Source organism: Diceros bicornis, chromosome 26 (genome assembly GCF_020826845.1).
Source record: "Diceros bicornis minor isolate mBicDic1 chromosome 26, mDicBic1.mat.cur, whole genome shotgun sequence".
Taxonomy (NCBI): Eukaryota; Metazoa; Chordata; class Mammalia; order Perissodactyla; family Rhinocerotidae; genus Diceros; species Diceros bicornis.
The window spans coordinates 20316662-20388750 of NC_080765.1; the positions used below are offsets into that span (position 1 = coordinate 20316662).

Sequence of the window (72089 nt, forward strand, 5' to 3'; positions counted from 1 at the left end):
AGAGTTTTCTTGTAACTCATTGAGTTTCTTCATGACAGCTATTTTGAATTCTCTGTCAGATAGACCACAGCTTCCATGACTTCAAGTTTGGTTTCTGGAGTGTTGTCATTTTCTTTTTGTGATACTATGTTACTGTAATTTTTCACAGTGCTTGATGAGTTGTTCCTCTGCCAGTGCATATGTGGTAGTAAACACCTTTCTTATTTGGGTAAGGCTTTGCTTACCCTGATTCTGAGCTGCTTCTTGTTATATTTGAGAGCCCACACTTTCCAATCTCCACTGCCTCTGCCAGAAGAGTTGTCAGTGCCCTTGTGCTTTTGTGACTCTGAGGTGGCTGGTGCCTTGCTGCTTATGATGTCGCTGTTGTCATGGGTGTTGCCACTGGAGTACCAGGCTGTTGAGCACCTCTGCTGCTTCTGTGGATGCCTAGGTCACAGGTTGCCCCACTGTGGTGGGGGGATGGGGAGAGTAGGGTGGGAGCTGGGGTCATGGGCACCTCCACCATGTCCAGGTTTTCTGGGTCTGCAGATGCCACTGCTACATGTGAGGGGTGCCAATGTTGCAGGTGCTACTGCAGTTGGGGGGAACTGGGGTCATGGGCTCTGCTATTGCTGTTACCTGGCTCTGCACAGGCTCTCCATGGGCTTGGGAGCTGCTGCCATGTCTTGCTCCCAGGTTTTCTGGGATTGCTGGCACCACTGCTGCTAGGGTTGCTGGGTTTGTCGGTGTCACCATTGCTGCTGGGTGGGCCAGGGTTGTGGGCAACACTGCCACCACCACAAGGGGAGTTGTACCTGGGTTTTGAGCACTGCTGGCATTCCTGAAGCCTCTGGTCTCAGGTGCTGGCATGGCTCCTGGAACCTCAGGTCATGGGAACTGCTGTCACTGCTGGGGGTACTGGGGTCTTGGATGCAGCCCCCACTGCTGGCAGTGCTGGGGTTGAAGGCACTGCTTCCAGGAAAGGGGTAGGGGGCTGGTCACAGGTACTGTCACAGCTCCTGGAGCCTCCAGTTGCAGGCCCTGCAGTGGTTCCTGGAGCCTCTGGGAGCATGGGCTGCCTAGGCTCCTGGGGCCTCCATTCGCAGGTGTTAGTGAAGTTCCTGGGGCTTCTGGTCACAGGTGCAGCTACAGTTGTTATGGTGATGGGGGGGTTTAGTTGGTGGAACAGTGTCCCCTCAAAATTCGTGTCTACCCAGAAGCTCAGAATGTGACCTTATTTGGAAATAAAGTCTTTGCAAATATAATTAGTTAAGGATCCTGAGATGATACCCTACTGGATTTAGGGTGGGCCTTAAAGCCAATGTCTCTAGAAAAAGAAGAGAGGACACAGAGACACACAGAAGAGGGTCATGTGAAGACTGAGGCAGAGATTTTGAAGTGATGCAGCTATAAGCCAAGGATTGCTGGGAGCCACCAGAAACTAGGAAGAGGCAGGGAAAGATACTTCCTGAGAGTCTTCAGAGGGAATGTGGCCCTGCTGACACCTTGATTTTGGACTTCTAGCCTCTAGAACTGTGAGAGAATAAATTTCTGTTGTTTTAAGCCATTTAGTTTGTTGTAGTTTGTTATGTCACTCCTAGGAAACTAATACAGCGGTATATGTGAAATTTTGAAATATTGTGAATGGAGGAGATTTTGATATACAGAAGCACTTTCAAATATACACCTTTAAGCTTAGTTTACAGGTCAGCAAATTATGGCCCTTAGGCCAGATCTGGCCTACTGCCTGTTGTTGAGAATAAAATTTTACTGGAATACAGCCACGCCCACTTATTTACATATGTTCTATGGCTGCTTTAGTGCTACAGTGGAAGAGCTGAGTAACTGCAACAGAGAACTATATGTCACACAAAGCCCAAAATATTATCTGTCCCTTTAGAGAAAAAGTTTGCTGATATCTAACTTAGGTCATCAAATTGTCTACTCACTTTATGCCCACAGAAATCATGAGGCCAATAAAACATGTGAAGGTGCTGTTGTATTTGGTAGAATTAAGTTTGTCTATGAATGCAGAAGTCTTAAAATAGTAGTGACTTAAAGGAGACAGAAATTTATTTTCTCTCCTATAAATTTATGCAGTCCAAAGCTGGTACGGCAACTTTATGATCATCAGGAACTCTGCCTCTTACTATCTTGTTGATTTTCCATTCTCAACATACAGTTCCTATAGCATAATCCAAGATAGCTGCTCTAGCTACAGCTGCAGCTAGCACATCTACATTCTAGTCAGTAGGAAGGGGGAAAGGGAAAAAGAGCATATTTTCCTTTAAGAACTCTTCCAGGAAATTAGTCACCACTTCTATTTATATCCCATTAGACGGAACTTAGTCACATGGCCATACACAGCCACAACGGAGGCTAAGAAATATAGTTATTATTCTGAGAGGCAAAGTACATAGTTAAAAATCAAGGATTCTACTCCATTAGAAGGAAGGGAAACCAGATCTTAGGGGATGGACTAGTAATGTCTGCTACAGCTGTGAACCAGGCTGGCTTTTGTCCTTTTTGTTACTCAATGATCCACGGGAGGCCCCTATATCTCAGAGAAAGTTCTAATAATATTAACACACTTATATATGTTGAACAAGTGACTGTGTGCCACAGGGACGCATGTGTGGTTCTGTTTCAGCAGTCCCACTGGAAACAATGGTCAAGGATTTGCATCTACAGTGATTTCAGGGAGGCAGAATCTATAGGACTTCATGGCTGATGGCATGTGAGGCGGAGGGTGAGAGAAATCTAGGGTAACTCTCAGGTATCTGGCTTGAGTGACTAGGAGGACCTTTGGGCATACTGGTATTTGAGATGAGAGAATGAGGAGGAGGCTGTTCAGTTTGATTTACTTGTAAGGTTATTAAAGTTGTTCAGGTTTATTACCCCTAGGTAATGCTCAATTTCTCTGCTGTGAGTCTAAGTGAATAGTTAAACCTCATTTTACAAATGGCTATGTGGGCCTCAGAGACAAGTTGTTATTGCCCTGCACATCTGTCCTTCTGTGTCATTTGAGCTCCTTCCATGCCACCTAGCCGTCTCTCATCTCTTGGCAATTTCAACATGTGTGGCCCTGATAAGTTACCAAAACATTTCTATTTCTGGACTTTCTAGGTTTCATCTTATTGAGATGGCATCATGCTATAAGTTATAGCATTATAATAGTGTAAAATGTAAATATGTAGTTGTATATAATTATGTAAAATGCAGTATCACATTATTGTGATGTAGAAGAAGAGATAAGGGTGGTATTCAAGAGTGTCAGGGGGTCTGGTAGCCAATCGTGGCAATCATGTTATACTCAAAACGTCATTATCATGGAGTGTGTTCTTTTGAGGTTTTGCTGTAACTCACGAATTCTCAGTTCAGTAAAATGATTATGTTCTTTCTACATCAGATTACCACTTCCCCTTTCATCTCCTAACTCTTTTTTTGTAAAGTTAAAATTTTGGCCCTTTTTAAGGTTCAATGAATATTGTTTTTTTTTTTAAAGTATTTTTTTTCTTTTTTTTTTTTAATTTTATTTATTTATTTATTTTCCCCCCAAAGCCCCAGTAGATAGTTGTATGTCATAGTTGCACATCCTTTTAGTTGCTGTATGTGGGACGCGGCCTCAGCGTGGCCAGAGAAGTGGTGCATCGGTGCGTGCCCAGGATCCGAACCCGGGCTGCCAGCAGCGGAGCGCACGCACTTAACCGCTAAGCCATGGGGCCGGCCCAATATTGCTTTTTAAAATCAACTTTTTATTTAAAAAAATTTCAAACCCACAGAAAAATTGCAACAGCACAATAAGCAACCATAAACCCTTCAGTCAGATATCCATTGACTGTTAACATTTTGCCACACTCTCTCTCTGTTATATATTTTATATATAAATGCAGACACAGACACCAAATCACTTGATATATATGTGATATATGTGTGTGTGTGTGGTATATTTTTTGAAACCATCTGTGAGTTGCTTGCAGACATGACACTTCACCCATAAATACATCCATCATGTATCTATCTCCTAAGAACAAGGACATTCTCCTATATCACTACAGTAAAACTGTCACATTCAGGAAATTTCACATTGATATAATAATATTATTACTCCATAGCTACAATTTCTTAATCATCCTGATAATGTCCTTTATAGCTTTTACAAAAATTGATCCAGGATCTAACGAAGGATCACACATTGCATTTAGTTGTCATGTCTCTTTACTTTCCTTTACTCTAGAACAGTCCCTCAGTCTTTTTTTTTTCTTTCATGACACTGACATTTAAAAAGAGTGCAAGACCTTAGTTTTGCCAAGTGTCTTTCATAGGTTCCTCATGTTTGAATTCAGGTTAATATTATTGGCAGGAATATTACATGTGATGTGTCCTTTTCAGAGAGCATTATTTATTTCAGAGAGCATTATGTGACTCATGAAATCATGAGTCACATGATTTCAGTGTGTCCCTTTTTCTAATTTTTAAAATTATTTTATTGAGGTCATATTGGCTTATAACATTATGTATATTTCAGGTGTACATTATTATATTTCAGTTTCTGTGTAGCCTGCATCGTATTCACCACCAATAGTCTAGTTTTTATCCATCACTCTTTTGCCCTCCCCCAACCCCCTTCTCCTCCAATCTGTTCTCCTTATCTAAGTGTTTGTTTATCTTCCACATATGAATGAAATCATACAGTATTTGTCTTTCTCTGCCTGACTTATTTCGCTCAGCATAATAAGTCAGGTCCATCCATGTTGTCGCAAATTCAGTGTGCCCCCTTTCTGATATTAATCTTTGATTGAGGTAGCGTCTGCCAGATTTCTCCATTGTAATTCCCTTTGTAATTAATAGATAATTGCTGGGGAGATGCTTTTGATACTGTGGAATATCCTGTTCTCCAAACAAACTTTCAGTCAATGGTTTTAGCATCCATTGATGATTCTCAATTAATTATCACTGTGGTGGTTATAAAGTGGTGATTTTTCTATTTCTATCATTCTTAGTACATTTTTAGTTGGCATTCTTTTTTTTTTATTTTTGGTGAGGAAGATTAGCCCTGAGCTAACATCTGTGCCCATATTCCTCTATTTTTTGTATATGGGACACCTCCACAGCATGCCTCGATGAGCGGTGTATAGGTCCACGCCTGGGATCCGAAGCCGTGAACCCCTGGCCGCAGAAGTGGAGCACGTGAACTTAACCACTACACCACCAGGCCGGTCCCTTTAGTTAGCATTCTTTTGTAAAGAAGAGCTTTCCCCTTTCCCCACATTACATTTAAAAAATAATTTTTAATTGAGAGGTAATCCATATGCGCTGAAATGCATATAAAGCTTAAGTATTCAATCAGTTTTGATGAATGCACACAAACAATTCAGACCAATATGAAAATAGAACATTTCCATAAGTTCCCTTACGCCCCTTCCTAGTCAATCCATCTCCTCCTGAAGCAACCACTGATCTAATTTCTTTTTTTTTTTTTTACAGGTTTGTAATCAATTTATTTTTTTTAAATTTTTTATTTGTTGCAGTAACATTGGTTTATAACATTGTATAAATTTCAGGTGTACATCATTATACTTCTATTTCTGCATAGATTACATCATGTTCACCACCCAGATACTAATTACTATCACCACACATTAATACTGCTTATTCTAGGACTTCATATAAAAATGGAATCAGATGATATCTATTAAGTCTGGCTTCTTTCACTTAGTATAACGTTTCCAAGATAGATTCATTCTGTTGCACTCACACTTTTTTAAAAGTTTTGTTTTTTTTCTATTAGTATGGACTAGTGGATTTTTTAAATTTAATGTTTTATTCCTGTCATTCACTTCGAAGTTCTAATTGTTCCAAAATTGGCCAGTGGGAGCCTCTTTAAGCTGATGCCTGTCTTTTTGACTTGTCTCCATTAGTTTTTGTGAATCTCCTTACTTTCTGATACAAAAGTATGATCCAGGTTCACCTGTGCTTTCTCCCCCCTCAGCTGTTGGATCAGCAGTTTCTCCAAGGAGAAGTTTCAGTGGGGATTGGTATCTAGAAACCAAGATCTGGGTGCCATGTGAGCACCTTGCTACTGAGATTTTCTTGCTTCCAGGCTATTTCAGGGGACATAGCTATCTATATATTGAACTACACAAGCACACACAAAAATCTCTAAACACTAATGAGTTTCTTCTCCTTCCTCTCCTCTTTATTCGTATCTCCTTTCTCCATAGTGAGAACCCTGGTCCCCACCCCAGCAACATCAATGACTAACTTGCTAAATCCTACCATAGACACCAAATACCTTTGCAATTGTCATAACAATATTACCACTAAAAACAGAGTTGCTAAGTATAACTCGAGATTTCTTTTTCATTTTTTTTTTGTCCTTAGAGCATACAATGAAAGTATTGTTAAAAATTTTCTTGGATTCTTCTTTTTCTTCTGTGTGGTTATATCAATATTCTATACAATTAGGTTCATTTGTATTTGTTTGTAACAATTTTGTATTCAAGGATAGGGAGAAACCTATCCTCTTGGATTTAATCTTATTTTTTTAATGTGTGTAAATGATTAAAATGGTTCAAAAGTCAAAACTATAAAAGGTATATTCAGGGAAGTTTCATTCTCTTCCTATCCCTTTAACCCTGTTCTTGTTTCTTGTAGGTAACCAATTTATTGGTTTCTAGTTTGTCTTTCCTGTATTTCTCTTTGCAAAGATAATCATATATATAAATTCTTTCTTACAAAAAAGTAACATTTTATATATACTCTTCTGCATTTGCCTTTTTCATTTAACATATCTTGAAAGAATCACTCCATATCAGTTCTTAGAAATCTTCCTTGTTCTTTTTCAGATGCACGGAACTTTACTGTGTGGATGTATTGTAGTTTGTTGAGCAATCTTTCTTGTGTGAACATTTAGTTTTTTCTCAGTATTTTAATGAATAACTCTGTGCACATGTATTTTATTATTGTTAGAGGTGTATCTTCAGGGTAAATTTCTGGATTGGGTTTGCTGGGCCCAAGGGTAAGTGCATATGACATCTTGCTAGATATTGACAAATTCGCTTCCACAGGGGTTGTGCTCTTTTGCATTCCTACCAGTCTTATAGGAGTGCCTGTTTCCAGACAGTATCACTGACAGTTTGTTGTCAAGATTTTGGATTTCTGCCAATTTGACTGATGAGAAATGGTATTTCAGTTGTTTTAATTTGTATTTCTCTTATGAGTGAAGTTGAGCATCTTTTCATTTAAGGGTTATTTGTATCATTTTTTGTGAACTGTCTCTTCATGTCTTTTACTAAGTTTTTTGGTGAATCTTTGATCTCTTTAAAAATTGATTTTTGAGTAGTAATTAAACTTTTATTACCACATGTGGGGTTCTTTAAAAGCATGCACTTTACATTTCTGTCATGTTACCAATACTAAGAGGCTTTTTTCCTTCAGCAAGCTGTATATTGCTGGAAGTTAGGAGCTTGCTTTCACACAAACATTTGAGGGCCACTCAAAGGCAGCCTGGAATCAATTTTAAATGAAGTTATTTAAATGACTTCTGTCAATGGAAGTGAACATGGCAGTGATAAAGAAACCCCATCTTGTTGAAAATAATAGGGTACATCCACATACGCTAAACTAGAAAAGTCAGAGAGAAACCACGGTCTTGTCTTAAAAGACATACTATCCAGCTTTTACTGCTAAAAGTGACCTGATAGCAGTGGCTGTAACAGCAGCAGGACTTTTGCTCACTCTCAATGGTCATGTACATCCCTAGTGCGCAGATTTTGGTCTTTACTACTACTCTGCACAAAAAGAAACTAGAACTCTTTGGGCAGGAGGTGGGAGAGGAAGCTAATCTTATGTCTGAGAGAAGGGAAAAATTCGGGATGGGCTTGGAACATTTTACTTCCAAGAATGAGAACGCTTTTAAGGATAACAGATACCGTGCTAAGAGTTAATGGAGCTTCCACAGGCTAAGTTGTCACAATTTGAGCATTTTTAAAAATAGTTAGACCTGCTTGAATATATGAGGTCAAGTGTTCAAAATGATACTCAAGAGCAAAGTTAATATAATCAAGTGTGTTAAAATGTAGTTACAAAAGAATGACTATAACAGTTTCATTATTGATCTTAAAAATAAGCATTCCTTTTTCTTGCTAAGTATGTACATATATACATACATGTATATGTATATTTATGATCCTGTTTAATCAGTTAAGAATAAACATAGGGGTACCAGCACCTTAACTATGTTAAGTTTATTCTTAACTGATTAAACATAAGGGTATTCTTATTTTGGGTTGGATAAGATTACTAAAACCTGAGGAAGGTATACAAATAGTACATGGTACAACCACCTAAGCCTAGGAACATATGAAAAATTGGAACCCTGGGAAAGTGTCCAAATAAGGATAAGAAAAAAATTAAATCCGTGGAGTTAACATTTTTACAACTAGTTTTGGTATAATTATTTTGATATTCTGGGTACTTCTTACTTGTTTCTTAAGATGTTTAAAGCATTTAATAATATTTGAAATTTTAGGTTTGTGATTTTAATGAAATGTTTAGATATGTTTAAATTTGAAGTCAGTGTTTAAAAGAGTGGGAATATCTGATTTTAGAAATTCGTAAGTTTTTATTTACTAGTCACACATCTGTGAATAATTAGAGGACTGTTGTCTGTTTAAACAATGTTAGTTGATTTCTTAATTAATAAACTGAATATTAATTAAAATACAAAGCGTAATAATTTTTTATCCAAGCCCACAAGCCCTTTGGACATAAGAGAATCTGTCAACACGATCATCCTTTAATATTCTGATATTCTGAGAAAATGAGTCACACAGATTTTGATGCTGAGCATTAATCTTTCATTTGATTAATTTTAATATATTTATCAAATGTTTTCAGAGTGTTCTCAAACACTGTTCCAGACACTGTTGTATCCATTGGATTAGGAGTAAGATGATGCATGTTCTAGTGACGTTTCAGTCTGAGAAACTCTGAGTAATAAACCATTTATTATTATGTCTAAGCTTAAGTCTCTCTTTTCATAAAAGAAGGGCAATAACACCTGGTTGGATGGACCAAATATATGTGAAAGGGTAATGTCCTGCCCTCCTAGACAGAAATAAGTTGTAACAAACAGGTTTTTGACTGAGTAATATTCCTCTGGCTCCCCTACTCCAAGCACCAGTATTTTGATGTAATTAATATATTTAGGGTTCACGCCTTAACTTGGAATATTTTGAAGAGAACAAAGGACAACACGAGGATGAATTCACATCAGAATGACATAGTTTACTGTACAATTAACATAAGCATAATCATTTATGACCCCAAGGAATATATAACAGGCTTGTAATTTAAATTCCTAGTTATGAAGAATTGGTGAAAATCCTTGACCAACTGTGGTCTGGTTCAGTCCAGACACGTCTTTCTGGGATTGTCCAAATTCTGCTGATCCTCTTCTGAAAATCCCTTATCGTTCTTGTTTTTCACCTGTACTGAGATACAATGCCTTGTATTGGAGCCTTTAGGACTCTTCGTGGAATACTCAGTTTTCTTTGTTCCTGGTTGCAAAACTAAACTTGAACGAAAGCCTTTACCAATTGCAATTAATCATTACTTCCTGTCTGAGACTTCACCTTGGCTCATTCTCTCTCTTCCCAAAATCTGAGTGCCCTATATTCTGCCTCCTTATGGCAAATGAATGTTAAGCGTAGCTCCTTTTGGTGAACAGACACTTCCAGAACTGACCTGCCCTGAAAATGGATCTCCAATACAGTTATTTGAACACAAAATACTATTAGAAATCCTCCTTGACTACAGTAACTCAGGGTTTTATTAACTATTTCACATCCACTGATGCATGGGACATAAATGTACTTTGAAAAATTTAACTTCTGTGATGAAATGAGTTCACTTTATTACTTTCTTGGTTTTTAGTATTTTGCTTTTTTAAAATCTTTAAATAATTTCAGCTTTGACTTAAGGCCTATAAAATCTAGTCCTTCACTGGGAAGAAAACCAGGGAAGCCTTGAGCTAGAAGATATGTTAGAAGAAAGATGAGAAAGCAAAGGGACTACTCTCTTACCTTAGCCTCACAGCTTCTTCAGCCATGCCTAAGAAGACCGAAAGAAAAACAGAAAGCCAAGACACTCAAGCAGCCCCAGAGTTGCACCTATTTATGGCTTATGATAGTTTACATTTATAACACTTTGTAACATCAAAATGTGATTTCTGTCAATCAAGGCAGTAATCATAAAAATCAAATTAAACCACCTTAAATTCTTTTTGGAAAAAGGTGTTACATAAATATATTTCAATAAATAAAATGAATTATTAAGTCAATTAGTAATACTTCCTTAGTTGTTTATATAAGCCAGTAAGGGCTCTTCCCTGATTCTTAGCCTCAACACGGTACCACAGCTCATGCTCTGGTACATTCCCCTACTTCTCATCTTCCACAGCGGTGCAGCGAGGTATAGTAATTCTTAGCCCCTAGTCATTACATATATTAAAAAAACCAACCTTCCTCTCTATTCAAACCCACAAATATAGCAAAAATAATTTTAATTCAAAAATCTGTTTGCTATAGGGAAATTTAAAACTAGAACAACAGGATAGAAAAGTAGACTTCTCTGAATCAGTTTTCAAAGTTCATCAAATGACCCTCAGTCTCCTCCAAGACTCTTCTTAAAGTGATCCTAGGACTTGTTTGATGAGAATAATTCAAGGATTGCTGAAAAAATAATAATAGAATATTGCCATATCATATCACATTGTTTCTCAAATAATGGTACAGAAGATTAGGTGGTACACCGATGGATTATTTTAAATTTCAAAGTTATATATTTATTTTCATGGAAGTTAGAATAAACATAATTAGCATATAAAACTCATAATTTCCATAAATAATATTTCCTAGGACAAGGCTAAAAACTTTGAGTCCCTTTAAAGAAAAATATTAAGTAAACACTAAATATGGTAAAAACTGTAGAGGAAGCACACAAAAGACTGAAGTTTGAGAAATAATGCTCTTTTCTGTTTATTTCAAGTTTATGTGACTGGTTACACTACATCATTGCCTTGATTAATCAACATTTGTATAATTTAAAAACTTTACCATAAAACTTACCGGTGAATAATTGCAGGTTATTTCCTATAGGATTTCTGGTCATTAAAAAAAAGTTTTATATCAGATTTGGAACATGACTTATATAATCTTGTTCATAAAATAAATTATTTTCACTATTTATAACCTCTCCTGGGAATATAATATGCTACTAATTTAAGGTCTAAATTTATTTGGTTTCTATGCATTAAAAGTTTATTATAAACTTTCTCTTCACTATGAATAATTTGATGTATGAATGGGATGAAAAGGTCTGACCAAAAATTTTCCTACATTTATATATTCACACGATTTCCCTCCCCATGAATTACGTGGTGCTGAGTAAGTGAAGGACTGTGGCTTAAGGTTTCCTCACATTTATTATATTCACATAATTTCTCCCGAGTATGGATTTTCCTATGTTGATTAAGGTGTGCACTCTGGCTAAAGGCTTTCTCACATTCATTACATTTATAGGGTTTCTCTCCTGTATGAGTTCTCTCATGCTGATTAAGATGTGTCCTCTGGCTGAAAGCTTTCCCACAAAAACTACACTCATAAGGTTTCTCTCCAGTATGAAGTCTATGATGTTCAGTAAGGGATGTGATACGGCTGAAGGCTTTACCACATTGACTACATTTATAGGGTTTCTCCCCAGTATGAATTCTCAGATGTTGAGTAAAGGACGAATGTTGACGGAAGGCTTTCCCACATTCATTGCATATAAAAGGTTTTTCTCCGGTGTGAATTCTCTGATGTTGAATAAGATGTATCCTCTGGCTGAATCTTTTCCCACATTCATCACACTTGTAGGGCTTCTCTCCTGTAAGGACTATCTGAGGTTGAGTAAGAGACGAGTTGTGGCTGAAGGCCTTCCCACATTCACTGGGTTTCTCTTCAGTATGCATATGATTAGTAAGAAGAATATGTTGATTGAAGATTTTTCCACACTCATTATATTCATAAGGATTCTCTCTTACATAGTTTCCTTGATAGTAAACCAAGTCTGAATTATATTTGATGCTATTTCCTTGTGTGTCAGAATTAAGGGGTATTTTAATTGAAGGAATTCTCTGATGCATAATAAGGTTTGAGTTCAGATTACAGTTTTCCCCAAATCTATTACATTCAAGGCTTCTCTCCTGTGTGATCTTTTTGTGGGTGAAAGATACTTGTTCTAAATATCTCTGTTGGTTTTCTTGGTTCAATTCTAACTGGTACTCAAAATCCCAAAGTCTTCCTAAGATGGAGTACCAGAAACTGTCTCCTGTTAGTCTCTCCATCATCATGTCGTGGGTTTGATTTTCATCAGAAATATTCTGATTTGGAGTTGATTTTTTGATTTCAGGTGTATTCTCTCCATCTAAAAGAAATTCAGAAAATACACATACTTTGCAGTATTCTCTATGTTTTAAAAGAGAAATTGTTGCACAATGAATTACCAAATAAAACTGACAGTAATGCGGACAAGGCATATGTGGCAGTGAAAGTTTTAAAATATGCCTATGTAACAAGGGGAAAGACTACAAAAGGATGACAAGAAGCAGTGAGCAAAGGGAAATTTTAAAATGTGCAGTAATCATAAAAAAAGAGATCATCTAGGAGCAGCCACGGTTGAAAGGAAATGAAAAGGAGAATAAGAAATATCAGCGAAAAGTCTGTGTTCACAGGTGGGAGATATTAGAAAGAAAGAGTGTTCTTAGAGAAGACAGGCCCTGAGTCCAGATCTTATAAACCTCATCTGTGGATTACTGTAATACCAGCTACTTGTTTATTTAAAAAGTATTTCTTCCTATTTTTAATCTTTTGTTTAAAATGATAAAACTAATACTTGATTATATTAACATACTCAAATAATGTGGAAATAAAGTAAGAATTCCACTCCCTAGAGGTAATCATTGTTAATAGTTTGGAGCCTACCATGCCAGATTCTTCCTGCTTCCTATGTATTTTTTTTTTTGAAATGAACATTTTTTTTTTCTTTTTCTTTTAAATTTTTTGTATATTGCAGTAACATTAGTTTATAACATTGTATAAATTTCAGGTGTACATCATTATACTTCTATTTCTGCATAGATTACATCATGTTCACCACCCAAAGACTAATTACAACCCATCACCACACACATGTGCCAAATTACCCCTTTCGCCCTCCTCCCTCCCCCCTTCCCCTCTGGTAACCACCAATCCAATCTCTGTCTCTATGGGTTTGTTTATTGTTGTTATTATCTACTACTTAACGAAGGAAATCATACGGTATTTGACCTCCCTCTGACTTATTTCACTTTGCATTATACCCTCAATGTCCATCCATGTTGTCACAAATGGCTGGATTTCATCGTTTCTTATGGCTGAGTAGTATTCCATTGTGTATATACACCACAGCTTCTTTATCCATTCGTCCCTTGATGGGCACTTAGGTTGCTTCCAAGTCTTGGCTATTGTGAATAATGCTGCAATGAACACAGGGGTGCATGTATCTTTATGCACTGGTGTTTTCAAGTTCTTTGGATAAATACCCAGCAGTGGAATAGCTGGATCATATGGTAGTTCTATCCTTGATTTTTTGAGGAATCTCCATACTGTTTTCCATAGTGGCTGTACCAGTTTGCACTCCCACCAGCAGTGTGTGAGAGTTCCCTTCTCTCCACATCCTCTCCAACACATGTTGTTTCCTGTCTTGTTAATTATAGCCATTCTGACGGGCGTGAGGTGATATCTCATTGTAGTTTTGATTTGCATTTCCCTGATAGTTAATGATTTTGAACATCTTTTCATATGTCTGTTGGCCATCTGTATATCTTCTTTGGAGAAATGTCTGTTCAGGTCTTTTGCCCATTTTTTAATTGGGTTGTTAGTTTTTTTTGTTGTTGAGATGCATGAGTTCTTTATATATTTTGGAGATTAAGCCCTTATCAGATGTATGGTTTGCAAATATCTTCTCCCAATTGTTAGGTTGTCTTTTTGTTTTGTTGATGGTTTCCCTTGCTGTGCAGAAGCTTTTTAGTTTGATGTAGTCCCATTTGTTTATTTTTTCTATTGTTTCTCTTGCCCGGTCAGACACGGTGCTTGAAAATATGTTGCTAAGACCGATGTCGAAGAGTGTACTGCCTATGTTTTCTTCTAGAAGTTTCATAGTTTCAGGTCTTACATTCAAGTCTTTAACCAATTTTGAGTTAATTTCTGTGTATGGTGTAAGGTAAGGGTCTACTTTCATTTTTTTGCATGTGGCTATCCAGTTTTCCCAACACCGTTTGTTGAAGAGACTTTCTTTTCTCCATTGTATGTTCTTGGCTCCTCTGTCAAAGATTAGCTGTCCATAGATGTGTGGGTTTATTTCTGGGCTTTTGATTCTATTCCATTGATCTGTGTATCTGTTTTTGTGCCAGTACCATGCTGTTTTGGTTACTATAGCTTTGTAGTATATTTTGAAATCAGGGAGTGTGATACCTCCAGCTTTGTTCTTTTTTCTCAGGATTCCTTTAGCTATTCGGGGTCTTTTATTGTTCCATATAAATTTTAGGATTCTTTGTTCTATTTCTGTGAAAAATGTTGTTGGAACTTTGATAGGGACTGCACTGAATCTATAGATTGCTTTAGGAAGTATGGACATCTTAACTATGTTAATTCTTCCAATCCAAGAGCATGGAATATCGTTCCATTTCTTTGTGTCTTCTTCAATTTGTTTCAGCAATGTTTTATAGTTTTCGGTGTACAGCTCTTTCACCTCTTAGGTTAAGTTTATTCCTAGGTATTTTATTCTTTTTGTTGCAATTGTAAATGGGATGGTATTCTTAATTTCTCTTTCTGCTACTTCGTTGTTAGTGTATAGAAATGCAACTGATTTTTGTATGTTGATTTTGTATCCTGCAACTTTACCATATTCGTTTATTACCTCTAAAAGTATTTTGCTGGATATTTTAGGGTTTTCTATATATAAAATCATGTCATCTGCAAATAGTGACAGTTTCACTACTTCCTTTCCAATTTGGATCCCTTTTATTTCTTTCTCTTGCCTGATTGCTCTGGCTAGGACTTCCAGTACTATGTTAAACAGGAGTGGTGACAGTGGGCATCCTTGTCTGGTTCCTGTTCTTAGGAACAGGGATAGCTTTCAGTTTTTCACCACTGAGGATGATATTAGCTGTGGGTTTGTCATATATGGTCTTTATTATGTTGAGGTACTTTCCTTCTATACCCATTTTATTCAGAGTTTTTATCATAAATGGATGCTGTATCTTGTCAAATGCTTCTTCTGCGTGTATTGAGATGATCATGTGATTTTTATTCTTCATTTTACTAATGTGGTGTATCACACTGATTGATTTGCGAACGTTAAACCATCCCTGCATACCTGGAATAAATCCCACTTGATCATCATGTATAATCTTTTTAACGTATTGTTCAATGCGATTTGCTAGTATTTTGTTGAGGATTTTTGCATCGATGTTCATCAGTGATATTGGCCTGTAATTTTCTTTTTTTGTGTTGTCCTTTTCTGGTTTTGGTATCAGGGTAATGTAGGCTTCGTAGAATGAGTTAGGGAGCTTACCCCCCTCCTCAATTTTTTGGACGAGTTTGAGAAGGATAGGTATTAAGTCTTCTTTGAATGTTTGGTAGAATTCACCAGGGAAGCCGTCTGGTCCTGGACTTTTATTTTTGGGGAGGTTTTTGATTACTGTTTCGATCTCCTCACTGGTGATTGGTCTATTCAAATTCTCTACTTCTTCTTGATCCAGTTTTGGAAGGTTGTATGATTCTAAGAATTTATCTATTTCTTCCAGATTGTCGAAGTGGTTGGCACATAGCTTTTCATAGTAGTCTCTTATAATCTTTTGTATTTCTGAGGTGTCTGTTGTAATTTCTCCTCTTTCATTTCTGATTTTATTTATTTGTGCCTTCTCTCTTTTTTTCTTGGTGAGTCTAGCTAAGGGTTTGTCAATTCTGTTTATCTTTTCAAAGAACCAGCTCTTGGCTTTATTAATTTTTTTCTATTGTTTTTTGGGTCTCTATTTCATTTATTTCTGCTCTGATTTTTATTATTTCCCTTCTTCTACTGATTTTGGGCTTTGTTTGTTCTTCTTTTTCCAGTTCCTTTAGGTGCATTGTTAGATTGTTTATTTGAGATTTTTCTGATTTGTTGAGATAGGCCTGTATTGCTATAAACTTCCCTCTTAGAACCGCTTTTGTTGTATCCCATAAATTCTGACATGTCGTATTTTCATTTTGATTTGTCTCCAGGTATTTTTTGATTTCTTCGTTGACCCACTCGTTGTTCCGTAGCATTTTGTTTATCTCCACGTATTTGTGGCTTTTCTGATTTTCTTCCTATAGTTGATTTCTAGTTTCATACCGTGGCGGTCAGAAAACATGCTTGGTATTATTTCAATCTTCTTAAATTTATGGAGACTTGTTTTGTGGCCTAATATGTAGTCAATCCTGGAGAATGTTCCATGTGCATTTGAAAAGAACGTGTATTGTTCAGTTTTTGGATGGAATGCTCTGTATATATCTACTAGGTCCACCTGTTCTAGTGTATCATTTAAGGCCAATGTTTCCTTATTGATCTTCTGTTTAAATGATCTATCCGTTGGTGTAAGTGGAGTGTTAAAGTCCCCTACTATTGTTGTGTTACTGTCTATTTCTGTTTTTATGTCTGTTAATAATTGCTTTATATATTTAGGTGCACCTACATTGGGTGTGTAGATATTTACAAGTGTTATATCCTCTTGTTGGATTGTTCTCTTGATCATTATGTAATGCCCTTCTTTGTCTCTTGTTACAGTTTTTGTTTTAAAGTCTATTTTGTCTGATCTGAGTACTGCTACCCCAGCTTTCTTTTCATTGCCATTTGCGTTGAGTATCTTCTTCCATCCCTTCACTTTCAGTTTGTGAGTGTTTTTAGGTCTGAAGTGTGTCTCTTGTATGCAGCATATATATGGGTCTTGTTTTTTTATCCAATCAGCCACCCTATGCCTTTTACTTGGAGCATTTAGTCCACTGACGTTTAAAATAACTATTGATAAGTATGTACTTACTGCCATTTTTTAACTTTTTTTTCTCAGTGTTTTAGTAGTCCTTCTCTCTTCCTTTCTTCTTCTATACAGAATTGATGGTCTCTTTAGTTTGACCCCTGTCTGAAAGCTCTACTCTTTAACTCCCCTCCTCCCTCATTTTATGTTTTTGATATCATATCTAACCTCTTTTTCGTGCATTTGTATCCATTACCCTCTTATCATGGAAATAGATAATTTTTCCTATTTGTGGTCTTCTCTTTTCCCCTTAAATCAGTCCCTTTAACATTTCTTGTAGCACTGGTTTCTTGGTGACAAACTCCTTTAATTTTTGTTTGTCTGGGAAATTTCTGATCTCTTCTTCCATTTTGAATGATAACCTTGCTGGGTAGAGTATTCTTGGCTGTAAGTTTTTTCCTTTTAGCACTTTAAATATATCATGCCTTTCTCTTCTAGCCTGTAAGGTTTCTGCTGAGAAGTCAGCTGATAGCCTTATGGAGTTTCCTTTGTATGTAACTTGACTTTCTCCTGCGGCTTTTAGGATTCTTTCTTTATCTTTAATTCTAGACATTTTGATTATGATGTGTCTTAATGTGGGCCTCTTTGGGTTTATCTTGTTTGGGGCTCTCTGTGCTTCCTGTACCTGGATGTCTGTTTCCTTCCTTAGGTTAGGGAAGTTTTCATCTATTATTTCTTGAAATAGATTCTCTGCCCCTTTGTCTCGCTCTTCTCCTTCCAGGACACCTATAACACGGATGTTAGTGTGCTTGATGTTGTCCCAGAGGTCCCTTAGACTGTCCTCACTCTTTTTAATTCTTTTCTCTTTTACCTGTTCAGCTTGGGTAATTTCTTCTAGTCTTTCATCCAGCTCACAGATCTGGTCTTCTGTATCCTCTACTCTGCTTTTGAGTCCCTCTAGTGAATTTTTCATTTCCAGTATTGTATTCTTCATTTCTGATTGGTTCTTTTTCATATCTTCCATTTCTTGGTTGAGATTCTCACTGAGTTCATCTATTCTTCTCCCCAGATCAGTGATCATCCTTAACACTCTTAGTTTGAACTCTCTGTGGGGTAGGTTGCTCATTTCTGTTTCACTTAGTTCCTTTTCTGGGGTTTTGTCCTGTTCCCTTACTTGGAATGTATTCCCTTGCCTCCTCATTTCGCTTCTTTCCCTGTGCTTGTGACTACGTGTTAGGTAGGTCAGCTACGTCTCCTGCTCTTGGATAGGTGACCTTATGTAAGTGATGGCTTAGGAGACCTGCAGTGTGCTTCCCCCAGTTCTCAATGTTCCAGGGGTAACCCCTATGTGGGCTACATGTGCCCTTCTGTTGTGGCCTGTTTGCTCTCCCTGTAGGGGCCCAGGGAGGCTGAGTTATGCTCTTAGCCAGCTGTTGTAATGCTCAGCTGCTTGTAGTTGTTGTGGGGCCTTCAATCTCTTTATCACGTGTGGGGAGCCCCAGCACAGTTGGCTGCAAGTAGTAATACCACATTTGTATTGCAGTATTTCTTTTAAGTGAGTAGGCCCCCAGCGTGGCAGGTTGTTAGGCTCAGGGGCTTACAATTGCTATAAGCCTCCAGCCTTTAGGTCTCTTGTCAGCTCTCTGAGGATTGCAGCCGGGTGGGGCTGGCCTCAGGCACGGGGGCACCCAATTGTTTCAGGCTTTGGAAGGTGGGGCAAACCCCCTATGTGGGTCTTTGAGGAGCACAAGTCTTCTGCAGCTGACAAGCGCCACCACCCACAGGTCCACATACACAGTCAACACAGTCCTGCCTCGTGTGCGTGCCCAACCTCCCAAAGCGGACCCAGTCTCTCCACGGCGGAGCCCCACACACTCCACCACCACCCCACACTCTCCACCCGCTCCTTGTGCACGCCCTGCCCCACCAAAGTCGGCTCAGTTGCCAGGCTGCAGAGAATCCAGTCACCAATCTATGCAGGCCCACAAGTTGCCTGAGGGCTTGTTGTTGGGTGGGGCCAGTCTCTAGGGTGGGCTGCCTGCCCTGGCTGAGCTGGATTAAATCGGTGCTCTAGTGTGTGGAGACCCTGGGTAGCAGGCCTCAGGGAGAACTCCAATGGCGTCTGTGTCAGCACACCCACATCAGGCCACAACAATGGCCGCCGCCACTGTCCCAGTCCCTGGAGACGTCTCAACTCTCACTGAGATGCACACAGGGCCTATCAGGTGAGTCTCTTTTCACCAAAGCACTGTGCACCTTTCTTTCTGGTGATTTTAGGTTGCTTTCTGAAACGGGTGAGTTTGCGCATGGGCCCTTTAAGAGCCAGTTTTAATTTCTTTGTGAACCAGCTTTTCTGGGGGTATTCTGCAATGTTTTAGTAGCAGGGAAAGTCAGATATTATGCCACTCATCTCGATTGCGCTGGGTCCACAAAATGCCCACAGCGGGGGCGCTCCCGGCTCAGGGCCCCGCTCCTCCAGGCTGGGCTGCGTACCTGTGGGCTGCTCCCGGGCAGCCGTGACACTGGCGGCTTGTGAAGGCAGCGTTTTTCCTCTCCAGAAGGGAGTTTCTGCCTCTTCTACTTCACTTAGGATTGTCCGTTGTTGCAGGAGTTCCTCTTATCCAGTTTTCAGTTCTGTCTCAGGGGTAATTTTTCCACGAGTAGTTGTAAATTGGCTGTGTCCGCGGGAGGAGATGAGTTTAGAGTCTGCCTATGCCACCATCTTGACTTCCTCCTCCTCTTTCATTTCTGATTTTACTTATTTGTGCCTTCTCTTTTTTTCTTGGTGTGTCTAGCTAAAGGCTTGTCAATTTTGTTTATCTTTTCAAAGAACCAGCTCTTGGTTGTATTAATTTTTTTTTTATTATATTTTTAGTCTGTATTTCATTTATTTCTACTCTGATTTTTATTATTTCCCTTCTTCTACTGATTTTGGGCTTTGTTTGTTCTTCTTTTTCCAGTTCCTATAGGTGCACTGTTAGATTGTTTGTTTGAGATTTTTCTTGTTTGTTGAGAGAGGCCTGTATTGCTATAAACTTCCCTCTCAGAACTGCTTTCGCTGTATCTCAGAAATTTTGGCATGTCGTATTTTCATTTTGATTTGTCTCCAGGTATTTTTTGATTTCTTCTTTGATTTCTTCGTTGACCCACTCGTTGTTCAGTAGCATTTTGTTTAATCTCCACATATTTGTGGCTTTTCTGATTTTCTTCCTATAGGTGATTTCCAGTTTCATACCGTTGTGGTCAGAAAAGATGCTTGGTGTTATTTCCAATCTTCTTAAATTTATGGAGAGTTGTCTTTTGGCCAAATGTGTGATCAATCCTCTTAACAATCATGAGAATGTTCCATGTGCATTTGAAAAGAACGTGTATTCTTCGGTTTTTGGATGGAATGCTCTATATATATCTACTAGCTCCATCTGTTCTAGTGTGTCATTTAAGGCCAATGTTTCCTTATTGATCTTCTGTTTAAATGATCTATCCGTTGGTGTAAGTGGAGTGTTAAAGTCCCCTATTATTGTGTTACTGTCTATTTCTGTTTTTATGTCTGTTAATAATTGCTTTATATATTTAGGTGCACCTACATTGGGTGCGTAGATATTTACAAGTGTTATATCCTCTTGTTGGATTGTTCCCTTGATCATTATGTAATGCCCTCCTTTGTCTCTTGTTACAGTTTTTGTTTTAAAGTCTATTTTGTCTGATATGAGTCCTGCTACCCCAGCTTTCTTTTCATTGCCATTTGCATGGAGTATCTTTTTCCATCCCTTCACTTTCAGTTTGTGAGTGTCTTTAGGTCTGAAGTGTGTCTCTGGTATGCAGCATATATATGGGTCTTGTTGTTTTATCCAATCAGCACCCTATGCCTTTTAATTGGAGCATTTAGTCCATTGACGTTTAAAGTAGCTATTGATAAGTATGTACTTACTGCCATTTTTTAACTTTTTTTTTCTCAGTGTTTTAGTAGTCCTTCTCTGTTCCTTTCTCCTTCTATACAGAATTCATGGTCTCTTTAGTTTGACCTCTGTCTGAAAGCTCTACTCTTTAACTCCCCTCCTCCCTTATTTTATATACATATCTAACCTCTTTTTTGTGCATTTGTATCCATTACCCTCTTATCATGGAACTAGATAATTTTTCCTATTTGTGGTTTTCTCTTTTCCCCTTAAATCAGTCCCTTTAACATTTCTTGTAGCACTGGTTTCTTGGTGACACACTCCTTTAATTTTTACTTGTCTGGGAAATTTTTGATCTCTCCTTCCACTTTGAATGATAACCTTGCTGGGTAGAGTATTCTTGGCTGTAAGTTTTTTCCGTTTAGCACTTTAAATATATCATGCCACTCTCTTCTAGCCTGTAAGATTTCTGCTGAGAAGTCAGCTGATAGCCTTATGGGGCTCCCTTTGTATGTAACTTGTCTTTCTCTTGTGGCTTTTAGGATTCTCTCTTTAATTCTGGACATTTTGATTATGAGGTGTCGTGGTGTGGGCCTCTTTGAGTTTATCTTGTTTGGGGCTCTCTGTGCTTCCTGTACCTGGATGTCTGTTTCCTTCCTTAGGTTAGGGAAGTTTTCATCTATTATTTCTTGAAATAGATTCTCTGCCCCTTTGTCTCGCTCTTCTCCTTCCAGGACACCTATAACACGGATGTTAGTGTGCTTGATGTTGTCCCAGAGGTCCCTTAGACTGTCCTCACTCTTTTTAATTCTTTTCTCTTTTACCTGTTCAGCTTGGGTAATTTCTTCTAGTCTTTCATCCAGCTCGCAGATCTGTTCTTCTGTATCCTCTACTCTGCTTTTGAGTCCCTCTAGTGAATTTTTCATTTCCAGTATTGTATTCTTCATTTCTGATTGGTTCTTTTTTATATCTTCCATTTCTTTGTTGACATTCTCACTGAGTTCATCTATTCTTCTCCCCAGATCAGTGATCATCCTTAACACTCTTAGTTTGAACTCTCTGTTGGGTAGGTTGCTCATTTCTGTTTCATCACTTAGTTCCTTTTCTGGGGTTTTGTCCTGTTCTCTTACTTGGAATGTATTCCTTTGCCTCCTCATTTCACTTCTTTCCCTGTGCTTGTGTCTACGTATTAGGTAGGTCAGCTACGTCTCCTGTTCTTGGATAGGTACCCTTATATAAGTGATGGCTTAGGTGGCCTGCAGTGTGCTTCCCTCAGTTCTCAATGTTCCAGGGGTAACCCCTATGTGGGCTACGTGTGTCCTTCTGTTGTGACCTGTTTGCTCTCTCTGTAGGCACCCAGGGAGACTGAGTTATCCTCCTGGTTAGCTGTTGTAATGCTCAGCTGTTTGTAGTTGTTGTGGGCCCTTCAGTCTCCTTATCAGCTTCAGCATAGTTGGCTGCAAGTTCTAATACCACATTTGTGTTGCAGTATTTCTTTTAAGTGAGTAGGCCCCCAGCGTGGCAGGTTGTTAGGCTCAGGGGCTTACAATTGCTATAAGCCTCCAGCCTTTAGGTCTGTCAGCTCTCTGAGGATTGCAGCTGCATGGGGCTGGCCTCAGGCACAGGAGCACCCAATTGTTTCAGGCTTTGGAAGGTGGGGCAAACCCCCTATGTGGGTCTTTGAGAAGCACAAGTCTTCTGCAGCTGAGAAGCCCTGCCGCCCACAGGTCCACACACACAGTCAACACAGTCCTGCCCCGTGTGCGCGCCCCGACCTCCTGAAGTGGACCCAGTCTCTCCACGGCGGGAGCCCCACACACTCCACCACTGCCCCACACTCTCCACCCGCTCCTTGTGCACGCCCTGCCACACCAAAGTCGGCAGGGGAGCCCCACACACTCCACCACTGCCCCACACTCTCCACCCGCTCCTTGTGCACGCCCTGCCACACCGAAGTCGGCTCAGTTGCCAGGCTGCAGAGAATCCAGTCACCAATCTATGCAGGCCCACAAATTGCCTGACGGCTTGTTGTTGGGTGGGGCCAGTCTCTAGGGTGGGCTGCCTGCCCTGGCTGAGCTGGATTAAATCGGTGCTCTAGTGGGTGGTCAGACCTGGGCTAGCAGGCCCCAGGGAGCACTCCAATGGCGTCTGTGTCAGCACGCCCACACCAGGCCACAACAATGGCCGCCGCCACTGTCCCAGTCCCTGGAGAGGTCTCAGCTCTCACCGAGATGCACTCAGGGCCTATTAGGTGAGTCTCTTTTCACCAAAGCACTATGCACCTTTCTTTCTGGTGATTTTCGGTTGCTTTCTGAAACAGGTGAGTTTGCACGTGGGCCCTTTAATAGCCCGTTTTAATTTCTTTGTCAACCAGCTTTTCTGTGGGTACTCCCCAATGTTTTAGTAGCAGGTAAAGTCAGATATTCTGCCACTCGTCTCGATTGTGCTGGGTCCACAAAATGCCCACAGTGGCAGCGCTCCCTGGCTCAGGGCCCCGCTCCTCCATGGGTGGGCTGCTCCCGGGTGGCGGTGAGGCGCTGCGGCTTGTGAAGGCGGCGTTTTTTCTCTCCAGAAGGGAGTTTCTGCCTCTTGCACCCCAATTAAGATTGTCCTTTGTTGCAGGAGTTCCTCTTATCCAGTTTTCAGTTCTGTCTCAGGGGTAATTTTTCCACGAGTAGTTGTAAATTGGCTGTGTCCGCAGGAGGAGGTGAGTTCAGAGTCTGCTTACGCCGCCATCTTGACTTCCCCCCTGGTTCACCTGTTTACAGTTTTTTTTTTTTTGAGGAAGATTGGCCCTGCGCCCACATCTGTTACCAATCTTCCTCTTCTTCCTTTTTTCTCCCCAAAGTCCCATTAAATAGTTGTGCACCATAGTTGTAGCATTGTAGCTCTTCTATATGGGACGCTACCTCAGCATGGCTTGATGAGTGGTGTGTAGGTCCATGCCCAGGATCCAAACCAGTGAATGAACCCTGGGCCACCAAAGCAGAACGCCGAACTTAACCGCTATGCCACCAGGTCTGCCCTGTGGTGGTTCATCTGTTTTTTTGTCTGTGTGTGTGAGGAAGATCAGCCCTGAGCTAATATCCATGCCAATCCTCCTCTTTTTTGCTGAGGAAGACCGGCCCTGAGCTAACATCTATTGCCAATCGTCCTCGTTTTTTTTCCCTTTTTTCTCCCCAGAGCCCCCCAGTAGATAGTTGTATGTCGTAGTTGCACATCCTGCTAGTTGCTGTATGTGGGATGCCGCCTCAGGATGTCTGGACAAGCGGTGCGTCAGTGTGCGCCCGGGATCTGAACCCGGGCCGCCAGTAGCAGAGCGCGCGCACTTAACCGCCAAGCCACTGGGCTGGCCCTGTGGTGGTTCATCTTATACCAGCAATGTATGAGAGCGCTTTCTTCTCCATGGACTCATCAACAGTGTGTCTGTGAAACTTTTGGACTTTTGCTAATCTGACGAGAGAAAAGGTAATTTGCTGGTAGGTAGCAAATTGAAACTGCGTTTCTCTTATGACTGATATCTGTGCTTCTCTTATCATGAGTGAGACTGAACATTTTTTCATATGTTAAAGGTTCTTGTACTCCTGTATTTCTCTTATCATGAGTGAGACTGAACATTTTTTCGTATGTTAAAGGTTCTTGTACTCCTTTATCTAAGAACTGTTCATATTTGTGTATTTTTCTATTGGGCTGCTGGCCTCTTATTGATTTAGAGGAGCCTTTTATATATTAATGGGAGATTAACCCCTTTGATATAAGTTGCAAATATTTTTCCCCATTGCCATTTATCTTTTCATTTTGCTTGTTAGTATTCTACACCACACAGAATTTGGGAATTTGTGTGTGTTGAACGCATGAATCTTTTCTTTTATGGGTTCTAAATTTTGAATCATAGTCAGAAAAGACTTCCCCATTTCAAGGTTATAAAAGATTTCTCCTATGTTTCCTTTCAGGTCTCTTATGGTTTCATGTTTTGCATTTCAAATCTCTGATCCCTTTGGAGTTTATCTTGGTTTACGGGGTAAGCTATGGATCCAATTTTATCTCTTTCCAGATGGCTACCCACTATTTATTAAAATATCTACCTTTTTAATACCAGTTGTCTCCACAAGATGCCTTTTTCTCTCCTAATTTGAAATAATGCCTTTATTATAAACTCAACTCTTGCATGTATCTGGGTGTATTTCTGTTTTTTCCACTCTGTTCAGTTAGTCTGTCTTGTTTTAATTAATGAAATTTTACTGTATATTAACTAGTAGGGATAATCCCCTTATTGTTTTTCCTTTCAGAGTTTTCCTGATTATTTTTGTGTTTTGGTTTTTCCATAGGAACTTTACAATGAGCTTATCTAGATCTTCCCAAAATCTTGCAGGCACTTTTTATGGGATTATATCACACGTTTGGTAGGAACACTAACATTTTGGTATGTCCATTTATTCAAATTTATTTCTCTGTCAGAAGTGTTTTAAGGTTTTCCTCAAGCAGAAATGTTACACATTTCTTGTTGAAAGTTTATTTCTAGACATTTTACCTTTTTAGTTGCTATTAAATGGGCTCTTCTCTTCCTTCTTATTTTCTAACTAGTAGTTTGTGCCTTTACCTTCACTCTACTTCAACAGTCTACTGACTTGGCTATACAGTTATACTCTGAACTTTGCTCCAGATGAAAAATCTCAATGTCACACTCTCTTGCCCCTGAGGGGACTCTGGTCCTTATTCACATTCTACCTGCTTTCTGACCTCCTCCAGACCTCCATTTCTTTGACTCTTCTGTTGTCTTCTAGTTGTCAGGCCTCTTCAGGCCTTACTTCACTTCTTGTCACTTCTGAGACTCTATGTCAAATCACTTGAATTAACTCTCTTTCCCAGATTTCCTCCTTTAGTTCCACCAGTCTTAACAGGCCCTTGACCTGGGCTCTACAAACCCTTTCCAGTGCTGAACATAAGAGAAGAAATGGCACAGCCATGGAAATCAGAAACCACAGATGTACAGGCAAAATCTCATTTGGGCCCTCAAAGCTGCTCAGTAATCCCTTTACTCATCTTTAGTCAGCGTCCATTGACCTTAGTAAGCTATAGAAAGTGCTCCTCAAATCCCCTACCTGTCCTCTCAATACCTTTACAGTTAACAGAAGACCCTATCACCTAATTTACCAGGAAAATAGAAATCACCACGTGTGAACTCCCCAAAATCTTCCGACAACAAACTTCTTTACATACAAAGTAACCCTAATCTCCTTCTCTCCAATCCCACTCCATCTCTTCTAGAACCTTGCTCCATCTTTTGTATCTATTTTCTGCTTACCCTCTCTACTGACTCCCTCCCTCTAGCATTAGAAGCAAGCTAAAATGATTCCTGCTGAGAACAATTCTCTTTTGACACTATCTGGTATTATAGCATATATCCTCTTTATTGTTTCCTCTTCTCATTCTAGCTTCTTGTAAGAGTACTCTATATTTACTAGTTCTACTTTTTTTTTACTTCCTGTTCACTCAACAATGTACACACTGATTGTTCTTCTAATCACTTCCCTGTCACTTCTCTCATTAATTACTAACCTCTTTGTTGCTAAATCCATTGGATGTTTTCCAGGTTTCATCTTAGCTAGGAAGAGATTTCTATAAAAATAGACACCAGCAGATGTCAATAACAACGAGGCATATAATACCCCAGAGGGCACACCAGAATTAGGTCACCCGAGCCAGATCATTCTATCCCAATCCCTGGATCAACAGAAATGTTTTACCACATCCTCATGAGGTACCATTGATTGTGTCTCACAGCATAATGCAAAAATGCAAGTAGTCTCCTTGGAGGAGAGTGTCCCTGACAAGGAGGATGTGAAAAAAAATCACATGTTCAAGCTTATCTGTGAACCGAGAGCCTTGGGCATCCATATACAGCTGCATAATGACGTCTGGAAATTTTCTTAAGTTAGCAATTATTTTCTCTAGTTGGGGGTTTATGGGTAGGGAAATAATGTAATACAGTGTGGATCCTACACATGACAGCATATGTACCTGTGGGAAAGAATAGCTCTGCCTTCTGCTGTAGGTGCCTACCATGGCAACTGACTCGAAAAGGGAGTTTTTCATTTTCCTCCTTTAGTTTCCTACTCCCCAGGTTCAGGGGTGTGGAGGTTTGTAGAAATACCGTCATCCACTGTTGTCAGGAAAAGTGCTAGGGGTTCTTGACAAAATGTTTTAATTATCAGCGTCTACCCATAGAATGCCAACACTGCTCAGGCAAAATTCAGGTTCAGTGAGGCTGAAATAGGAACAAGGTTTCCTACCAAAGATAACCTAAAGCACTAAAAGCAAGAAAGACAGTCAAGTCAAGGCCAACTTGAAAAAGCTAAAGTTTGAATGACAGAAAACCAAGTCCAAATGATGAAACCAGGTGCCAGAGCAAAGAATCAGAGTAGCGACTAGAGATGAGGTGGGTTAGCCTGGCTTAATGGGCCACATCGGAAAATATCTAAATCAGTATCTGGCATACAGTTAACAGTCAACTATTTGCTAAAATAACCAGGCAGAGCATTATAGGCGGTATGCCAACAATAGGGAGCTAAGGGGTTTTTTTGGTTAAGAAATGTCATATTTAATGGGATGCTTTAAAGAAGAGAGTATAAAGTCAACAGATCCAAGGTTTGAAATAATTAAAATGAGAGCATGACATTCATCAATGAAAATATAATCTAAAATCTGGGAAGAGAATGTGGGTGAAATACTGAGGCTAGAAATGTAGAAATGGGAAAATGTCAGAGAAGGGCTATTTAAAAGCATTGTACTACAGATGGAACACCAAGTCCCTAGGAATGCCTGCCTTTAAGAAGAATAAGGAGGGAGAGAAGGCAGTAAAGGAACAGGTAGAGATACAGGAGAGAGGCTAGAGGAGACAAGAATGGTGTGTACCACAGGCCAGGGTGGAAGAAAATTTCAAGAAGGTAAAATCAATACACTAAATGCAACAAAATCATAGGAGACAGTAACTGTGTCTTTTTAGCCACTGGATTTGACTGGAAGGAAGTTAGTGGTAATCTCCAAGAAAACAATTTTAGTAGTACAGGTAGGACAGTACAGGGGTCATATCACAAACGTGAACAAGAGAATTAGAATTGAAGCTATGGATTTTAAACAAGTTTAAAAAGTTTGATAACAAGAGGAAAAAAGAAAGAATGAAAAGTAGGTAAAAATGGTGAAGATTCTTGATATGGAAAAGAAAGATTTAAAGAATACCGAGAAAGGATGTATGAATAGAAAACAAAGAAAATGCTATGTGGAGATTTGCAACATCAAGGTATCCATGGGTGTTCAAACTAACACCTTCAAAATAACTTTTGTGTGGTGTAAATCTTTTTTGATATTAAGTACATATTATCTGTTTAATCAGAAAAAAATAAGAAAGCCATTTCCACTTTGGAAAAAAGTCAAATATGAATTGAATTTTTAAAATGGCCTAAGTATTCTTTCAATCCCAGAGGGAGATATTTGGAACATACTCAGTTAAGTATTTCAAAAGTGACTATTTCCCCTCACTGAGTAGCAAATACCCAAATGCTTGCTTCTCACCTGGATGAGTGGCCAGTGGGCTGTTTCTTTCCATCATCCACTGCTCCCCTTGCTCCAACTGAGTGATCACCTCTGGCTTATAAAGTTGATGCCCTATTCATGGGAAAAATGTATGTCTCAGGAGTTTATACTGGGAACAAGAATCTCTCTCAGAACTCATTTCCAACCTTTTTAGTCCTTAGGGTCTCTGGATTCAGAAAGGGGAGACTTCAGAGGCAGCAAAATAAAGCTACCCAACTCAAACTCAACAAAGTCAAGAACTTTACCTGAGGAGAAAGAGCAGGAAACAAAGGTCTCTGTCTCCAAAACTGACTAGCATTCTTCTGTCCTGGCCTAAACTACATTCACAAAAGCTTTGGAGGTTTTCACTACTTAAGGAAATAAACCCATTCGAATGGTTTCCAGTTTTATAGGGATACCATCCTTACCCAGTGCGACCAGATTCCTGTAGTTCTCCAGCATCACGTCTCGGTAGAGGTTCTTCTGAGCAGGATACAGCTGGTCCCACTCCTCTCTGGTGAAGTCCACAGCCACGTCCTGGAAGGTCACTGATTCCTGAAACATCAAGCATATCCCTGCTGAGCCAGAAACCATTTTTTACAGGGCCCCTCAGGGGAAGGGGCAAAGGTGAGCTGTAGACAAAAGCTGGGAAATGTAAGCTGTTGTGCTGAGAGTCTTCAGGGCTCTGAGTAATTTAGGTCAACATTTCTGAAACAATAATTAGTACTTGTCTCTCTACCATCTTTCAAGTCAGATATAAAAAGATATATGAAATAATGTTTGCTTTTAAGCTTTTTACCATTTGTTGCAGAAGACTCTCATATCATCTAAACAATTAAAAAACTATATGAGAAATTCATGCTATAAGATTTCAGAAATGAAAGAATTCAGGACATGCTGAAATAGTGAAAGTAGGTATCAAGTTGGCAGATCTTGTGTAGATGTTTAACAGATTTTTAAGCTTTGGACAGAAGAGGATAGAGGATTTTCCGTGGGCTAAAAAAAAAAGAAAAAACAACACAGGCAAACAGGTTGAGAGTAGAAGGCACGTGATACATTTTGGGATCAGTAAAAGAAACTGTCTCATTACAGGTAGGGATTTCAAATCAAAAAGGGTGACATCTAAATTTCCTCCACTGTGATTCTTCTTAAACAACCCTTTTGCTCTAAGAGACACAGTCACACAGACACAACCAATATATATACCTTCCTCACCTCCCTTACAACCTAACACTTCCCCAAAGTACCACCCACTTCATGCATACAACTCCTCAATTCTTGGGAATGAGTCGAGTGTCATGTTCCAAATAAAAGCTTTTCCCCCTAAGTTCGGATTCAGCATTTAAGTACAGTACTGGCATTTTATTTAAATTAATTTTCATGCTTTGATAACATATCTTTCTAAAATGTATTTCAATTCAATGACGTAAGCAATTCAGAGATGAGTCACTGAGGCTAGAAGAAATTAAATAATTTATTCAAGGACATACAGTTATTAAATAGCAGAAACAGGATTTTATCTTAGATCTTATTCCAAAGCCTATGCTCTTTCCATCATACCACAAAGACGTTTTTTCTGCTTCTATGAATATCTTCCCTCTTGTAATTTTTATTTCTAATTTCCATTCAACTTTCTCCATGCTCTTGACATCAGCACCAGTGGTGCTATGTCGGTAAAGGTGAAGAAAACTATGATAGTCTACATTCTTTAATATCCACGTCTGTAGTTGTTTTTGGCTGTTTTAATCAGTACCTTGCCTAGAGTTTCTCCTTCCTTCTATACCTTTAAATGATGATCTTGCACTTGGTTACCTGTTTCTTGTTTTCTTTTTTTCATGTCCTTAGTTGACTTTTATTTTTGGGTAGCTAATATATTAATATGGTTTAGAAACAAAAACATAAAAAAAAGTATTTTCCCATGCTTCTTTCTTCTCTATCCAGCTCCTACTCCCCAACAGATAATCACTATTTACAGTTTTTCATGTATTTTTCCAGAATTCTTCTTTATGCAAATAACATGGAATTCTTATTTCCTCCCATTTTCTCTTTTACCTCAAGGGTAACATATTTTATACACTGTTTTTAACTTAACAATTAATGCTAGAAATCTTTCCACGTCAGACACATAGGACATAGAGGGCTTCCTTATCAAACTTAAATATTTTCTGACATCATTTCAGACTTAAAGTTGCAAGAATAATAAAAAAATTCTTCCTTCTCTTCTCCTCTCTTTCTCTCTCTCTACAAATTTTCTGGCCCGTTTTAAAAGTAAATTGCAGACATGATAACCCTGAACCCCTAAAAAATTTGGTGTTTATTTCCTAAAAACAAGGAATTCTCTTACATAACAATAGGACAATGATCAAAATCAGGAAATTAACATTGATAGCATACTGTTGTCTAAAATACATATTTATTGAGATATCATTAAATGTTCTAATAATGTCCTTGATAATAAAAGAAAATTCAAGATCATGCCCATCTTCCTCTACTTTATATGTGGCTCACCTGCCACAGCATGGCTTGATAAGTGGTGCATAGGTCTGTGCCCTGGATCCGAACCCGTGAACCCCAGGCTGCTGACGCAGAGTGCACGAACTTAAACCACTATGCCACCGGGCCGGATCCTGGGTTGTTTTTATTGTTGTTGAGTTGTATGAGTTCTCTATATAGTTTGGATATTAACCCCTTATTGGATATATGTTTTGCAATTATCTTCTCCCAATTCGCAGGTTGACTTTTTGTTTTGTTGCAGAAGCTTTTTAGTTTGATGTAGTCCCATTTATTTTTTCTTGTTTCCCTTGCCCAAGGAGATATATTCAAAAAGATACTGCAAAACAGATGGCAAAGAGCATACGGCCTATGTTTTCTTCTAAGAGTTTTATGGTTTCAGGTCTTACCTTCAAGTCTTTAATCCATTTTGAGTTAATTTTTGTGTAAGACAGTGGTCTAGTTTCATTCTTTTGCATGTGGCTGTCCAGTTTTCCCAATGCCATTTACTGAAGAGACTTACCTTTTTCCATTGTATGTTTTTGGCTCCTTTGTTGAAAATTAGCTGTCCATAAATGTGTGGCTTTATTTCTGGGCTTTCAATTCTCTTCTGTTGATCTGTGTCTGTTTTTCTGCCAATACCATGGTGGGTTTTTTTTTTTTATTTATTTTTCCCCCAAAGCCCCAGTAGATAGTTGTACATCATAGCTGCACATCCTTCTAGCTGCTGCATGTGGGACGTGGCCTCAGCATGGCCGGAGAAGCAGTGTGTCGGTGCGCGCCCGGGATCCGAACCCGCCGCCAGTAGTGCGTGCACCCAACCGCTAAGCCACGGGGCTGGCCCACCATGGTGTTTTGATTACTATAGCTTTGTAGTATGTTTTGAAAGCACAGAGTGTGATACCTCCAGCTTTGTTCTTTTTTCTCAGGATTACTTGTGCTATTTGGGGTCTTTTGTTGTTCCACATAAATTTTAGTAATCTTTGCTCTATTTCAGTGAAAAATGTCATTGGGTTGATAGGGATTGCACTGAATTTGTAGATTGCTTTAAATAATATGGAAGTTTTAATTATGTTAATTCTTCTGCTCCATGAGCACAGAATATCTTTCCATTTCTTTGTGTTTTCTTCAATTTCTTTCAACAATGTCTTATAGTTTTGAGCATACAGGTTTTTCACCTCCTTGGTTAAGTTTATTCCCAGGTATTTTATTCTTTTTGTTGCAATTGTAAATGAGACTGTATTCATGATTTCTCTTTCTGCTAGTCTGTTGTTAGTGTATAGAAACGCAACTGATTTTTGTATGTTGATTTTGTACCCTACAACTTTACTGTATTTGTCTATCATGTCTAATAGTTTTTTGGTGGATTCTTTAGGGTTTTCTATATATAAAATCACGTCATTTGCAAATAGTGACAGTTTTACTTCTTCCTTTCCAATTTGGATAACTTTCATTCTTTTTCTTGCTTAATTTTCTCTGACTAGGACTTCCAATACTACGTTGAATAAGAGGGGTGAGAGTGGGCATCCTTCTCTTATTCCTGTTCTTAAAGGGATAGCTTTCACTTTTTCACCATTGAGTATGATATTAGCTGTAGGTTTGTTACATATGGACTTATTATGTAGAGGTAGTTTCCTTCTATACCCATTTTATTCAGAGTTTTTATTATAAAGGGATGTTGGATCTTATCAAATGCTTTCTCTGCATCTATTGAGATGATCACATGATTTTTATTCTTCATTTTCTTAATATGGTGTATCATGTTGATTGATTTGTGGATGTCGAACCATCCTTGTATCCCTGGAATAAATCCCACTTGACCTTGGTGTATGAATCTTTTAGTGTATTGTATTCAATTTGCTAACATTCTGTTGAGGATTTTTGCAGCTATGTTCATCAGCAATATTGGCGTGTAGTTTTCTTTTTCTGTGTTGTCCTTATCTGGTTTTGATATCAGGTTAATGTTGGCCTCATATAATGAGTTAGAAATTGTCCCCTCTTCTTCAATTTTTTGGAAGAGTTTGAGAAGTCTAGGTATTAAATCTTCTTTGAATGTTTGGTAGAATTCATCAAGGAAGATGTCTGGTTCTGGATGTTTGTTTTTTGGGAGTTTTTAAATTATGTCTCGATCTCCTTACTAGTGATCAGTCTATTTATACTCTCTATTTCTCGATTCAGTTTTGGAAGGTTGTATGATTCTAGGAATTTATCCATTTTATTCTCTCTCTTTTTTTTTTGAGCTAACATCAGTGCCAATGCTCCTCTTTTTGCTGAGGAAGACCAGCCCTAAGCTAACATCTATTGCCAATCCTCCTCCTTTTTCCCTCCCCCAAAGCCCCAGTAGATAGTTGGATGTCATAGTTGCACATCCTTCTAGTTGCTGTATGTGGGACACCGCCTCAGCATGGCCAGACAAGCGGTGTGTCGGTGCACGCCCGGGATCCAAACCCGGGCTGCCAGTAGTGGAGCGCGCACACGTTATTAACCGCTGAGCTACAGGGCCGGCCCCTATCCATTTTATTCTAAGTTATCCAATTTACTGATGTATATCTTTTCATAGCATTCTCTTATAATCCTTTGTATGTTGTGGTATCCATTGTAATTTCTCTTCTTTCATCTCTGATTTTATTTATTTGAGCCTTCTCTCTTTTTTTCTTAGCAAATCTAAGTAATGTTTATCAGTTTTGTTTGTTTTCAAAGAACCAGCTTTTAGTTTCATTGATCCTATTTCCTTTTAGTTTCTATTTCATTTATTTCTGGTCTGATTTTTATTCTTAGCTTCCTTCTACTGATTCTGGGCTTCACTTGTTCCTCTTTTTCTAGTTTAGATATAATGTTCGATTGAAATTTTTCTTGTTTCTTGATGTAGGCCTGTATTGCTATAAACTTCCCTCTTAGTACCACTTTTGCTGCATCCCATAAGTTTTAGTGTGTTGTGTTTTTTCATTTGTCTCCAGGTATTTTTTGATTTCTTCTTTGATTTCTTCACTGATCGAATAATTGTTCAGTGGCATGTTGTTTAGTCTCAACATATTTGTGACTTTTCCAGCTTTCTTCTTGTAGTTCATTTCTAGTTTCATACCACTGTGGTCATAAAAGATGCTTGATATGATTTTAATCTTCTTAAACTTATTGAGACTTGTTTTGTTGTCTAACACATGGTCTATCTTTGAGAATGTTCTGTGTGTACTTAAGAATGTGTATTCTGTTGCTTTTGGATGGAATGTTCTCTATATCTCTATTAAGTTCACTTGGTCTAACGTTTCATTTAAGGCAGATGTTTTCTTGTTGAATTTCTGTCTAGATGATCTATCCATTGATGTAAGTGGGGTATTAGAGTCCCCTACTATTATTGTATTGCTGTCAATTTCTCCCTTTAGATCTGTTAATAATGCCTTATATATTTCAGTGCTCCTTTGTTAGGTACATATATATTAATAAATATTATGTCTTCTTGATGGATTGTCCTCTTTATCACTATATAATATCCATTTTTGTCTCCTGTTATCTTCTTTGGCTTGAAGTCTATATTGTGTGATATAAATATGGCTACATCTGCTTTCTTTTTGTTGTCATTTGGTTGAAGTATCATCTTCCATCTCTTCTCTTTGAGCCTATGTTTGTCTTTAGAGCTGAGATGGGTCTCCTGGAGGCAGCATATTGTTGGGTCTTGATTTGTAATTCATCCAATCACTCTGTGTCTTTTCATTGGTGAATTCAATCCATTTACATTTAGGGTGATTACTGATATTTGAGGACTTAATACTGCCATTTTATCTTGTTTTCCAGTTGTCCTGTATTTCCATTGTTTATTTTTCCTTGTACTCTGTCTGCCACTTCAGTTTGGTGGTTTTCAGTTTCCTATTTACGTCTTGTAAATCTGCTGTGAATTTTTGTTTTGTGATTAGCATGAGGTTTGTATAAAAGATCTCATAGATAAGACAGTCCTTTTTCTGCTGACAGCCTCTTATCTTCATTTGCCTATGCAGGTTCTGTCCTTTTCCCCTTCCCTTTCTACGTTTTTGTTGTCAGAAATTATCCCTTTTGGTATTGTGAGTTTGTTACCAAATTGAACTGGTTATAGTTATTTTTAATGTTTCCTTTCCTTTTAATTTTTAATATACAATTAAGTGTATACTATCCTATTCTGATACAGATTTTCAATTTTCTGATTCTGTCTATCTATCACCTTGCTCAAAGCTTTATATACCTTTGCCTTTTCGTTTCAGATAGGAGAGCTCCTTTCAACATTTCTTGTAAGGCAGGTCTAGTGGTGATGAACTCCCCCAGCTTTTGTATGTCAGGAAAGCCTTTATCGTTCATATCTGAAAGATAACTTTGCTGGAGAGAGTATTCTTGGCTGACAGCTTTTATCTTTCAGTATTTTGAATATTTCTTTCCACCCTCTCCTGGCCTGTAGGGTTTCTGTTGAGAAATCTGCTGATAGCCTAATGGGGATACCCTTAAAATTTATTTTATTTTTCTTGCTGGCTGCTTTTAAGATTCTTTCTTTGTCATTGTATTTTGACAGTTTTATTATCATGTGCCTTGAAGAAGGTCTTTTTGCGTTGAGATAATTGAGTGTTCTATTAGCTTCATGGAGTTGTATATCTAGTTCCTTCCCCAGTTCTGGGAAATTCTCAGCTATCATTTCTTTAAACAAGCCCTCTGCTCCCTTCTCTCTCTCTTCTTCTGGGATACCCATTACTCTTATATCGCCCTTTCTAATGGAATTGGATAATTTTCATAGAATTTAAATTTTTTTTTTTTTGCAGGGGAAGATTCGCCCTATGCTAACATCTGTGCCGATCTTCCTCCTTTTTTCTTCCCCTCAAAGCCCCAGTACATAGTGGTGTATAGTTGTAGGTTCTCCTATTTCTTCTATGTGAACCACCGCCACAGCATGGCTACTGACAGACAGGTGGTGTGGTTCTGTGCCCGGGAACTGAACCTGGGCCGCCGAAGTGGAGCGCGTGGAACTTTAACTGCTAGATCATCATGGCTGGCTCAGAATTTAATTTTTTTAAAGTCTTAGTTCTCGCTCCTCTTCTATCTGCATCATTTCTAGGTTTCTATCTTTGGGCTTGCTAATTCTCTTCCATCTGCTCTGCTCTATTTCCAATGCTTTCTAATTATTTCTTCATCTTATTTACTGAGTTCTTTAGCTCCAGAATTTCTATTTAGTTCTTTTTTGGAATTTGAATCTCTTTGGTAAAGTGATCATTCTGTTCATTGATTTTATTCCTGAGCTCACTGAACCACCTTTCTGAGTTTTCTTGTAGCTCACTGTCATTTCTTCATGACAACTATTTTGAACTCTTTACCAGTTAGATCCAAATCTTCTAAGACTTTATGTTTGGTTTCTGGAGAGTTGTTTTCATTTTGTAATGCCATGGTACCATGGCTTTTTGTGTTGCTTGTTGAGCTGTATCTGCTGGCACATTTCTTGTCACAAACACATTTTTTATTTAAGTATAGGTTTGTTTTGATTCAAACTTTTCAATTGCTTGGAGATTAGAAGCCTTTCTTTTGTTTTTCAGTAGGTGGCGCTATAGCACTAGTTTTGGTTTCTCTTTTCCTGGGCTGCCTCTGGCTATATTTGAGGATCTGCAGCATTCCACTCTCCACCACCTCTATTTTGGGCGTTGCCTGCATTCTCAGCATGGCTGCCTGCACTTCTGGGGGTCAATGATGCATTGCTATTGCTGGTGTTGCTGTGGTTGCTGGCTTTGCTTTGCTACCAGGGGCACAGGGATGGCTGATGCCTCAGCTGCCTTAGAGATTACCTGAGTGGGAAGCTCCCCCTGCTGTGGTGGTGGAGGGAGTGGGTAGGGTGCCGGGTATGTGAGGCACCATTTCAGCTGTCATCTATTACTTTGTGGCCACAGGCACCCCTGCCATTGGGATGTAGGATTCCTGTGTGCACCTCCTGCCACTGCTACCAGGCTCCGGAGCCACCGCCAGGGGGCTGGGATCATGGGGCTCTGTGATCATGGTACTCTGCCTCTGCTGCTATTCTTCTTCCCATGGCCGCAGGTGTCGCTGTGGCTGGCTGGCTGGAGTGGCACATGCGCCTCTGCTGCTGCTCGCCAAGTTCTTGAGGGCTGGGGATGGCTGGCTCAGCTGCTGCAGCTGGGAATCCAGGATCCTGGGCCCTGTCTCTGCTGTTCCCCCGTTTAGCCTCCTCTATGTGCTCCAATTCACTCATCTTTGTATGTACTGTTGTGTGGATCTTTCCAGTGTCCTGGTGTGTTGTACGATGTAGCCTTTGTTGGGTTATGGATGTTTTACTAAAAAGTTTATCAAAGATATCCATGGTTTCTGCACATGATGTTTAGCACGTGAATAAAATGCTCTTTCATACCTACTTTTTATAACTCATATATACCCTTCACATTTCACCTTAAATTTCACTTTCCTAGAGAGTTCTTCCCTGCTTCCCTAATGTGCATTCACAGCACCTTATTCTTATTTTGTATACTAAACATCTCAATTTGCAACTTATTAGTATATTTGCTCAATGTCTGTCACTGCTAGACTGTAAGCAACTTGGGTTTAGGACCATGTCTATTTTGCACACTGATGTATAGCTGATGCCAAGCACAATTCTTGGCACACAGTAGCTGGTCAAAAAATATTTGTTGAATAAATGAATCACCTTCCTTCTCAACATAATAAATTGTTCTGGAAAATTAAAAGAAACTCCTCTGGCTAGAATGCCAAGAAGCAGATAAGCTACCTGCATTCTTGATGTCTTTCTATTTCTGCCTGTGGGGAGCCTTACAGTTAAGATTAAACTGAATGAATCTATTTCTTGCAACCCAAAAATCCCAAACAAAATAAATGCTCAGCTCCAGCTGACAGTCTCCTTATCGTCCCTGCTCTTGCTCAAGTTTTATTTCCTGTCTGCAATGGTCCTGTCTTCTCTAATCTCCAAACCCTACTCGATATTAGCACAATTCAAACTTTACTTTCCTGAAGTCTTCCCTCATCCCTCCAGTCTCAACTGGATTTCTCCCTTGTCCGAGCACCTGTTGTATTTGTTGTCTTTTGCATTCATAGCAGCATCCAAGATTATACTTTTTTGAATATTAATTGCATGAATATCAATTGTGTGATGTAGGCTTTAAAAAGTCTCCTCCCGGGGCCGGCCCGGTGGCGCAAATGGTTAAGTGCGCATGCTCTACTGCCGCGGCCCGGGGTTCGTGGGTTCGGATCCCGGGCACGCACCGATGCACTGCTTGGCAAGCCATGCTGTGGCGGCATCCCATATAAAGTGGAGAAAGATGGGCACGGATGTTATCCGAGGGCCAGTCCTCCTCAGCAAAAAAAAAGGAGGATTGGCAGATGTTAGCACAGGACTGATCTTCCTCACAAAAAAAAAAAAAAAAGTCTCTTCCTATGAGGTTACTGGCTACCTAGAGATAACGATTCCCTCATACAATTTGGAACAATAGAAGTCCTCTAATCTGAAGCAATTGAGACTGGTGTCTGGTGTGTTAGGCAAAAGAGCTGGTTAAAGTGGAGATCCATAAAAAATATCTGAAACATTTTAATTAAAATATATAAATTTATATCCATCTGTTCATTTCTGATGTGAAGTTAAGCCTTCTCTATGAGAGTGATTTTAATAATTGAGTGCCCATACTCACAATGCATCAGTTTCTGTTTCATTCAAGTGGAATAAGCAGATAACACTTGGGAAATACAGGTGTAGAATCCTCTGAGATTTTTATGATTGTCCTTCAGTGTTTTATGGTTTTGCTCACACCTAACTTGATAGCAATTTTTTAAAAAGTGGCAGTTTTTAAAAAGTGACTGGCATTCATTGAGTCTTTTCTAAGCATTCAACTAATTTTCACAGAAACAGCTCCTGTCACACTTAAACCTTATCAGTTTATATAATACCTAATCAAATCACAGAATTGTAACAGGATTAAACATGTTTCTGAAGAGATACAACAGATTCTTGATAACATTAACTTGTGGCAGCAGATGCCCTCAGGCATAACTAATAATCCCACTGGCTCCAAGCAGTCATAGTGACCTGCGCATTATTCACGGTTTACAGAGAGAATGGTGAGTGTTGTTTAAACACTGGTGAAGAGTGATTAAAAGACAGTCAAGGCTTCTTTTGTTCCTTTATAACATCTAGCACAGACAAGAGTCTATGATCTGCCAGAAAGAGAGAAGAACTATAAAGGGGTATATAAGGTGAATGGGAAACATCCTATAGAGATTACCATCTGTCACAAGAGTCTCAAGGGCTCTGGATTTTGGGGGCTTAGCACTCCTGAGAATTGAGAAATAAAAGTGTCTGCATTCTGAAAACTATAATAGCATTTCAGAAGACAGTAAAACTGAACTTACCTGGGATCTGACTATCTGTGATTTATCATTCATTTCCTTCTCCTCCATGTTCCCCTCCTGGGAAAGTACAGCATTCTGAGAAGGCATAAATGGGAAAAAGAGAAAAGAAACATCTTGTCAATACATGACATTAAGGCTGAACGTAAAGCTTAAAGCTTTTTCTTTGTGTTGGGATGGCACACAATTTATAGAGAATCCCTCTAAGACATAAGCTTAAAGGCTGGATGACTTAACTGTGACATTCTTGTTCCTCTAATACACTGAGGAATTCAGTGCAGGCCTTTCTTCTGTGGTACAACTCCACTTGTGGCATATGGGAAGCTCAAGAGAGCTCAGTGGTTTTCAGCCTTAGCTACACATTTGGGGAATTTAAGAAAGATGCCAATGCTCAGCCCCAAATCCCAGAGATTTGGATTTAACTGGTCTGGTGTGGGCCTGGGCAACAGCATTTTAAATCCTAAAGTCTCCAAGTGATTTTAAGTGGGAGATGAGAACCACTGAGATGAGGTGATTCAGAGGACATATGTTGAGGGCCTATTTTTACTCTTTAAGGAGATAAATTCATCCCAAACTCAAACTCCAGAGGTCTTCTCTCCTCTCCTCTCTCCAAGATGATCCTTCTGATATACAAAGGAGATTTCATTCTTCTCACTTTTCAGAATGTTCACCTTCCTTTTTGAGTACCTGAATTCAGTTTTCCACCATGATTACTACACCTCTTCGCAGTTCTTAAGTTGTAATGTCATCAAAGCTTTGTTCTCTTCTAGCGTGACAGTCAGGAGATGCAGCAGTACTAACAGCTCCAATGTCCTTGTCAGTCCTTGAAAGCTAATTTTCCAGTGCCTTATAGGGAACAGCCACTCCCAGGTATTAAAGGTGTCTCATCTCTGATGAGAGCCTCAAGAGCCAATGGATATCCGCAAGAATGATTTCTGCTTCCCAGAGACAAACACTCTCAGAATCTTGCTTTGTTCATGCAGGGTTGAGACGTGGGGGCTCCTGAAAGGGGCTATTACTTTTTTTTTTTTCCCCTAAAGGCATCAAAACTTCACGTACAGACTTCACTATGATATACAAATCTGTCTGCTGGCAGATATCTTTATAAGATACAATTTCAGGTTGAGCACCTGTAATAAGATGCACCAGTCAGCAGAAGAAATCCAGCAGTCTCAGTTACCTAGGGACCTACAGAGTCTGTAAAAAGACATACAAACTATTCATTCACAAAGATAGAGCACAGTAGGGTGTGCAATTTTTTAAAACGATCAAAGAGCATTTTTACAATTTTTTAGATTCACACATTACAAAAAGCAGAGACGTATACAGATGCATCAACCAGAACGAATTTAGCCCCTGTCCTTTCCCACCCTCTTCTCAGAATAGAAAACATGTGGTCCTTGCCTAGTGAAAGACTTTCAGAAAGACTTTTCCTCTTTCTGAAGGAAAAACAGGCCTTTCACCAGCACCAATGAGACCGAAATGTATTGATTTGCTAACAATCATGAAAGAATACATTGTTTTTCTGTTAACAAAGGTTGACCTGCAAAACTTCTCTCAAAAGCTAGTGATGGAGGGGCTGGCCTGGTGGCGCAGTGGTTGGCTTCGCATGCTCCACTTTGGCAGTCCAGGGTTTGCAGGTTCGGATCCCAGGCGTGGACCTATGCACTGCTTGTCAAGCCATGCTGTGGCAGAATCCCATATACAAAATAGAGGCTGGCACAGGTGTTAGCTCAGTGACGATCTTCCTCAGCAAAAAGAGGAAGACTGGCAACAGATGTTAGCTCAGGGGCAATCTTCCTCGCCAAAAAAAAAAAAAACAAAACACCTAATGATGGAAATAAAGAACAAAGCTATTTCTGAGAAGCAATTTTTTTTAAAGAGAGAAAAGTGCAGGTCCAGTGGAATGGCCCTATTAGATAAGGAAGCCATTCACTGTCCGACATGGCACAAATCCAACATTTTACAACCAGTTTACTAAGAGGCAGACCTCTTAGGAGTAATTTAAAAGCACTTTAAGAACCAAGTCCTTATCTCACCAAGCTAAAGCTCTGAAAAGGTCCTACTGTCTGAGGAGCCAGTCAGAATCTGTGAGAATGCTCTGAGGTTTCAAACCCAATCACCTCAACAATATTTATTCACAACAACAAAAATCGTACTTACCAAGTTAGGCAGAACAGGGTTTCTCCTTCATATGTGCAAACTGAAAGGGACTCCAGAGATCACCTAGTTGAGGTTTTCCTAAAGTATGCTAAGTAACATCTTACTGTCTGTTACTCACAAAAAGGGATCAAATCAAGTTTGGAAAATGCTGGCTTCAACAAAGTTAAAAAGGTTTCTTTGCTGCCAATCTTCTCAGAGACTTTCATATGGTAATGTACATTGTGAATCCCAGAAAAACCCCAAAGGGATGAGGAGCAGTCAAATTATTATACATTGTATGCAACATTTCCCAAATATTGTTTTTTTGTGAGGAAGATCAGCTCTGAGCTAACCACTGACGATAATCCTTTTTTTTTTTTTTTTGCTGAGGCAGACTGGCCCTGAGCTAACACCCGCACCCACCTTCCTCTACTTTATATGGAACGCTGCCACAGCATGACTTGACAAGCGGTGTGTTGGTGTGCGCCTGGGATCTAAACCTGCGAACCCCAGGCCACCAAAGCGGAGCGTGTGCACTTAACCACTAGCGCCACCGGGCAGGCCCCCAAATAGTGTTAATTTGAGAATTTTTTTTATGGCAACTGATGGCGCCAGGGTTCCACAGAACACACCTTTGGAAACACTGATTTAGTTCTCAGTTCCTTGGTTAATGAAGAAGTCTGAAGCTGAAGATCACAGAGCTAAGCAAAAGAGCTGGTTCTAGAACCTAGGTCTCCTGAATCACAGTCCTGGGCTCCTTCTAGTATACTCTAAAGTCCTTCTTAGAACTTGTTCTCTTCCTTTTCCTTGTCTCATTTCATCCTTTTCTTCTTACAATTTCCCTTTTAATTCCCATATTGTAAAGAACACAAAAAGAAAGCCACTCCCCACCACCAAACCTGTAATTCTTCATACAATACACACGTAAACCTTTCCAGAGAAATCTGTGGGACTGCCACAGTCTTTCTCAAAAAAGTAACTATGATGGCCTGGAAAGTAACCAATTCCCTTGACTGCCTAAGGAATACTAGAATTACAATCAACTCAGATGGAGAATGACTCTGGGCTTAACAGTTTACCTGAAGTTCCTCCAAAAATCTGAGTGAACTTCACTGACCGTGTAGAAAACCCATGTAGTGGTTCTCAATCTGGGCTGTGCATCAGACACAGCCCAGATTTTAAAGTATAGAGATGTAAATACATGCATGTCCAGGCTCCACCAAAATGCTACTAAATCAGAATCTGCTGTGGTTAAGTCTGGCATCTATATACTTTTTAGATGCCCCGCAAATGATTTCTGATGCAAGCAAGAGTTCAGAACAACTATCAGAGCCTTTCATTTCCTTAACCCCAATAATTTTCACCATCAGTCGAGTTCTGTCACCCACTTCAAGGGCCACACCACTTCTGAAACCTTTCTTACCTTACAAAACACTAGACTGTGAATCAGGAGGCCTACGTTCTAGACTGGATGGGGAAGATGGTGAAGACAGGAGTGGCTTAGTAGATGGGGGAAAATAGAAAAAAGAGCAGTGTTTGTCAAAGCGTAGTCTGAAGATCACTTGAATCACAGTACTTGGTGAAAGAAAGATTCACTAGTCCTATCCCAGACCTAGTGAAATAGCACCTTCTGGGGTATTATTGGCCCTGGAATTTGCATTATAAGGTGTTTCCTCCTTGGAATCAGTCCATTTTTCCCAGCATCCCTACAGGCCTGAATGTAGCATGTATCTTCTCATTCCTATTTCTTTATCTTTCACTTTTCTTGACTCCTTCCTATCATCATTTAAAATAATTTAATGTGGCGCAGGCCCGGTGGTGTAGCGGTTAAGTTTGCGAGCTCTGCTTCAGCAGCCTGGGGTTCACAGTTGGGATCCCGGGCCCAGACCAATGCACCACTTGTCAAGCCATGCTGTGGTGGTGTCCCATATAAAGTAGAGGAAGATGGGCACGGATGTTAGCCCAGGGCCAATCTTCCTGCAAAAAGAGGAGGATTGGCAACAGATGTTAGCTCAGGGCTGATCTTCCTCACAAGAAAGAAAAAAAAGATACAAACCTGATCATGTCAGTCCCTCACTTGAAATTCTTCAGCGGCCTCCTACTGCTCTTAGGCTGGAGTACAAAGCCATAGAGACTCCTACGATCTGCTTCCTGACCTCTTAAGCCACTCTCCTGTTTGCTTCTGAGGCTTCATCCACACTATCCTGCTTTTAGGTGCTTAAATGTGCCATGTGTGGTACTGTACCCACCTTGCTCCTCTCCCCGGACAATACCTACTTTTCCTTCAGGTCTCAGCTTAAATCAAGGAAGATTTTCACATCAGAGACCAAGTGAGGTCCCTCTTTACACCTTCCTTTTTTAGGTAGCACTTTTTGTCGTTTTAATTATTTGTAGTGTCATCCACTTTTATTCATACCTCACCCCTGTGTGACGTTAACCTCCATGAAGGCAGGAAACTGTTCTGTCTTGTTTACCATTCTATATTCAAGGCCCAGTGTGTGGCTCATAGTAGGTACTCAATAAATATTTGCTAAATGAGTAAATTCAAGTGTTCTGGTGTTTGCTCTTCTACTTTTTAACTTTTTATTTTGAACCAATTTTAGACTTAAAGTTGCAAAAGTAGTACCGAGTTCCCATATACCATTCACCCTGCTTGTCCTAATGGGAACATTTTACATAACCATGATACAATGATTAAAACCAGGAATTTAACACTGGTACAATGTTATTAACTCAAATTATTCAAATTTCACCAGTTTGTCCACTAACGTTCTTCTTCTGGTCCAGGATCCCACATTACATTTAGTTGTTGTTTTCCTTGGTCTCCTCCAACCTGTTCCTCAGGCTTTCTGGCATTCATGAGCTTTCAAGAGTAGTGATGAGTTATTTTGTAGAATTTTGCCCCTCAGTTTGGGTTTGTCTGATGTTTTGTCACGATTGGAATAAAGTTAAGTATTTTTGTCAAGAATACCTCAGAAGTGATCTTGTGTCTTTCCTAGTGCATCAGATTAATGGGCTTATGATGTCAATATGTCTTATTAATGGTAACATTAACTTTTATCACTTGGTTAAGGTGGTGTCTACCAGGTTTCTCCACGGTAAAGTTATTATCTTTCCCTTTGTAGTTAATAAATATCTTGGGGGAGATACTTCAAGACTATGCAAATATCCTGATTCTTCTCAAACTCACTAATTTTAGCATCCATCAGTGTATCTTGCCTGCAGCAATTATTAACATAGTGTTTGTCCAATGGTGATTTTTCTATTTCCCTCTTTCCTAATAATTTATTAATTGGAACTTTTCTATAACGAAAAGCTGCTCCTTATCTCTTATTCATTTATTTATTAGCTTATTTACTTATATCTGTATGGACTCATGGTATTTATTTTACTCTAGAAGTTAAAGTCTAACACTATCATTATTTTATTGCACAAATTGTTCCAGCTTTGGCCATTGGCTGCTCCTGTGTTATTTCAACTAGCCTCTATCCTATTTTGAGTACCTCCTCACTTCCTGACAACATAAGATGCTCCAGGCTCTAGTATTTTCCCTGCCCAGCCCTGGAATCAACCACTTCTCCAAGGAACCCTGGTTCTTTTTATTGGAAAAGTGTTTAGAAATAAAGATCTGGGCGCTAGGTGTGCTAACTGCTATTGGGGTATCATTGCTTCTAGGTCCTCTCAGCGACAGAGCTAGGAAATATACATATGTATGCATATTAACCACACATATACAGTCATGCGCTGCATAACGATGTGTAGGTCAGTGATGGACTGCATATACGATGGTGGTCTCATAAGATTAGTACCTTGCAGCCTAGGTGTGTAGTAGGATACACCATCCAGGTTTGTGTAAGTACACTCTATGATGTTTGCACAACAGCAAAATAGCCTAATGATGTGTTTCTCAGAATGTATCCCTGTCGTTAAGTGACACATGACTATACATACTTCTACTGTGTCTATGTATTAAATACCATGAGTTCATACTGACACCTCTGATCCCAATCCGATATCACAGGGTTCATTTTAATCTTCTCCCTTTCCTTACTGGTAACTTCTTTCTTCAACAGTGAAAAATTATTGGCTCTCATTATCTACAACATATTTACTTACTTGTTCAATTTTGGTGTATACATAGAGTAGTTTCAGAATTGCTAACTCACACCCCTGTGAGAAACACATTTACTAATTTGATTACAGCATTTATGTAGAGTTCTCTTTGTCTTTAGCCTTACAGCATCCAGTCAAGATAGTGTTTCCTAAAATTATTTAGGATAGTTCTTTTCTTCGCCACTTCCTTCAGTGTGGTTATGTCATTCATTTTAATACAGTTAGGTCCCTTTGTTAGTGTCTATATTCATTCTCTTCTATTTTTATTCTATTTACTCTCAGGTAGCTTCACCCATTGCCATGGCTTCACTGATCATCTTTTCTGAGCTACATAACCAGATACATACCCAACCGCCTTACTGGACAACTCCACGTAGATGTCTCTCAGATTTCTCAAGCCTAACATGTCCAAAACTCATTTTCCCTTAAGTCTCTTGCCATAAATTTGCCATTGAGTAAAGTATATCAGAACACTGGCTGTATAGCCAAACTGACTGGGTTTGATTCCCAGCTCTACAACTTACTAACCATGTGAGTTTGGCTGAGTAAGTTACTCAACTTCTCTATGCTTCAATTTCCTCATCTGTGAGAGTAGTACCTACACCTACTTCATGGGTTTGTTGCGAGGATTAAGGAAGTGAATATTTGTAAATATTTAGAACATAATAGCACATAGTTAGCAATATTTATATATGTTACATATTATTCTTACTCTCCTATTATATTCTCCATCTCAATGAATAGCACTACCAAGCCTGAAACCTGAATGCCCTCACTGACCTCTTTCTTTCCCTTAGTCTCTCTAACCAATCAAATGTCAAAACCTGGTAAATTCACCCCATTAAGTATCTAGTGAATGTTTCATCTTCACTTCCACTACTTGGGTCAGGCCACTATCATCTCTCACGTTGATTACTGCCATGCCTGTCTAACTGGTCCTTGACTTTAGTCCAATATTTTCTTCACACTGCAGCCAGAGTGATCCTTCTCCACACCCCTTTTCCACTGTGGACACTTTCATTTTATTTTCTGACAAATATTAAAACAAAAATTTTAGTAAATATAGAAAGGCATAAAGAAAGTCACTTATAATGTCATTACCCAGAGATAACTAGTTCCTTTTTTGGGGGATATATCCTTTCAGGCTTTCCTATGCATACATACACACAATAACATGGCATATGTCGTTATTATATACGTAATTTTATTTTTTGAAACGTGTATTTTTATTGACAATATTGGGTATATCACTTCATGACAGAAAACAAAAATCTAAATATTCACTTCAAAAAACAGATTCAGGGGCCGGCCTGGTGGCTTAGCGGCTAAGTGCGCGTGCTCCGCTGCTGGCGGCCCGGGTTCTGATCCTGGGCTCGCACCAACGCACTGCTTCTCCGGCCATGCTGAGGCTGTGTCCCACATACAGCAACTAGAAGGACGTGCAACTATGACATACAACTATCTACTGGGGCTTTGGGGAAAAAAAGGAGGAGAATTGGCAATAGATGTTAGCTCAGAGCCGGTCTTCCTCAGCAAAAAGAGGAGGATTAGCACGGATGTTAGCTCAGGGCTGATCTTCCTCACAAAAAAAAAAAAAAAGATTCATAGTATATTCCATTACATGCAATACCTCAAATTTATTTAACAAGTTCATTATTAATAGATATTTAGGTTGTTTTCTTTCTTTTTTTTTTGCTGTTACAGACAACAGCAAACACTGTACAGTTTTGGCGTAATTCTGTCCGATTATTTCCTTAGGATAAATTCCTAGAAGTAGAAATGCTGGGTCAAAGAGAAGGCAAAATCTCTTCAGGGAGGTTGTATCAATTTACATATTCATCAACAATACATGAGAGTGATCATTAGCCACTGTTAGGCATTATTCTTTTTAAATCTAATACAGAGAAAGTATTTACTTGCTGCTTTAGTATGCAATTCTTAGATAACACGTGAGGCAGAACTTTTTATATTTTTAGCTTTTATACTTTTTGTTTTATAAATTACCCTTTCATATCATTTGCCCATTTTTCTACTGTATTGTCTTTTTCTTATTGATCTCTAAGAGTTTTCTATTATTGAGTATAGTGTGCAGTAAAGGACTAACTGAGCATGTCTAGATGGTCCAAACTTTGTACATTCCATGGAAAGGTTTGACCCTAGCCTGGCTACTGGGAGATAACCTATAAGCCCTTGGGATGTCCTGCCTTTTAAGAGCGTCTCTGTTTACCTGAGGCCTTGGGCCAGGTCAGAAAATTTATGCTAACAATGGGATTTATGGTGGGAATCTTGGACCACAGTATCAACTTGCCAACTATGGAGGGGCTGGAGACTGAAGGTCAGCAACTTGGGTGGTCAGTCATGCCTACATGACCAACTTCCAATAACAACTGGACACCAAGGCTTGGATGAGCTTCCCTGGTTGGCGATATTGCATACATATTGTCACATATCATTGCTGGGAGAATTAAGCACTACCCGCACAACTCCATTAGAGAGGACAACTGGAAGCTTGTACCTGGTCTCTCCTAGACCCTGCCCTAGGTGCTTTTATTTCTGTTGCTGATTTTAATCTGTATCCTTTCACTGTTAATACTCATGTTACTGTGAGTATAGCAGTTTTTGCTGAGTTCTGTAAGTTCTTCTAGCAAATCTTTGAACTTGAGGGTGGTCCTGGGGACCTGTGAACACAGATAGTAACTAGCAAATTCCTTGTCATAACCTAAATACACAAATATAGTCTCCATTTCATCATTTGTCTTTGATTTTTGCTACTTTAAAAAAAGAGTTAATTAAAAAATTTTCTGCATTATAATATCTGGGGTTTTCTTCCCCCTGCATGGGTCCTAAGCGTGTGTAAGGGTTTTGTTTTGGTTTTTTTTCCTTATACAAGTTATACATCTTAAGTTTTTTAGACAAGTTCTACATAAAAACACGAGCACACAAAACATAGGAGTATACAGAGAAAAATGTGAGTGCCCTTCAATGCCTCTTTTACCCCACTTCCCTCCCTCGAGGTAACTCACTGACAGTCACTTGGTATGTATCCTTTTCTGTGCATTTATGAACATATATAATGTAACCACATACACATTTAACATAATGCACATCACACTACATGCATTGTTCTGCAACATCTTTTATTCACTAAATGTCTTAAGAGATCTTTCTCTGTCTCAACTTCATAAAAAACTACCTTATTCTAGTTTATAGCAGCACAGTATTCCACTGTATGGATCTACCATAGCACATTCAATCATATCCCTAGGGAACATTTAAGCTGTACACATTTCTCACAATTGCAAACAATACTGCAATAAACATCTTTGTACATACATCCCTATGTACCTGAGCAAGTATTTCTGTAGGACAGATACTAGAATAGAACTTCTGAGCCACAGAGTGAGCTCATTAAACATTTTGGTAGGCATAGTCCAAGTGCCACTCAAGATGTCTTCCTGGTCAATTTTACAACCAGTGCCCTTCCTCACTTTCTTCAACACTTTATATTATCAATATTTTTATATTTTGCCAGTCTAACGGGTAAAAACTATCTTCGTCTTCGTTTGCATTCTGTGGTTACTTATGAGGTTAAGCATTTTTTAAATTGGTTATCTGTATTTCTTCTATAAATTTCCTGTGCATAGCCTCTGCCCATTTTTCTTTTTTGTGGTTAGCAGAGGCTCTTCACATATTATGCACATTAATCTTTTATGTCTTACACATGCAATATTGTGCAAATATTTTCATGGCTCTTATTTTTAGGCCTTTGTTCTTCTCACACCCAGAAATTTAAAATTTTGATATATTCTAATTAATTTTTCCCAGAGGGTTTTGTGTCCTGTTGGAGTAGTTTGGAATGGCTAGAGCATAAAGTGTATGGGTGGAAGGCAAAGCAGTATGCAATATTAAGATCATAAAGGGCTTCAAGAGCACTGCTAAGAAACTAGAACATTATCTTGATGGCTACAGGGAATCATGTAACAAGTTTTCAATAGAATGATTTTCAACAAACACTCCTTATTTAATAACTATCTACTGAACATCTACTAAGTGCTATGATCAAATCTGTCTCTTAGAAAATTATAATTTTTGAAGCTTTTACATTTCTCACAGTTTAAAATACGTTAAAAGAAATAGATCATTTTGTCAAAAGACATAATTAAGATGGATTTGCTCTGCCACATATTAAAACACATTTTACATTAAAACAAAAAGGTATCAGTGCAGAAACTGTCAGAGCAGTGAAAGAAACAATCTAGAAACAGACTGGCGTATGCACACGCCTGCAGAATATAATAAAAGTGTCACTTCAATTCCGTGCGAAAAGAATTCAATACACGATGGCAAGACAACTGGGGAAAAGGCATATTCCTATCTAACACGTTACAAAATGAACACCCGATAAAATACAGGTAAAAATGTAAAAATAAAAAAGAATATATTTTTAAACTCCTTTAAGAGTATGAGAAGAAAATAAAGGTTAATGTTTTAATAAACTTGAGATGGAGAAAAACTTTCCAAAAAATGATACCCACTCACGCCTACATAAAAATAATGTGCAGAAGATACGAGAGGAAAATACGTTTCTCCTCTTGGGAGACGGGGCCGTCCGGAAGGGACAGAGGCTCTCCGAAGGGGCGGAGGGCGCTGCTGGGAGTCTGCAGGTCGAGCGCAGCGCGGCTTCCGCGACCCGGCCGCCCTCGGCCGCCGCCCGCCCTCCCCGTCGCCTGCCGCCCGGCCCGCGGCGCGCGGCACTCACCAGCCTCCACAGGCGAAGGCCGCTCGGACGGCTCCGCCCCTTGACGCCGCCACAGCCGCCCGTCCGGACCGAAGCGGGAGAGGGTGAAGAGGGCCCTGATGCCTGAGCCAATGACGCCCAGCGACTGAGCCCTTGGGGCTGGACCAGCCGCCACCGCCAGGCGGACTCTGACGAAAGCCTTCCCGTAATGGCGACCGTGCTGCGGTGGCTTCGGACGCCTAATACGCATGCGCTGGGGGCGCCTTGGGCTGACCGCTTCCCACACGGCGAGTTGGGAACTTCCACCCGCGCCCCCAGGTCTGCTTTTCACCAGGGACGAGCTAACCCGGGAGCCCCCCCGGCCCCGCCCCCCGGCCCGCACAGAATTTCGCCCTGCGCGAGGGCTGAGGAGGCCTAGCCGAGGTCGCTGCCATAGCGCCTGCCAATCGGAAACGTTGGACTGCCAGGCTCCCGCGCGGTGACGCTGCTCCGTCGCTGATGCGACGACACAAACCATCACTCTTTTCAGTCCTGGAATACGCCCTCCACCGCACCCCCCAATTTTATATTGATGAAACTCAAAATATGATAATAATGATTGAATACCAGTTTTTTTTCATTTTTGGTAATAGAAGTCTACTGCTGAGAAGAATAGAATTCTTTTAATGGGGATAGTATTTTGCTTAAGTGGGATTCATAGTGTTCATCACTGAAACCGATTGCAAAGGTTCATATTTTAATGCTACTTTATAATGAGATTTTACATATGTCATCTTCGAAAACTTTTTAAATAGATAGGTACTGCCAAATACTGATATCCACGAGTATATGATTTATTTTCTTTAAAAATTTTTTAAAAATTATATATATATTTTTATTTCATTGCGGTCACATTGGTTTATAACATTGTATAAATTTCAGGTGTACATCATTATACTTCTATTTCTGCGTAGATTACATCATGTTCACCACCCAAATACTAATTACAATCCATCACCACACACATGTGCCTAATCATCCCTTTCGCCCTCCTCCCCCCTTCCCCTCTGGTAACCACCAATCACAAGTATATGATTTAAATTGAGCATATTCATTGCTTTGAAGGCGTTTATAGAATTCTATTATAGTCTTCTCTTGATAGTCACCTTTTAGCGTGTCATTAAGTGGCAGATGAATCACTTCTAAATGAAGGGTAGGTGGAAGCCCCTCAATTGCACTGTTAAATGGGTGTTGAAATACGGAAATGTCCTTTGCACTTGCATAGAGGTCTGAAAATGCTACTGGAACAATAGTTCGAGCTTGGAAAGCATATCCACTGCTAATTTTGTGTTGAGACAGGGATCTCACTTCTTGTTTTGACCTTTGAGAGCCCTGGAAGTGTATAAAGCAGCTTGACATTACTTCTGATTCAAATACTGTTGGTTGTCATCAAAATGACTTTACTGCAGTACAAGTTATATATTATCAGCTCTGTTTTGCCTTGTAATTTTAGGTTGAACTCGTTAAGAAACATTATCAAGTTTTCAGCAAAAGCTAATTTCCAAAGCCATTCAGTGTTTGATAAGTGGTTGAGGGCAATTCTCATTTAGAGAAATTTCAGTCTCAGCCTTGGGGTCACATCTTAATAAACTTTACCACTTTCAAGGCATCGAATTGCTGTGTGGTAGGGCCAGTCAGGATATTTAATTTCTATTTTTGACAAAAACTCATGAAACTAACAATGGTTAAGTCCATGAGAGCAAATAAAGTTCATCGTTGGCACTACTGGTACAATAACCCATGGTAGATTCTAGATTCAAATATTTTCCACAAAGTACCTGCTTAGCAAATTCCACTTGAGGTTGTACTGTTTGGGGTTTTCTCAACTTCTTTGAAAATATTCTGTCATGAGGTTGTTCTGTGCAGGCTATTCATAAAACCTGATTCTTCAGTCACTTCAAAATTGGCATTGACTCCTGAATAAACAAACAACAACTGAACAGTATCTGTAACATATGTTGACTCATCAAGAGCCAAGCAAACTTACTTTGGTTACAGCCTTATTTTCATTTTTTATCTTTGTGAAGAAATTCTGGTGTGATGAGATATTCCGTTTCTAATTTTCTAATTTTTCTGACTGTTGCTTTCTGACACAGTTATCCTGGTAATATCTGGCCTGTATTCAGCTTGGTTGTAGTATCCCAAGTGAGTAAATGGTTTGGCAGGTTCCTTGTAGGTTACAATGAACACACTCGTAGTTCTGTAAGACAAAAATCCAGATATAGTGTCATTCAGCTGGGTCCTCTGTTTAGAGTCTTGCAAGGCCAAAGTTAAGATGTCAGCAGAGCTATGTTCCATTCTGGAGGCTCTGGGGATGACTTCAATTTCAGTCTCATTCAGGTTGCTGGCTGAATGAGTTAGTTCCTTGTGGTTGTAGGACTGAGGTCCCCCATTCCTGGCTGCTGGTCACCAGGAGCCAGTCTTTGCTCCTAGAAGCTGCCCATATTCCTTCTCCTGCTTTCCATGGGGCTCCTCTCAAGCAATGGCAGGTTGAGTCCCTTTCATGCTTTGAATCTCTCTACTGCCTCTTCTACTGCATTTCACTGAGGTAGTGCTGGTGTTTTGAAAACACCAGGGCAACTCATGGTTTATAAAGGACAATAGGGTAGAGACTCAGCTTTTTGATTAGAAGTCTCATGCCAAAGTAGGAACGAAAGAATGGACTGCAGGTTACTTGCAGCAGTGAGTACCTACAAAAATTGTGAATGGGAGTAGGGAGGTTTAAAATCGAGAGTTAAACGTTTTGTTATTTTTCATTCTGAAATCCTGGGGTCTCTTGTTTTATTTCTATTAAGGTGCAAGTTCTTTAGAGGCAGGGGCTGTTCCTTGTTATTGATGTCTGCTACAGAGCCAGGAATAGTGGAGTCAGCCTCAGTAGGTGATTGTAGAAGGAATGAATCAAAAAAGGTGCAGTTATTAAGGTCCTGGATATAGTGTCCTAATGTCTTAAAAGCAAAAAACAAAAACAAGAACCAGTAACCAAAATAATAAATAGTTACAACTTGGTGTCATCAACTGGCACAAGGAAACTGTGAGAGTGGGTATCTGAAAAGATGAGACGCCATCCTATAGAATGTTATTCTTCGATAAAAAACAATAAAGTACTGATACATGCTACCACAAGGAACCTTGAAAAGTTATGCTAGGTGAAAGAAGCCAATCACAAAAGACCACATGTTGTAGGATTCCTTTTCTACGAAATGTCCAGAGTAGGCAAATCCATAGAGACAGATTTGTGGTCACCAGGGTCTGGAGAGAGGGGGAAATGAGGAGTGACTGCTAATGGGTACAGGATTTCTTTTTGGCGTGATGAAAGTGTTCTAAAATTGATTGTCGTAGGGCCGGCCCGGTGGCTTAGCGGTTAAGTGCCCGCGCTCCACTACTGGCGGCCCGGGTTTGGATCCCGGGCGCGCACCGACACACCGCTTCTCCGGCCATGCTGAGGCCGCGTCCCACAGACAGCAACTAGAAGGATGTGCAGCTATGACATACGACTATCTACTGGGGCTTTGGGGGAAAAAATAAATAAATAAAAATTTAAAAATAAATAAATAGATTGTGGTGGTTATTAAACGAATATACAAAAATCTTGATTTGTACACCTTAAATGGGTGAATTGTATGGTATATGAATTATGTCTCAATAAGGCTATTCTATTTAAAAACAGAAAACAAGTATTGAGTTCACTAATATGGGAGCACAGGACATGACAGAATAGGGAAGAGCAGAATCATATTAAATAAAGCGGCAGCCAGGAACATTTTGAGGAACACATTTTGAGAGTTCTTTTTCGAAAAGGACAGGCCAGGGGCTCACCTGTCCCAGGTGAAAGAAAAGGTCTTTTAGACTTGATCTTCATAGAAGGAAATTTTAGACAGACGTGAGAATTTCTAAGATTTCCACTGTTTTCAAGTTCACACCCAGCAGTCAAGAATGTCTGGAATCTTCCCAGTCTCCATCTTTGAGGATGTTCCAGCAAGTCAGGGCAGACCTGTGATGGCTGCTACGAGGGTTCAAACATCTGAAGGATGGTTAAACAAAGTAACCTCTGAAGTTTATTCCAGACATGAGAAGTCAATGAATTAATAAAATCACCTGGAAGACCCTTAAAATTAAACTGTGTCCCTGGGCCCAACCACGTAACTATCTTTAAAATAGTCATTTGGGTAGGAAACTGAATAGTTTCTAAAGTTACTCCATATGAATCCTAAGGTGAGGTACAGAGGTGGCCCAAGAAGCTCCTTTCTACACATCCAAAATGAGTCTCCCTTCCATATCATTCAGACCAGTAGGTCCTCCAGTAAGAAATAGGAACAGTGAACGCTTGAAGTTCCTTGAGTGAGTGAAATCCCATGGAAGTCAAAATACAATTCGCTTTGGCTTTTATCAAAAAGTATCACATCAATTTTGCAGGGAGCCTTTAGAAAATCGATTTAGAAAAAGGGCACAAGGTATTTAGAAACAGGTACTTGGCATCCTCCAGATTAGCTTAGTCCAACAGAAATGTAATGTGAACCATGTACGTAATTTAAAGTTCTCTAGTGGCCACAGTAAAAAAATAAGAAGAAGCAGGTGGAATTTATTTTGATAATATATTTTATTTAACCCAATATATCAAAAATATTGTCACTTCACCATATAATCAATGTAAAAATTATTGATTAGATATTATACTTTTTTATGTACTAAGCCTTTGAAATCAGTGTAGATTTTGTATTTACAGCATATTTCAATTCGGATTAGTTACATTTCGTGTGTTCAGTAGCCACATATGACTTGTGGTTACTGTATTGGGGCCATAGGTCTAGATGGACAAATTGAAACAGTGTGTTTCCCAGGAATCATTCTGTCAGAGTCCCTTCTTTTCTAAGCTCTCTAGTCATATTGAGCTACTCCAGGGCCTCTGAAAGACTCATGGTCTTATCTTGCCACCATGCTTTCCTACCTTTTCTTCCCTCCACCTGGAACCTTCATCTCACCTCCTTGTGTCATCCTTTAAATGTGCTGTTGAATTCAGTTTGCTAGTATTTTGTGGAGAATTTTTGCATGTGTATTCATTAGGGATACTGGCGTATAGTTTTCTTTTCTTGTAGTGTCCTTTTCTGGCTTTGGTATCATAGTAATGCTGGCCTCATAAAATGAGTTTGGGAGTGTTCCCTTCTCTTCGAATTTTGGGAAGAGTTTGAGAGGGACTGGCGTCAATTCTTCTTTAATGTCTGGTAGAATTCATCAGTGCAACCATTAGTTCCTGGGCTTTTCTGTGTTGGGGAGTTTTTCGATTACTGATTCAATTTCCTTACTTGTTATTGGTCTCTTCAGATTTTCTTTTTCTTCAAGATTCACTCTTGGTAGGTTGTATGTATCTAGAAATTTATCCATTTCTTCTAGAGTGTCCAATTTTTTGACATACAGTTGTTCATAGTAGTCTCTTATGATCCTTTGTATTTCTGTGGTGTCAGTTGTAATGTCTCCTATTTCATTCCTGATTTTATTTGAGTCTTCTCTCTTTTTTTCTTAGTCTAGCTACAGGTTTGTCAATTTTGTTTATCTTTTTAAAAAAAACAGCTCTTACTTTTATTGATCATTTCTATTGTTTTTTTGGTCTCTATTGTATTTATTTCTGTTCTGGTCTTTGCTATTTTATTCCTTCTGTTAAATTTGGGTTTAGTTTGTTCTTTTTGTAGTGCTTTGAGGTCTAAAGTTAGGTTGTTTATTTGACATCTTTCTTTTTTCTTAACGTAGGTGTTTTCTTTTTGCTATAAACTTCCCTCTAAGAGGTGCTTTTGGTGCATCCTATAAGTTTTGGTGTGTTGTGCTTCCATTTTCATTGTTTCAAGGTATTTTTTTATTTTTCTTTTGACTTCTTCTTTGACCTATTGGGTGTTCAAGAGTGTCTTTAATATCCACATGTTTGTAAATTTTCTAACTTTTCTCCTGTGATTGATTTGCAGCTTCAAGCCATTGTGTTGGAAAAAGATACTTGGTGTGATTTCAGTCTTCTTACATTTACCAAGGCTTGTTTTGTGACCTAATGTAATGATCCACCCTGGAGGACGTTCCTTGTGCACTTAAGAAGTATGTGTATTCTGCTGCTGTTACATGGAACGTTCTGTATATGTCTATTAGGTCTATTTGATCAAAAGTATAGTTCAAGTCCAATGTTTCCTTATTGATTTTCTGTGCATTTTTGAAACTAGAGTATTCAAGACCCCCACTCGTATTGTTTTGTTGTCTCTATTTACCTTGAGATTTGTTAGTATTTGCTTAATATATTTAGGTGCTTAAATGTCGGGTGCATATATAATTACAATTGTTATATGTTCTTGCTAAATTGACAGCTATCATTATACAATGGCCTTCTTTGTCTCTTTTTACAGTTTTGATTTAATGTTATTTTGTCTGACGTAATTATAGCTATCCCTGCTCTTTTTGATTTTTATTTGCATGGACTGTCTTTTTCCACCCCTTCACTTTAAGCATATGTGTTTCCTTAAAGCTGAAGTGAGGCTCTTGTAGGCAGCGTATAGTTGGATCTTGTTTTTTCCATCCATTCAGCCACTCTGTGTCTTTTATCAGAAAATTTAATCTATTTACATTTTAAGTAATTATTGGTAGTAAAGACTTACTGTTGCCATTATGTTAATTGTTTTATGGCTATTTAGTAATTTCATTTTGCCTTTTTTACTCTCTTGGTGTATTCCTTTGTGATTTTAAAAAAAATTATTTTATTGGGGTCATAATGGTTTATAATATTGTGAAATTTCAGGTGCACATTATTTATTTATCAGTTTCTGTTTAGACTGCATCATGCTCACCAACAATAGTCTAATTTTTATCTGTCACCATGTATATGTGCCCCTTTACCCCTTTTGCCCATCCCCAAACTCCTTCGCCTCTGGTAACCACTAATCTGTTCTCTTTATCCATGTTTCTCTTCCACATATGTGTGAAATCATACAGTGTTTGTCTTTCTCTGTCTGACTTTATTATTTGCTTAACATAATACCCTCAAGGTCCATCTGTGTTGTTGCAAATGGGAAGATTTTGTCTTTTTTATGGCTGTGTCTCATTCCATTGTATATATAAACCATATCTTCTTTATCTATTCAACGGTTGATGGGCACTTGGGTTGCTTCCACGTCTTGACTATTGTGAATAATATTTCAATGAACATAGAGTTGCATAAGTCTCTTTGAATTGTTGATTTCATGTTCTTTGGATAATTACCCAGTAGCGAGATAGCTGGATTGTATGGTATTTCTATTTTTAATTTTTTGAGAAGTATCCATACTGTTTTCCATAGTGGCTGCATTAGTTTGTATTCCCACCAGCAGTGAATGAGGGTTCCCTTTTCTCCACATCCTCTCCAACATTTGTTATTTTTTGTCTTGTTAATTATAGCCATTCTAACATGTATAAGGTGATATCTCATTGTAGTTTTGATTCACATTTCCCTAATGATTAGTGACGTTGAACATCTTTTCAAGTGCCTGTTGGCCATCTGTATATCTTCTTTGGAAAAATGTCTGTTCATATACTCTGCCCATTTTTCGATTGGGTTGTTTCTTTGTTGTTGAGTTGTGTGAGTTCTTTATATATTTTGGAAATTAACCCCTTGTCAGATATATGATTTGCAAATATTTTCTCCCATTTGGTGGGTTGTCTTTTCATTTTCTTGATGGTTTCCTTTGCTGTGCAGAAGCTCTTTAGTCTGATGTAGTCCCATTTGTCATTTTTTTCTTTTGTTTCCCATGCCTGAGCAGACATGGTATTCTAAAAGATGCTGCTAAAACCAATGTCAAACAGTGTACTGCCTATATTTTCTTCCAGGAGTTTTATGGTTTCAGGTCTTACCTTCAAGTGTTTATTCCATTTTGAGTTAATTTTTTCTGTATGGAGTAAGATAATGGTCTACTTTCATTCTTTTGTATGTGGCTGTCCAGTTTTCCCAACACCATTTATTGAAGAGACTTTCCTTTCTCTATTGTATGTTCTTGGCTTTTTTGTCAAAGATTAGCTGTCCATAGATGTGTGGTTTTATTTCTGGGCTTTCAATTCTCTTCTGTTGATCTTTGTGTCTGTTTTTGTGCCAGTACCATGCTGTTTAAATTACTATATCTTTGTAGTTTATTTTGAAGTGAGCGATTGTGATGCCTTCAGCTTTGTTGTTTTTCTCAGAATTCCTTTTGCTATTCAGGGTCTTTTGTTGTTCCATATAAATTTTAGTATTCTTTGTTCTATTTCTGTGAAGAATGTTGTTGGGATACTGATTGGGATTGCATTGATTCTATAGATTGCTTTAGGTAACATGGACATTTTAACTATGTTTATTCTTCCAATCCATGTGCATGGAATATCTTTCCATTTCTTTATGTCATCTTCAATTTCTTTCAATAATGCCTTACAGTTTTCAGTGTATAGGTTTTTCACCTCCTTGGTTAAATTTATTCCTAGATATTTTATTCTTTTTGTTGTGATTGTAACTTGGATTGTATTCTTGAGTTCTGTCTCTGCTAGTTTGATATTAGAGTATAGAAGTGCAATTGATTTTTGTAAGTTGATTTTGTTACCTGCAACTTTGCTGTAGTTGTTGATTGTTTCTAATAGTTTTCTGATGGATTCCTTTTTTTTTTTTTGGTGAGGAAGATTAGCTCTGAGCTAACATCTGTTGCCAATCCTCCTCTTTTTGCTGAGGAAGATTGGCCTTGGGTTAACATCTGTGCCCATCTTCCTCTACTTTGGGGCGCCAGCCACAGCATGGCTTGAAGAGTGGTGCATAGGTCCACGCCCGAGATCTGAACCTGTGAACCCCAGACTGCTGAAACAGAGCTTGCAAACTTTAACCACTATGCCACCCGACCATCCCCCGATGGATTCTTTAGGGTTTTCTATATATAGAATCATGTCATCTGCAAACAGCAAGAGTTTCAATTCTTCCTTACCAATTCGGATGCTTCTTATTTCTTTTTATTGCATAATTGCTCTGGCCAAAACCTCCAGTACTGTGTTGAATAGGAGTGGTGAGAGTAGGCCCCCTTGTCTTGTTCTTGTTCTCAGAGGGATGGCTTTTAGTTTTTCACCATTAAGTATGATGTTGGCTGTGTGTTTGTCATATATGGCCTTTATTATGTTGAGGTACTTTCCTTCTATACCCATTTTATTGAGAATTATCATAAATAGATTTTGGATCTTGTCAAATGCTTTCTCTGCATCTATTGAGATCACCATGTGATTTTTATTCCTCATTTTGTTAATCTGGTTATCACATTGACTGATTTGTTGAACCATCCCTGCATCCCTGTCATAAATCCCACTTGATTATGGTGTATGATCCTTTTAATGTATTGTTGTATTTGGTTTGCCAATATTTTGTTGAGGATTTTTGCATCTATGTTCATCAGTGATATTGGCCTGTAATTTTCCTTCTGTTATGAGAGGTTCGGGGATTCGATCGGAGACGTAAAAGACACTTTCCACTCCAAACAAATGGACCGAAGGTATATTTTATTATATAGAGGATAGTAAAGGTGACAGTCTGCAAACAGATCCAAATAGGTTAAATATTAAGAGGGAAAAAAACATCAGCCCGACTGGAAAGGGAAAACACCCACATCGGCTGAAGAGAAATGACACAAATCAACCAGAAGGAGAAACACCAGGTTAACCGAAAAGAGAACACATCAAATCAATTACTTCATATCAAATCAATTACTTCACATCAAATCAGTTACTCACAACATCCACGCCCCACTGCCGGGAGAGCCCTGTCAATCGACGCGGCTGGGCAAGGATCACACGTCCTGGGCAAGGTGTCCCTTCCACAGGTGGAACTCTCACCGGGTCTCAGTTTCCAGCAGTTTTTATACCATCAGTAATTTTCAGAGTAAGCAATTACAGAGTTTGCAGAGCAAGCATTTAGTGTTCCCATGCACAAAATGGTTATCAGTGGCGTACGTGCACTGAGCCCCCTGGCTAACGTCCCAGCCCAGTAGTTGTGTACGTGCATTGTTCTCTTTGGTTATCGTCCCAGCCCGGCACAGATGGCCAGTCCATCCCGTGCTACGACACTCCAAGAGCCTTGAAATGTTACAACTTGCAACTCCCTCCGTGAGAGAAAGGCCAGTTCCCGGGAAAAGGCCAGTTCCCACCACACAGAAAGCAGCTTTTATATTTCTTTTTGTGCTGGTGGCTGTAGGTCAATGGAGCGGCCAAACATGGCTGTACTCGTGTCAAGACATATTCGGCCGTGGCCGTCTCCATTAACCATAAGACACCATACGCACAGACAATGAACTTCGTACACAAGTACATAAGGCACATCCAAGAATCCAAAATCCAATGACTACAATAATTATAAAACTATCTCGCAATAAAGGACCCAAACCCCAAGGTAGCCAATCAAATAACCCCTTAGAATATGAAATGTTATTAACTTGATCTTGCAAATCATGTACAGCATCAAAGATAACATTAGATAAGGTAAGACTTAGGCCTAACAAACTAGCTGGTAGAAGTCCAGATCAGCCCCCATTACAGAGGGTAGCAGAAGGCAGGGTAATAGAGAAATTATCTGATATTGTGAAGTTGCGTGCTGTTTCTGAGACCAAATTTCTCGGCCATTCATAGTCCAGGTTATAGGTCCCACTGGTGTAGAGCAGTTGGTCTAACAGTGCAGGGTCAAAGGTTGTCCTACAGAGGCAACTAATGCCTCTGTGTAGGTCTGCAGCAGACATGGAGGTGCAGCACAGCATAGTGAATACAGCAGGAGTATCTATTCACGCAAAGAAACAGAATTTTTAGGAACATGATATAACTGTTTATTTCCTGGATACATAACTATGAGCGTTGCAGTGGGCCCTTGGGCCACTACTTCTGCGGCACGGGGAGCCGCATTGGGTGGATGTGTCACCCACACTTTTGCTCCAGGTTTCCATCCATCTGTAGATCCAAATCCTTGTATTCCTCTTTTAGTTAATTCACTTGGAGGTTGTCCTTGTGACACATTTGGAGTCAAGAGGGGAAGCACCAATAATTGTCCCACTCGTTCCCCAGACTCTACAGTTAGTACTGTGTCACTACCATTATATAATATAAATTTTATTTCTCCTTGGTAATCTGGATCAATGACTCCTCCCAGTACATCAATACCTTTTGCTGCCAGTCCAGAGCGTCCTTTTAACAAACCAAAGGTATTTTTGGGAAATTGTACCCCTATCCCAGTAGGGACTATAGACTGCTTCTTAGGGGGCAATTGAATAGAATGAACAGTAGATAAATCCAATCCAGCCGCTTCGGCCGTGGCACGAAAAGGCGGTTTAGCAGACTGAGTCAGGGGCCAATAGGTTAAGGTCATAAGCTCATGGGTGGCGGCTGCCACTTCTGTAATCTTTGCTGGTAACAACCTTGACAGAGGAGTCTCATTAGGGCCTAGTGGCCTGTTATTTAACATATTGAGAGCAGTACTTAGATGGTTGTGTCACTCCTTTAATGAGCCATGACCAAGTTTCCTCAATTGTTGTTTAAGCAATCCATTCATTCGTTCTATGAGGCCTGCAGCTTGGGGGTAATAAGGTATATGATAAATCCATTCTATATAATTTTCCTTGGTATAGGTTTGAATTAACTTACCTGTAAAGTGGGAACCGTTGTCACTCTGAATTTGCCTTGGTGTTCCATAATATAACTTAATTGTATCTAATAATTTTATGGTACTCTGTTGAGTGGCCACTTTAGCTGGTATAGCCAATAAATAACCAGAATATGTATCAACAGCAGTGCAGGCATAAGTATAGCCACAAGAATTTGGCAATGGTCCAATAAAATCTATTTGCCAGGTATGGGCGGGAAATAATCCCTTTTGGATATGACCTTGGTAGGGGTGTGGGACTCCCCGTTTATTTAACTGTTGGCATAACTGACATTGTTGTACTGCAGTGGCAATATCATCGTGAGTGACAAGGATTCCCCTTTGTTGTGCCCACCTGTATGACGCTTGTTCTCCCAAGTGTCCACTCTTTTCGTGGACCCATTGTGCTAAGCCTGGGTTGTGCATTGCACGAATCTGCACCAGCTGATTAGCATGAGAATTATGCTTTCGTTCTGCAGAAATTAAAGAACTGTGAGCATCAACATGAAATACAGTAACAATTGTATTTTGGCATCATAATCATATGTCTTTTTGTAATTTCTTTTTTAAGTTAAAAAAACTTTAATTTTGGCAGAAGTTTATCAAAAATATCAAAAGATTTTAAAACACTTGGTCAAATAGGAAACAATGCCTAGTTATTTATTTAATCAAGTTGACAACAGAAACAGTTAAAGGCAAACAGAGAGTTAAACAGTCAAAAAACAAAAACAAAAACCTTAAGGGAGAGACTTCAGTCCTTTTGAACATAGGAAATTATTTTAACAAAACATAGGTGTTTTGTCTTTTACATAGACTTACTCAAAAGAACACCTTTTAATCTCTATATAAAGAGCAGACTAAAAGTTTAAGAAAATTACCTTTATAAGAGAGAAAGCCAAATTTTAATTTTTTATCAGCTTACTTTAGCCAACTTGATCATGTGCAAAACTCCTCAGGGCTTCACTTTTACAAACCTTCTGTCACTTATTTTTTACATTTAGAATTTGTCCTACGCCTTTTTTCTTTTCTTAGTACTTTAGGACAAATTTATTTTTCTTAACAAAACAAACATAAATATCTCTATTCTTTATACCTTGTTTATGGACAACATACCTTTTGCTTTTTTTGTATACAGACTTTCCAGAAATGTGTACTTTCTCATAGAAAATTCTTCAACATGCACATAACATGTTTATCAATAAATGTAAGCATCTTTCAGTTTTTTTTTTTTGAGATAAGAGACCATAGGCAGACAAATTTATGCTTAGTAACCAATTTTTAATGTTTTATCTTATGTGGAAACGACCCAGAGACTCAATAAATTTTTATCAACTTAATTTAGCAAAACTCTAAAGCTTCAAGTTACCAAAAAGATTTTGGAAGCTGTTTTTGAAATAACTTTGTCTTTTAGAAGCCTCTGTGTATTAATTAAAGATTGCATTTCATCGTGAGAGGTTTTGAATCCTCTCTTTTAAGGGTGACCCTTAAGGTGAACTCATCTGAAACAGATTCTCCAGAATAGCCATCCCAATTTCAAATTACTTCAAAAGTTTACTTATTTTCACTTGTTTAATTTCAGATCAGGAATTCCGGGGGAGTTGAAGCGGGGAAGCTCAGCAAGAGAGGGGAGGGGAGCAGCAGATTCAGCTTCGGCTGCTGGCATGTTTAATTACTTAATTATTTTCTCTTAAAGAGGTAGTACAGTATTTCTAATTTTGTTTAAAAACCTCAAAAGATTAAAATAGGCTTCCCACTAGTGGTTTAACTTTTTAGCTGGCTTTTTCCAATTGCATAAGCAAACACATCAGTTTTGGTAAATTGAAATTGCCCCATTTTGGTCACTTTTTCTCTCTGGAGTCTATGGAATATTGTGGCAATGTGGTGTTACAATAAAAAACTTATCTTCTTGGATATGGGCTCCTAGCTGAATATAGCCCATTTAGCCAAGAGGTGGCCCAGAGGGCTCTCCTTGGGGACAGATGGAACTTCCCTCCTTCAAAATTACAAACATACAGAACAGACAGTCAAATGGGATCCCAAACAGAACAGATAGATGCATCTAACAGATTCCGGGTAAAAGTCCTACAATTATTCCCACTCCAGTAGGGATAGCCCTGCCTCTTAAAGAGACAGGACTCCAGATGGAGGGGAAGGGAGTTGTTGGTGTAAGCAAAAACAAACAAATAGGCAAACAAACAAATAATTCTAGAGCCTGTTTCCCTGTCATAAGAAAAATGTGCCCAGGGTGAGCAGTGCCAGGTCAGATGGAAAGCACTGGGAGCAGTCCCCAGGGCAAATCACCTAGGCAGCTGCTGGACTGTTTCCCAGGACATCCCACCCGGCCCGGGCCCACCGAGCCACGGACAAAGAGCCTCCCGGCTGGCTCGCCAAATTATTATTGGATACATATTTAGGCTCTCTATTTGTCACTTAAGAGGGGCCAAATAAAACTAGAATGCCAGGCTCACGGCAAGGAAAGAGTTTCTATTTTGGGTGACATCAGCCGGGACTGTAAATTTGAAACTTCTTTTTTCAAGAGTACATTCTCCCTTGTATTTTATCCCTATCTTCCATAGCCCGACAATAAGCAGTCAATAAACATTAACCTGGCCGTGCCAGAAAAGAAACATTATCTCTTTTTTCCTGCTGTCTGCAAAGTTTTGGTCACATCCAATGATTCATATCTTGCAGACGAACATCCCAAGATTCACGTAATCCTGACCTATGAGCCCACTCCCCAGCCAGAGTGCAAAAGGGAGGGTCCTCCCATCCTGGGATCTCTTCCACCTTGGCTTCAGTTACCCTTTGTTTGAACAGGAAAGCCATCTCCTTAATCGAATCCTGCTCACAGCGCCAATTATGTTAAGAGAGGTTCGGGGATTCGATCGGAGACGTAAAAGACACTTTCCACTCCAAACAAATGGACCGAAGGTATATTTTATTATATAGAGGATAGTAAAGGTGACAGTCTGCAAACAGATCCAAATAGGTTAAATATTAAGAGGGAAAAAAACATCAGCCCGACTGGAAAGGGAAAACACCCACATCGGCTGAAGAGAAATGACACAAATCAACCAGAAGGAGAAACACCAGGTTAACCGAAAAGAGAACACATCAAATCAATTACTTCATATCAAATCAGTTACTTCACATCAAATCAGTTACTCACAACATCCACGCCCCACTGCCGGGAGAGCCCTGTCAATCGACGCGGCTGGGCAAGGATCACACGTCCTGGGCAAGGTGTCCCTTCCACAGGTGGAACTCTCACCGGGTCTCAGTTTCCAGCAGTTTTTATACCATCAGTAATTTTCAGAGTAAGCAATTACAGAGTTTGCAGAGCAAGCATTTAGTGTTCCCATGCACAAAATGGTTATCAGTGGCGTACGTGCACTGAGCCCCCTGGCTAACGTCCCAGCCCAGTAGTTGTGTACGTGCATTGTTCTCTTTGGTTATCGTCCCAGCCCGGCACAGATGGCCAGTCCATCCCGTGCTACGACACTCCAAGAGCCTTGAAATGTTACAACTTGCAACTCCCTCCGTGAGAGAAAGGCCAGTTCCCGGGAAAAGGCCAGTTCCCACCACACAGAAAGCAGCTTTTATATTTCTTTTTGTGCTGGTGGCTGTAGGTCAATGGAGCGGCCAAACACGGCTGTACTCATGTCAAGACACCTTCTTTGTGTTGTCCTTGTCTGGTTTTGGGACCAGGGTGATGTTGGCCTCATAGAATAAGTTAGGAAGCATTCTGTCTTCCTCAATTTTTTGGAATTGTTTGAGAAGGATAGGAATTAAATCTTCTTTGAATGGTTGGTAGAATTCTCCAGAGAAGCCATCTGGTCCTGGACTTTCATTTTTGGGAGGTTTTTAATTACTATTTCAATCTCCTGATTGGTGATTGATCTATTCAGATTCTCTATTTCTTCTTGATTCAGTTTTGAGAGATTGTATGATTCTAAGAATTTATCCATTTCTTATAGGTTATCCAATTTGTTGGCATATAGTTTTTCATAGTGTTCTCTTATAATCCTTTGTATTTCTGTGGTATCCATTGTAATTTCTCCTCTTTCATTTCTAATTTTATTTATTTGAGCCCTCTCTATTTTTTTCTTGGTAAATCTGGCTAAGGGTTTGTCAAATTTTGTTTATCCTCTCAAAGAACAAGGTCTTAGTTTTAGTGATCCCTTCTACTATTTTTTTGGTTTCTATTTCATTTATCTCTGCTCTAATTTTTATTATTTCCCTCTTTCTGCTGACTTTGGGCTTTGTTCTTCTTTTCTAGTTTTGTTAGGTGTAGTTTAAGATTACCTATTTGAGATTTTTCTTGTTTGTTGAGGTGGGCTTGGATTGCTATGAATTTCCCTTTAGAACTGCTTTTGCTGTATCCCATAAAAGATGGTATGATGTATTTTTATTTTCATTTGTCTCCAGATATTTTTTGATTTCTCCTTTGATTTTTTCATTGATCCAACTGTTGTACAGTAGAATTTTTTTTGTCTCCACATATTCGTGACTTACCAGTTTTTTTCTTGTAGTTGATTTCCAGTTTCATAGCATTATGGTCATATAAGATGCTTGATATGATTTCAATCTTCTTAAATTTATTGAAGCTTTCCTTGTTTCCCAACATATGGTTTACCTTTGAGAATGTTCCATGTGCCTTTGAGACGATTGTGTATTCTGCTGTTTTTGGATGGAATGTTCTCTCTCTCTCTATATATATATTAATTCCATCGGGTCTAGTTTTTTGTTTAATTCCACTATTTCCTTGTTGACTTTCTGTCTGGATGATCTATCCATTGATGTAAGTGGAGTGTTGAGGTCCCCTACTATTATTGTGTTGCTCTTAATTTCTCCCCTTGGTCTGTTAATAATTGCTTTATGTAGTTTGGTGCTCCTGTGTTAGGTGCATATCTATTCATAAGTGTTATGTCCTCTTGGTGGAATGTCCCTTTTATCATTATATACTGCCCCTCTTTGTCTCTCATTGTCTTTTTTATCTTGAAGTCTGCTTTATCTGATGTAAGTATGGCAACACCTGCTTTCTTTTGTTTGCCATTGCTTGGAGTATCATCTTCCATCCCTTCACTCTGAGTCTATGTTTATCTTTAGATCTGAGATGTGTTTCCTGGAGGCAGCATATTGTTGGGTCTTATTTTTTAATCCATCCAGCTACTCTGTGACTTTTGGTTGGAGAATTCAATCCATTTACATTTAGAGTGATTATTGATATAGGAGGGCTTAATATTGCCATTTTATCTCTTGTTTTCTAGTTGCTCTATATTTCCACTGTTTCTCTTCCTCTGTATTTCTGACCTCCATTTCATTTTGGTGGTTTTCTGTGGCGGTTCTCTCAGTTTTCTCTTCTTTTCATTCATTGTGGCTCTGCTCTGTTTTTTTGTCTAGTGGTTACTGTGAGGTTTGTATAAAAGATCCTGTAGATGAGACAGTCTATTTTCTGATAGCCTCTTATCTCCATTAGCCTAAGCAGGTTCCATCCCTCTCATCTTCCTCCTCTGAGTTATTATTGTCACAAATTATTTGTTTTGTGTTGTGAGTTTGTGACTAAGTTGAAGTGTTTATAGTTACTTTTGATGCTTTCCTTTGCTTTATCTTTTAAGTTATAATTGACTATTTCCTTCTCTATTCTGATAGAGTGCTGCAGTTTTCTGATTTTGTCTGTCTATTTATCTCCTTGCTCAAATATTTGTAGACATTTGCCTTTTTGTTTCCAGTGTGAGAGCATCTTTAACCATTGCTTATAGAGAAGGTGTAGTGGCAATGAACTCGCTCATCTTTTGTTTATCTGGGAACGCTCTTATTTCTCCATCATATCTGAAGGAAAGTTTCACTAGATAGAGTATTCTTGGCTGAAAGATTTTGTCTTTCAGTATTTTGAATATATCATTCCATTCTCTCCTAACCTGTAAAGCTTCTGCTGGTAAATCCACTGAAACCCTGATAGGGGTTCCTTTGTGGGTTGTTTTCTTCTGCCTTTCTTCCCTTAATATTTTTTCTTTGTCATTGACTTTTGCCAGTTTTACTATTATATGCATTGGAGAACGTCTTTTAGCATTGATGTAATTAGGCATTCTATTAGCTTCATGTATTTGTAAATCCAGTTCCTTGCCAGGTTTGGGAAGTTCTCAGCTATTATTTTTTGAGCAAACTCTCTCCTCCTTTCTCTCTCTTCTCCCACTGCAACACCTACAATCCTTATGTTGCTTTTCGTAATTGAGTCAGATATTTCTCAAAGAATTCCTTTATTTTGTTTAAATCTTAGTTCTCTCTCCTCCTCCACCTGTAGCATTTCTATATTTCTATCCTGTAAGTCACAAATTCTTTCCTCCATAACATCAGCTCTATTTTTTAAGGATTCTAGATTATTTTGTATTTCATTAATTGTGTTCTTCATTTCCAGAATTTTTGCTTTTTTTTTTTTTTATAGTTTCAATCTCTTTGGAGGAGTATTCCTTCTTTTCATTAATTTTATTCCCGAGCTCATTGAACTGTCTTTCTGAGCCTTTTTGTAACTTGTTGAGTTTCTTTATGACAACTATTTTGAATTCTCTGTCATTTAGATTGTAAATTTCTGTGCCTTCAAGGTTGGTTTCTGGAGGATTGTCATTTTCTTTCTGGTCTGAATTGTTGCTATAGTTTCTCATGGTGTTTGATGAACTAATCTTTTGTTGGCACATTTGTGGTAATATTAGGTCACAGATTCCACCTGCTACCCCTAGGGGAAGCGGGAGATGAGGTTCTGATCCCACCCTATCTGCTGGAATTTGTAGGAGTACCATGGGCACTTGTGCTGGCCTAGAGAGCATTTGGGTGTATGTGGACTGTGCTTCATGTGTGGGGCTTCCTTTTGGGGTTAGAGCCTGGGCCACTCCTTGGGGCTGCAGTGGCATGGTGGGCTGTCCTACCACCGAGAAAGCAATCATGAGTGGGCTAAGGCCTTCTGCCACCTCTTCCTTCGATCTCCCCAAGGTGCATTCCCACTTTCAAGGCATAGTGGTTCTATGGGGGCTCGCACAGGCTGGGAATGTGCTCGCCCTTGTGCATAGATCTGCCGCCGTCTCTTCTTGCAGTCGCACTGGCTGCTGTGTTTGGTGGGTGGGGCTTCCTCATGGGAACTGAGCAGGGCCACTCCTTGGGGCTGCAGTGGTACAGTGGGCTCCCCCACCACTGGGAAAACAATCACCAATGGGCTAAGGGCTGCCACCGCCTCTTCCTACATTTGCCCTGGGGTACATTACCCCTTTCGGGGCACAGCGGATGTATGGGTGTTTGTGCAGGGCAGGAAATGCACTCACCCCAGTGTGAAGGTCAGCCGCCACACCTTCTTTCAGTCGCACCAGCTGCTGTGCTTGGTGGGTGGGACTTCCTCTTGGGGACTGAGCCAGGGCCACTCCTTGGGGCTGCAGTGGCATGGTGGGCTCCCCCACCACTGGGAAAGTGATCATGAGTGGGCTAAGGGCTGCTGCCACCTCTTCCTACAGTTGTCTTGGGGTGCGTTCCCACTTTTGGGTTGCAGGGTACTATGGGTGTTTGTGCCAGGCTGGAAAGCATTCGTGTGCATCACAGGGCTGCCAGGGAAGGGCAGGGAGTGCTCACCTATCTCCACCACTTTCCAGAGGGCCAGTCAATCCACCTTCAGATGTATAGCTGTGTGGGTCTCTCAGGCAACCTGTTGTGCTACGTGGGTTTCCTCCATTGGTCAATGAATGTCCATTTAGTTTTAGTTCAAAGGGGGAGAGATATAGGGAACAGCTCACTCCACCATGTTGCTGACATCACTCAACTTTGTCTTTTTATTTCAGGTAAGAGAGTGCCTTCAAATATTTCTTGTAAGGCAGGTCTAGTGGCAAGGGACTCCCTTAGCTTTTGTTTGTCTGGGAAAGCCTTTATTTCTCCTTCATATCTAAAGAATAACTTTGCTGGATAGAGTATTCTTGGCTGACAGTTTTTATCTTTCAATATTTTGAGTATATTGTTTCACTGTCTCCTGGCCGGTAGAGGTTCTGCTGAGAAATCTGCTGATAGCCTAATAAGGGTTTACTTGTAGTTATTGGTTTTTTTTCCCTGACTGGCTATAATCTTCTTTCTTTACCATTGACTTTTGACAGTTTTATTATCATGTGTCTTTGAAAAGATCTTTTTGTGTTGAGATAATTAGGCGTTCTAGCTTCAAGGATTTATATGTCCAGTTTTCCCCCCAGGTCTCAGCTATTATTTCTTTAAATCAGCTCTCTGCTCCCTTCTCTGTCTCTTCTCCTTTTGGGATATCCATGATCCTTATGTTGCCCTTTCTAATGAAGTCAGGTAATTTTCATAGAATCTTTACATTAAAAAAAACTTAGTTTTCTCCCCTCTTATACCTCCATCATTTCTAAGTTTCTATCTTTGAGCTTACTAGTTTTCTCTTCCATATGGTCTGCTCTATTGCCAATGATTTCTAATGTATTCTTCATTTCATTTCTTAGGTTTTACAGTTCCAAAATTTATGTTTTGCTCTTTGGTAAAGTATTCCTTTGCTCATTAATTTTATTCTTGAACTCAATTGAACTGCCTTCTGAGTTTTCTTGTAGCTTGTTGAATTTCTTCATGAGAGCTGTTTTGAATTTTTTGTCTGTTAGAGTACAGTTTTCCATAATTTTATGTTTGGTTTCTGGAGAATTGTGTTTTTTTTTTTTGTGATGCCATGTTACCACGGCTTTTCATGGTGCTTGATGAGTTATTCCTCTGCTGGCTCATTTGTTGTAGTGAATACTTTTCTTATGTAGGTATAGCTTTGTTTTGCTTCTAACTATTCAACTGTTTTAAGATCAGAGGCTTTTATTTTGTTTTTCAGTAGGTGGCGCTATAGCATCAGTCTTTGGTTTGTATTACCTGAGCTGCTTCTAGCTATATTTTAGGATCTGCATGTTCCACCCTCTACTGCCTGTACTTAGGGTGTCACCAGTAATCTCTTTGTCATTACCCGTGCCTCTGGTCACTGATGCCTAGCTGTTGCCAATGTCACTGCAGTTGCTGCCTTCACCTCCAGAGGTACAGGGATGGCTGATGCCTCCACCATGTCCAGGATCACCCGGGTTGGAAGCACCACGGTTGTGGCAGGGGGAAGGGTAGGGTGGGGAGGGAGCTGGGTTTGCAGGACCCTGCCTCTGCTGTTTCCTGTTTCCTTGTGGCTGTAGGTTCCACTGTGGCTGGGAGGCTAGAGTCATGCACATACCACTGCTGCTACCAGGCTCTGAGCTGTGGCTGGGAGCTCAGGAAGGCAGGGCTCTGCCTCTGCTGTTGCCTATTTCCTTGTGGTTACAGGCACCACTGCAGTTGGGAGGCCAGGGTTGTGTGTGTACTTTTGCTGATGCTACCAGTCTCTGAGCCCTGGTTAGGGGCCTAGGATTACGGTGCTCTGCCTTTGCTGCTGCTGTACTCCCCATGGCTGCAGGTGCTTGCATGCCTCCACTGCCCCCTGAGTTCTCTGGGGCTTGGGGAAGCTGTCTCAGCTGCTGTGGCCAGGTTGCCAGGATCCTGTGCACCACCTTTGCTGTTACCCTGGTTCACCTCCTCTACGTGCTCCAATCCACCCACCTTTACATGTACTGACGTGTGGATCTCTCTGGTATCCTAGTGTGTTGGACAGTGTAGCTTTTGTTGAGTTATGGATGATTACTCACTGTAGATTAAAGGGGAAAAACTAAGGGATTGTCTCATGACACCGTTATGATTACATCACTCATGAGGTATTTGAATTGAAGAAAGAAAATCTGTGTTATGGTTAGATATTTTTCTAAGTTCTTTACATTCATGGCCTATATTCTTATTTACTGTTTTCTGGTTGATTAATCTAATTGCCTTAAGTATTCTGTCTGGTTTTCCTGTTGCCTTTCAATCTGGCTATCATTTTGCTAGACTCCTAGAAACAAACACAATGAAGCACACATTATAAATATTTTCTGTATTATAGATGCAAAACATAAAATGTCCTATATTCAGTTTAAGTAATGCTATTCCTCTTGTCTCTTTCTACAGTGTATGTTTTGA

The 72089-nt window shown here is 39.4% G+C and overlaps 1 protein-coding gene across 1 annotated transcript; it reads right to left on the minus strand.

The window, feature by feature from the left end:
• Window positions 1–9245: 9245 nt before the first annotated feature.
• Window positions 9246–51775, minus strand: ZNF713 (zinc finger protein 713). Its single transcript, XM_058570545.1, has 6 exons — window positions 51523–51775; window positions 50399–50697; window positions 39388–39462; window positions 28956–29082; window positions 28528–28620; window positions 9246–12450 (listed from the first exon to the last, which is right to left on the minus strand). Exons 1-6 carry the CDS (start codon window positions 51773–51775, stop codon window positions 11384–11386), a joined length of 1914 nt encoding a protein of 637 aa, XP_058426528.1. The 3' UTR covers window positions 9246–11383.
• Between the last annotated feature and the right edge of the window lie 20314 nt (window positions 51776–72089).

Excerpts from the sequence above, each read along its gene's own strand:
- ZNF713 (XM_058570545.1), bottom strand. The coding sequence starts at position 51,775 with ATGTCAAGCTGCTTTATACACTTCCAGGGCTCTCAAAGGTCAAAACAA. Across the intron at positions 28,621-28,955 it reads CAGGAATCTGGTCGCACTGG|GGCATCAACTTTATAAGCCA; the intron begins GTAAGGATGGTA and ends TCCCATGAATAG. Across the intron at positions 12,451-28,527 it reads CCCACTGGCCACTCATCCAG|ATGGAGAGAATACACCTGAA; the intron begins GTGAGAAGCAAG and ends AATTTCTTTTAG.